The 71,035-nt window shown below is 32.2% G+C and overlaps 9 protein-coding genes across 14 annotated transcripts; 3 read left to right on the top strand and 6 right to left on the bottom strand.

The window, feature by feature from the left end:
- The first annotated feature begins 5,009 nt into the window (after positions 1 to 5,009).
- LOC106762800 (protein HOTHEAD) lies at positions 5,010 to 10,335 on the top strand. The gene is made up of 6 exons (XM_014646871.2): positions 5,010 to 5,152; positions 5,443 to 5,794; positions 8,515 to 8,825; positions 8,897 to 9,282; positions 9,388 to 9,956; positions 10,070 to 10,335. The coding sequence occupies exons 1-6, from the start codon at positions 5,077 to 5,079 to the stop codon at positions 10,122 to 10,124; spliced, it is 1,749 nt and encodes a 582-aa protein (XP_014502357.1). The 5' UTR covers positions 5,010 to 5,076; the 3' UTR covers positions 10,125 to 10,335.
- A 2,290-nt stretch (positions 10,336 to 12,625) lies between these two features.
- LOC106761419 (putative pentatricopeptide repeat-containing protein At1g17630) lies at positions 12,626 to 15,806 on the bottom strand. The gene has a single exon (XM_014644972.2). The coding sequence runs from the start codon at positions 15,711 to 15,713 to the stop codon at positions 13,596 to 13,598; it is 2,118 nt and encodes a 705-aa protein (XP_014500458.1). The 5' UTR covers positions 15,714 to 15,806; the 3' UTR covers positions 12,626 to 13,595.
- Positions 15,807 to 16,647: 841 nt separating this feature from the next.
- On the bottom strand, positions 16,648 to 20,675 carry LOC106759983 (receptor-like serine/threonine-protein kinase ALE2). Of its 2 annotated transcripts, none has more exons than XM_022781449.1 (9): positions 20,497 to 20,675; positions 19,982 to 20,227; positions 19,777 to 19,881; positions 19,550 to 19,624; positions 19,094 to 19,465; positions 18,701 to 18,985; positions 17,803 to 18,201; positions 17,463 to 17,706; positions 16,648 to 17,319 (listed from the first exon to the last, which is right to left on the bottom strand). In XM_022781449.1, exons 1-9 carry the CDS (start codon positions 20,570 to 20,572, stop codon positions 16,962 to 16,964), a joined length of 2,160 nt encoding a protein of 719 aa, XP_022637170.1. In that variant the 5' UTR covers positions 20,573 to 20,675; the 3' UTR covers positions 16,648 to 16,961. The 2 variants fall into 2 exon arrangements, with proteins under 2 accessions (XP_022637170.1, XP_014498889.1); XM_014643403.2 differs by having other exon boundaries at positions 19,550 to 19,657.
- Positions 20,676 to 25,514: 4,839 nt separating this feature from the next.
- Positions 25,515 to 26,873, top strand: LOC106761089 (NDR1/HIN1-like protein 13). Its single transcript, XM_014644595.2, has one exon. It carries the CDS (start codon positions 25,861 to 25,863, stop codon positions 26,611 to 26,613), a length of 753 nt encoding a protein of 250 aa, XP_014500081.1. The 5' UTR covers positions 25,515 to 25,860; the 3' UTR covers positions 26,614 to 26,873.
- A 2,662-nt stretch (positions 26,874 to 29,535) lies between these two features.
- On the bottom strand, positions 29,536 to 37,069 carry LOC106762385 (transcription initiation factor IIA subunit 1). 2 transcript variants are annotated; one of them, XM_022781451.1, is made up of 11 exons: positions 36,736 to 37,069; positions 36,290 to 36,448; positions 36,031 to 36,183; positions 33,580 to 33,631; positions 33,450 to 33,508; positions 33,146 to 33,271; positions 31,258 to 31,398; positions 30,448 to 30,511; positions 30,184 to 30,350; positions 30,002 to 30,085; positions 29,536 to 29,920 (listed from the first exon to the last, which is right to left on the bottom strand). In XM_022781451.1, the coding sequence occupies exons 1-11, from the start codon at positions 36,856 to 36,858 to the stop codon at positions 29,897 to 29,899; spliced, it is 1,152 nt and encodes a 383-aa protein (XP_022637172.1). In that variant the 5' UTR covers positions 36,859 to 37,069; the 3' UTR covers positions 29,536 to 29,896. The 2 variants fall into 2 exon arrangements, with proteins under 2 accessions (XP_022637172.1, XP_014501759.1); XM_014646273.2 differs by having other exon boundaries at positions 30,184 to 30,353.
- Positions 37,070 to 39,704: 2,635 nt separating this feature from the next.
- Positions 39,705 to 41,477, top strand: LOC106761351 (serine/threonine-protein kinase BLUS1). The gene has a single exon (XM_014644897.2). It carries the CDS (start codon positions 39,825 to 39,827, stop codon positions 41,328 to 41,330), a length of 1,506 nt encoding a protein of 501 aa, XP_014500383.2. The 5' UTR covers positions 39,705 to 39,824; the 3' UTR covers positions 41,331 to 41,477.
- Positions 41,478 to 42,942: 1,465 nt separating this feature from the next.
- On the bottom strand, positions 42,943 to 43,560 carry LOC106760614 (LOB domain-containing protein 22-like). The gene has a single exon (XM_014644033.1). The coding sequence runs from the start codon at positions 43,558 to 43,560 to the stop codon at positions 42,943 to 42,945; it is 618 nt and encodes a 205-aa protein (XP_014499519.1).
- A 2,759-nt stretch (positions 43,561 to 46,319) lies between these two features.
- On the bottom strand, positions 46,320 to 57,818 carry LOC106762651 (beta-galactosidase 17). Of its 2 annotated transcripts, XM_014646667.2 has the most exons (19): positions 57,520 to 57,818; positions 57,089 to 57,190; positions 56,543 to 56,738; positions 54,271 to 54,359; positions 53,100 to 53,180; positions 52,369 to 52,463; positions 51,310 to 51,380; positions 50,986 to 51,076; positions 50,797 to 50,914; positions 50,620 to 50,715; positions 50,483 to 50,531; positions 49,219 to 49,406; positions 49,068 to 49,139; positions 48,767 to 48,916; positions 47,688 to 47,738; positions 47,444 to 47,615; positions 47,148 to 47,293; positions 46,737 to 46,802; positions 46,320 to 46,502 (listed from the first exon to the last, which is right to left on the bottom strand). In XM_014646667.2, the coding sequence occupies exons 1-19, from the start codon at positions 57,706 to 57,708 to the stop codon at positions 46,398 to 46,400; spliced, it is 2,127 nt and encodes a 708-aa protein (XP_014502153.1). In that variant the 5' UTR covers positions 57,709 to 57,818; the 3' UTR covers positions 46,320 to 46,397. The 2 variants fall into 2 exon arrangements, with proteins under 2 accessions (XP_014502153.1, XP_022637173.1); XM_022781452.1 differs by lacking the exons at positions 57,089 to 57,190; positions 57,520 to 57,818 and adding an exon at positions 56,841 to 57,081.
- A 6,594-nt stretch (positions 57,819 to 64,412) lies between these two features.
- Positions 64,413 to 67,626, bottom strand: LOC106762746 (protein indeterminate-domain 11-like). 3 transcript variants are annotated; one of them, XM_022781455.1, is made up of 4 exons: positions 67,306 to 67,626; positions 66,561 to 66,860; positions 66,001 to 66,397; positions 64,413 to 65,547 (listed from the first exon to the last, which is right to left on the bottom strand). In XM_022781455.1, exons 2-4 carry the CDS (start codon positions 66,712 to 66,714, stop codon positions 64,605 to 64,607), a joined length of 1,494 nt encoding a protein of 497 aa, XP_022637176.1. In that variant the 5' UTR covers positions 66,715 to 66,860; positions 67,306 to 67,626; the 3' UTR covers positions 64,413 to 64,604. The 3 variants fall into 3 exon arrangements, with proteins under 3 accessions (XP_022637176.1, XP_022637175.1, XP_014502282.1); XM_022781454.1 differs by having other exon boundaries at positions 67,128 to 67,626; XM_014646796.2 differs by having other exon boundaries at positions 64,415 to 65,541; positions 66,561 to 67,622.
- Positions 67,627 to 71,035: the final 3,409 nt, after the last annotated feature.

Here is a 71,035-nt window from a genome sequence, read left to right on the forward strand (position 1 = left end):
ATGTCTTTTTACATAAAAAATATCTGAAGAAGTTTATATGGAGATATAAAAAAATGTGTTAGTTAAAGTGATTATTTTTTAGAGTAAGTTAGTGACAACCATGGTTTGACCAATTTTTTTTGTCATTACTTTTAAATATTAAATAAAGTGATAAAGCTTATATTAAAAATAGAAATGATAAAAAAATTCGTGTCCACACAAATATCTGCACATAAAATTTGCGATGCATAGTTGGTATTCATAAATATTCATTATTCGTAGGTTGTGAGTAATGGATTTTTTAATATCTATTTATAAATGAGTCGGGTGCGAATTGTTTGTTGCATTTGTATCACAAATATTATACATCAAAATACTTTTACTTTAATTCTCATCTATAAGAGTAAAATATCATTTGTAGTATTATTGTGAGATCACAAGAATAAGAAATGAAATTTGGAATGAGGAGAAAAAGGATGGAGGTAAGATAGGTAAAAAATTTATTGTATCAAAATATCATAGTTCCTTAAAAGTATTGCTTTTAATGGTTTATACATTTTCTTTCATTTTGATAGGTATAATTTTTTTTTTTAATCCTGCATGAATAAAAAATATTTTAAATTGTATAATTAATAAATATATTGTAAGTTGTGCAACTCAAATTCAACAACGTATTTTGAATTATAAAAATGTTTTATAAATTATGCAATCTAAAAATGTATCACAATGTCAACCTGTTTTTTCACATTATTTCCATAAAATGTCAAAATCTAAAAAAAACACCGCATACATGGTTTTTTTTTTTTAGATTTACAAAGTCAAATATTTGTTTTTAAATATTAACCAAACAACCAAAATTATTTTTATTGTAAATCTTACATCTATTAAATATAAAGGTTTAAAGATAAAATTTTTAAATATATAAATAAATATAAACATCATTTTACAAATTAATTTTATAAAATCAAGTTAATATTATTATCAAATCATCATTGATTTAAAGATTATGCAGACATTCTTGAAGATCTAAAACATTTTTAAGCAAAGAATTTGTATATCTGAATTAAAATCATAAGATGAATTATAGTTTTTAATCATAATGTTGGAATGTTATCTTCCTAACCATATAATTGTGGTGTTGATCACACTAACCCATCACAAGAGTAAGAAACCAACATTGACAAAATGATAGAAACTTAGAATGAAGATTAAAATAATGGGTATAAGGTGGGTGTACAAATTTATAGGGTGTTAAAGTATCATGGTCCCTTAAAATGATGACTTTTAATGGTTCAATCTCAAAAAACATAGTAAACAATGTCAAAATGTTTTCCACATTATTATTTCACAATATATAATACAAAAATGCACTCTGAATTATAAAATCTAAAATATTTTATTATTAAAAAATATAAAATATATTATTTTTTAAAATTATGTAATATAAATGTGTTTTTGAATCTTAAAATATATTTTCATGAAGTTGAAATTGCAATCATAGAGTGCAAAACCCAATTGTGTTGTGTGGGACTCAACGTATTAGAAGGAAGCTCCTCGTACATAGCCTTAGAGGTATTTATGTTCAATTTGTGGACTTTGTGCAAGGAACGTGAATAGCATAAATTTTATTAGACATGAAATTCATGCTAAAATGTGTGCCTTAAGATTGTGACATGAAAGGGTGCAAATAAATAAATGTCTAATACGACACATATTTATTTGACACAAAATGTAAACTTTTATATAAAAATAATGTCAAATAAATTTAAAAAATTTTAAATATATAAAAAAATCATTTTTATAAATAAAAACACCGCATTCACAAATATTGCAAAAACATTAAATTTTTGACAATTATACAATAAAAAAAGTGGCAAGGATATGATGACACATGTGCTATGTATGTTACCTCTCAACTCATATCAATTACTAAGTTTTAACCAAAAAGAGTAAAATATCAAAATAAAATCCCTACCTTATTTTTCTTTGCTAAATATGGATGGAAACCAACAAGTATAATAATATCAGATAAATAACTAAAACGGGAACATATATAACATGATTTTTATAACTAAAACGGGAAAATAAATTTACTTGGTTAAATTAAAAATAAATTAATTCAATCTATTTTACTTTTTGTTAAGTTGTAAACTTTGTATTTCAATTTGACCGATTGATTCATTTTTAAGACTAAAACAATAAATATTCACCTATTTTATCAAATAGTAGTTGAAATTAAAATATCAACTTACATAAATTAGCAAACAAATAAATTAAATATTTAAACATTATTCAATTCCATATTAATATTTAAAAAAAGTCAAATTATTAACCTATATAATTAAAAACATTAAATAATTACAACAAAAAATAATAAAAAATTACTGATGGTGAATTAATTATCAACCTACCTTTAATCTGAGCTGAATTCGTTGACCTACAAATTAAATAAGGTTGCTTCAATTTGACCTGAATTCGTTTAACCTATAGCGAAATTAGTTTGACCAATATTTAAAACCTATTTTTACATCTTTATATACGTAGCCTGCAAAACATAAATAATTTGAAAGTAGATTTAAAAATCATGTATATGGGAAGAAGATGTCATGTCCTTCAATGTATTGAAAGAAGATCATAAAATACAAAGGAAAGAGTCTGTGAATAAATAAATAAATATATATATATATATATATATATATATATATATATATATATATATATATATGTTTCAGAAGTTAAATATAAAAATGTGACAGACATGAGAGTTTGCAGAAGGGGTTGAGATAACATACTTAATTTACATGTATGAGAAGAGGTCGTGAGTGGCATAATTCTACTATGATTCAACTACTTTCCTAGTAATAACTGCTACTTTTTCTTTTTTCGTATTTCAACTTTTCATGTCTACTTGCATGTAGCATGTGCAAAGTTAATAACTCTCAAGATCAATTTGAACAATGTATTCAAAACGTATTTGATGACTCTGATGAATGGAACTAATGCACAATGAATCATCAACACTTTTCCATCTTTGTGTTTATGGAATGTTGTAAATCTTCAAGTAATGTCACATGCATGCATGTATGTTGTGTGGATCATAAACATACCTCCATACTCCATGTTTTCAGATGAACTCACATTTCTCTTCGTCTAGATAAAAGTAAACATATACAAGGCAATCATTATTGCTGCTCCAACTTATATAACTAAAACAGACACATATCGTGGTAAAGAAGAAATAAAAGGAAAGGATTTATAAAGATGAAAAAACACTGAAAATCCAATAAATAATAAATTCAATGTTAAGTAATATATATTGATAATTTATTGTATCAATATCAACCATATAGCTATAAAGGAATGATTATTATATATATATTTGCATTTATTAGTGATAGACATGAGTTGCACACGGTTTGGCAACTTGTAGGTGTGTTTTGTAGTGTATAATTTTCCTGTTGTTAATTTGTGCATAATTGTTTGGGGATAAATACTACGTAGGTGTCTGGTTGCATCCGCATCTAGCAGCTGTAGCGGGTACGATTCTGCAGCACTGAGATTATTGGTGTTCTTATTTGTGTTTAAATGTTTTTAATAGCAAGTACAGCCAAATCAATCTCCTAATTAATTATTTGAAACGCTGGAAGTAGATATAAACTAAAATAATGGGTCATTCATTGTTCCTCTTCGGCTCCTTTTGTCTTGATCTATTACCAGTCAACTGATAAACAGAACCTACCACCAATAACACAGGCAATCATCACCATAATAAATTTTTCTCTTCAAAGTATGCGCGGGAGACACATCTTGGAGAAAAAGCAAAGCTCAAAATAGTCTTTTATACTTTTCTTTTAATCCTTTAACTACGTTTTAGGATTTTTGTTACCAAATTATCCTCAATTTTTTTGTCAACAAATTTCAAGTCAAGTGGGTGAATTTTTCTTAAAAACATTTTAACCTTCAAGTTAATTATATGTATTCGATCTAGTAATGTTAGAGGTGACCTATAAAATATATTTTGACACTAAGTCAAAATAAGATTACTTTGAAATTAAACTTTTATTTATAGAGTTTATAAAAATACGATGAATTAATTTATCTTTTAATGATTATTAATATAAACTTTAACTGTTTGACAATAACTGTTATAACATTAATTACATTTTAATTTTGTTTAACGAATCGTCAGACCAAACAATCTTAAAATATTTTCGGACGTAGTTCTTGTTCTGTCTCTTATGCCACTGTTTACAATCGGTCAGGTATAAATCCACAGTAAGAACAATGTCTAATAATAATCTCATCAATCAATTTATTTATTGAGAAGTCGTTCTGTAAAAGCTTGAAATTGAAAACGATTATCCTTTAACATTCTTTTAAAGACGCCAATACAATATAATATGCTTGTTATTTCTATGAAATCATTAATTTTAACACCAATGTTTAAATTCAGATTCTGATATCTGTGAAATTTGTAAATGATTTTGATGATGGTAATAAAGTAAAATTAAAGAAGCAATAAAAAGAAAAGAAGGGCATGAATGGAGAGAGAGAATTTTGGTATATTTGGTAGAATATTAAATATGGAGCTTTATTGGTGGTGCCGGTGAGTGAGCTGGCTTGTTATAAAAGTGGTGGATAAGTTTGCAGAGGTAGCCAAATCCAACGGTCAGATTCTTCCCAAACCTTCACCTTCGTTTCCTCATTAAATGCCTTCTTCAGATGCTGTTTCACCCTTTCTCAACAAGCACGGGAAACTTACATTCATTGCTATTAACTGCTATCTTTCATTGTTATTATTTACTTCTTTCTAAAACAAAATTTCATCAGTTTATCATTCTAATGTTTTTCTATTAGTAAAAAATTAAACCGATGATTTCTTATATTTAATACATTTTCAATATATTTTAGAAGGAGAAAATATTCTGCTTTAATTCATAAAACAATAGTTAACATTCTCTTAAAAATATGTGTGTGTTTAAAGAATACAGTAGTGGGGACATTTGAGAATATTTATAAGGTGCACATGCACACAGAAGAGAAGGCCAACCAGAGCCAGCCACTTAGAGGTTGAAGAAGCTGCTTTTCTCAGACTCCATGGCGTCCATTGGTGCACTCAAATTCTTCCTTTACTTACTTCCATGTCTCCTCAACTATCTACCTCATTCTCAAGGTTTATTCCATCTAATCATATATATACACTCAACAACACCTTCTATATATCTATATTATATATATCTTTGGTGTGCACTTTCTAAATCCTATTCTTACATACACACAATGTTCTGTAATATACAGTCAATGATTCGTGTTCAGAATGTAATGTAATAGACAAAATGTTCACTTTCCTAGTACATAAAAAAGCAGCTTCTGTTATGTTTAATGATGATAAAACACAACACAATACAATAATATATATTCATTGTTCATGTTATTGAAGATGAAAATGTATGGTTGTTGCAGGTAAGCAGAATTGGAATGGTGAGTACCCATTTATCAGGAGAGGAAGTTCATTGGAGCATTCAGAGAATGGTGGTTATGACTATATAATAGTGGGAGGTGGCACTGCAGGGTGTCCATTGGCTGCAACTTTGTCTAAGAAATTCAAAGTTCTGGTGCTTGAAAGAGGAGGCGTCCCTTTCAACAACCCCAATGTGACATTTCTGCGAAACTTTCACATAACTTTGGCAGACACTTCACCAACTTCGGCTTCTCAGTACTTCATTTCAACAGATGGAGTGCTGAATGCAAGAGGAAGGGTTTTGGGAGGTGGCAGTTCCATTAACGCTGGCTTCTACACTCGAGCAAACCCTAGGTAACACCATCCTTCTTCCTCATTCAAACTACTATGTTGTTAAATTCCAATGTCAATCATTTTTTAGACCCATTTCAAAATTTAACAGCCTATATAGTTTTCTGATTTCAAAAAAACAATAATTCTAATTTATCTTAATTAAAACTTTTTTCTATATTTTATAAAATAATAAGGATAAAATGATATTTTATATTGATTTCATACACATTATAAAATAAAAAATTATCATAAAATTTTGTGTGTGAAATTTCTCAATTTTATAACCATTTGAGGAAAAGTGAACGTAATGTAAATGTTATTGCATTTACTCTCGGATTAAAAAAAGTACATTAAAACAGTCAAATTTTAATATGGTAGATTAATTATAATTGAAGAAATTAGTTATACCTATATTATTTATATATGTAAAACGAAACATTTTCGCTTTAAAATATGATACCTACTATATTTGAATTAACATGTATAAATCCATTGTTTTTTAAGAGTTTTATCATAGAGTTGATAAAAGTAAATGATTATTCTCCATATAAATTAATTGAAACAAAAATTAAATTGGCATGCTAACTTACTACTGATGAGAAACTTTATTGCTACAAATATGGTACATACAACGTGAACATTATACATTAAATATGATAAATTAAAGGTGTATCAATTTCTTCTTACATTGTTAAAAATAAAAATTATAAATTTGTGTCATGTAATTATTTGTAGATTAATTTTATAAATAAATAAATTATTACAAGACTATTTAAATAAATGGACCTTTTAAATATGATTAAATGATTAAAGTTTATAATATTATTATGTTTTACTATAAAAAGCTCTTACTTTAAAAGTACTTAATATACTCTGTTAACATAGATTGGTAATATTTGTAGTAATACTTTAATAATCAATAAATGAAATAACATTGATGGGATTTGTAACAATCATATTTTCTGTAATATGTTACAATTTTTTTTAGTATTATTACCAGTTGTCTGCTTCCAACCATCAAGTACAGCATTTTAAATCCAATTTGTGTTTACTTCCAAACATCATTTTATTCAAAACTTCAATAATGTGTGTTTTTTTTCCTCTCTTCTCTTTTACTATCATTATTAGATGTCCCTGTTGATTACTGTTTCCTATAGAAATTGTGTGTGGGGTTGAACATTATGTACACCACCCACCAAAAAACAAAGGCAAAGAACTATATAGTATCAATTCCAAGTTTCCTATTTAATTAAACAATAGACTAAGGTAAAAGCAATCATTAAATTTAAATTTCTTAACCTAACATAATAACCATAATATAGAAATATTTACTTCCAGTTTAACCTATTTCTAAAAAAAATACTTCTTTTTGAAGAACTACATATATTAATTGGTATTTCTTAAATGGGTTTGAGGCTTATGTGTGATCTAAGCAGAATGAAATGATACAAAAGCCTGCTTCTATTTTGACAAAATTCCAACTTGATGAATTAAATGCCCTTGTGTGTGCATTGGTAGCCCTATTTTATGCTATGTAAGTTGTTAGGTGAGAATGTCAGATCTTAAGAAAAGGAAAAGGAAGAAAAGAGACCACACACAAAACAGAACATTGAATATATTGTAGGGTAGTTTTTTGTTTTGGTAAAAATCATTAAGGATGCTTGTTCCTTGGAATAGCCATTGAACTCACATGTTGCTATTTGATGTTTACATGGACCAGCAATGTTATTCAACATCCAGGGAGAAAAACTGACAAATATAGACTATAAATAAGTACATAAATTCCATACTCAAAAATATTTTTATATTGGGCTTTTCAAATTCAAAAAATTAAGCAATTTTATTTTAATTATTGTTAACATATTATTCAGTTTTTAATATGTAAATCAAAATAATCTTATTAAAATTAATCGTTAAACCCTTTTACTAATATATGACATGAATGTGTTTTATAAAGTTATTTAATTTTAGAAAATTTTAGAAACTTTTCCTCTTTTTGTCCATATCCATCTAAATAACATATTTTTCTATTTTTTGTTGTTGTATTTTTTTCGCACTGATATATGGTTAATTTACTTATGATCCAAACAAACTAGTTAAAAAAAACAATTCTTTTAATAAATATATAAACAATGTTTATATTTGTTTTTAAAAAATTAAAGTAAAATTTGTATTAAATTATTTTCCTTCAGTTGATAATAAGTATTGTTTCCAAAGATTAAAAGAATCTAAAATCCAATATTTTTTTATCAGCTCTAAAATCCTAAAATAACATATATACATAAAATTAAATTATGTTAACAAACCATTAAAAAATGTTTATTAAAAACTAATTTAGAAGGAGAAGGACGATGTTAAAAAGATAATAATGGTTTTAAATTGTGAAACAATAAATATTAATAAAAAAAAACTTAAACAACACTTATTTTCAGAATGAATACAATATTTAACAAGCAAATCTATATATGCAAGACTCTTGTTTCAAATAAGTAGATGACATTGTACAAGGAAATTATAAAAGTGATAATAAAATATTATCGAATAAGCTTTTATCAGTTTCTCTATTGAATAAAATTACGTGAATGTGACTTCTAAGTTAATGAATTTTAAATTTTCAGGATACTTAACTAATAATAAAACGTGTTTAAAAAAGACTATCTTAAATTATCCGAAACAAGAAAAGATATGCTACATAGATAGTGTGTAGTATGAAACATGTTTTGTTTCTTTTTTTTCTGCAGATTTATAAGGAAGGTTGGGTGGGATACAAAGCTAGTGAACGAGTCTTATCCTTGGGTAGAGAAGCAGGTTGTTCATCGTCCAAATTTTTCACATTGGCAGAGAGCAGTCAGGGACGGGCTTCTAGATGCTGGTGTGTCACCTTTTAATGGATTCACCTATGATCATAAGTATGGAACAAAAGTTGGTGGAACCATTTTTGACAGATTTGGCCGCCGCCACACCGCTGCTGAGTTGCTTGCTTCTGGGAATCCTAAGAAACTTACTGTCCTCGTCCATGCCACTGTCCAAAAGATTGTTTTTGATACAACAGGTATGAAACATTTTTAATGAATATGTAGTAGCCTAAAATCACTGTCTCATGACTGAAAAATGGTGATGCAGGAAAAAAGCCAAAAGCCATTGGGGTTATTTTCAAGGACGAAAATGGAAAGCAGCATCAGGCATTTCTGGGAACTGGGAGGCAGAGTGAAGTGATTGTGTCTAGTGGGGCAATTGGCACTCCTCAATTGCTACTGCTCAGTGGAATTGGCCCCAGAGAAGAGCTTCAGAAATTCAACATCCCTGTAGTGCTTCACAATGAATTTGTCGGTAAAGGCATGGCTGATAACCCCATGAACACAATCTTTGTTCCTTCCAAGAGACCAGTTCAGCAGTCACTCATAGAAACTGTCGGTATAACCAATCTGGGTGTGTACATTGAGACTAGTTGTGGCTTTGGGCAGTCCAAAGACAGCATTCACTGTCACCATGGTATCTTGTCAGCTGAGGTATGCACTTTATTTGCTCCAAAATTACTTCTAATGTTAGAAACTTAGAGCACACTTGGTGTGTTATTGGAAGTCATGCAATTACTTTTGAACATGATAAACCAGATTGGGCAGCTGTCGACAATTCCACCAAAGCAAAGATCACGAGAAGCTGTTGAGGCATTTGTGAAAAGCAAGAAAGACATACCAATTGAAGCATTCAGGGGAGGGTTCATACTGTCAAAAGTTGCGAATCCTTGGTCAACTGGTGAACTGAGGTTGATAAACACCAACGTGGAGGAGAACCCTGCTGTTACCTTCAACTATTTCAGCCACCCTTATGATCTTAAGCGCTGCGTGGAGGGTATCCGCTTAGCCATAAAGGTTGTTCAGTCACAGCACGTCACAAACTACACTATGTGTGACAGACAAAGCGCAGAGAAAATGTTGAACATCAGTGTGCAGGCAAATATCAACCTCATACCCAAACATGCCAATGACACAAAGTCAATGGAACAGTTTTGTAGAGACTCTGTCATCACTATTTGGCACTACCATGGTGGGTGCCATGTGGGGAAAGTAGTAAACTCTGAGTATAAGGTTCTTGGTGTTGACAGACTCCGTGTGGTAGATGGCTCCACATTTTCTGAGTCCCCAGGAACCAATCCTCAAGCCACTGTCATGATGATGGGCAGGTATGTAACATTACACAGAATAATGTACATTTTTTCAATTAACGTTCTCATTATGGAATTTATGGTGTCAATTCATCTTATATATGCTAATAATATGTTCATGTTTGTAACAGGTACATGGGACTGAAGATTCTAAGAGACAGGTTGGGGAAATTGGGTGATATTTAAGATGAGTCAGGAGTGTGTAATATGAAATTATCTCACGAAAAAGGTTGTAATTCGAAGACAAAAAGTGCTATTAGTAGTAGTAGTAGTAGTCTTTAGGGCTGGAAATGGATGTATTTTGTTTGTTAATTGTCAGTGAAGAGTGATTATCAAATTATGAAGCTATTTTTCTGAAAAAAGAAAAGTTATTGCAAATCCTCAAGGCCGGTTTAAACTTCGAGTCCTTTTTTAAAACATGAAATTGTAAAAACCAATTTTTGGCGTCGTGATGTAGCATGCAAGCAAGCATGAAGAAAATTAGACACGGTGTAATGATTTAGATTAGACTGAGGCTATTATCAGTTTGAGTATATATATATATACACACTCAAATTCTACTACCACAATGTAATGATTTATTGAAGAAAAGTCATGTACCTGCAAATTTACTTATTTGAAAACAAACAACGAACTTACTGTATGAGCTATGCATATCAGATGCAGTGAAGAAGAAAGAAATAAAAATAAATTAAGGTACGATTGCATTACCCTTTGTAATCCACTAAAGTATGTTGACGACATGGGTTGCAAACCTACCTTAAAACTACTTCGAAACTAACACTGAAACATTTTTAACAATAATCCAAACTTGTGCTTAATTTCATTAATCTCCTAAATTCTAATATGACGAATTTTGTCTTACATTTGATAAATTTGGCACCAAATAAGAAATTAGATATCTATATAAACAAATTATTGTAAGTGAAATTTGACAAAAAAGTTTTCTTTTTCCATTGCAGTTTATATACAAATACAAATATTACAGCATAATATAATCAAGCATATAAAATACATTAATATTATCTAGCAGGTATGCTCTTCCACATTGATGACACGACCAGTCATGAATGCCAATGTGATAGCTCTCAGAGACCAATTAAGAATTAAGTGGTATGAAATACTCTGATTTGTTAGTGTTCTTTAATATCGAAAAGACATTCAAATATCTTCAACAGTAATTAATTGGGATTGGATTGGACGAGTAGAAAAACTTAAAAAGAAGAAAAAGAAAAGGAGAGGAAAGAAGAAATGCTCCTATCTGTTGTTGGAGACTTGGATTCACTGGTCAAATTATCGTCTGCAGACTAAAGTCCCACATCAACTATGACAATTGATGGGACGCCATAAATTGTTATAAAATAACTTGTCAGACAATATTGTAAACCATCTTTGCGCTTGGGGCAATGACGCAGCTAGTGAGGTTCTAACCGAGGCGCGTCTATTGCTGGTTGAAAACTATTTCCAAACCCCCTCTTTGGCCTGGGTTCATCCTAGGCCATAGAGAATTTCTGGAAGGGCTCCCTTAGGGGTAAAGTCCTATATTTGTTAGTGTAAAGTTTTATATATTCTAGGCCTCTGTAACGAGTTAAGAGTTTGTTTTATTTTAATTTTTGAGTTTATTGAATAAACTGTGTAGAAGGAAGAAGTAAAATTAAATTAAGGTTTGTCTTGAAAAAATACCAGATATTTTGGTAATCATGCTCCTACTCCTTAAAATTTGGCACCAGTTATATAAACAAAGTTAGTGTACAAGTACAACATAATATAATCAAACATATGAATTACAAATACATAAGTGGATTAAAAAAAAATAAATTGGACACTTATAAATTGGACTTTCTCCATGAATCTCTTTGTTAGAATCTTCTTGTTTGACTTTCTCCGTGAATCTCTTCAACTTTGCAAAGATCGAATTCAATCCCTTTGCAAATCAAGTCTTCTTTTCCTTATAAATCATGCAACCCAAACAGAAACAACACTTCTAATTTTATGAATATTTGTCTTGATACAAACACAACATTAATATAAGATTTGAGGTTCTGTAAAAATATAAATACCATGGATAGGTTGATTAAGACTGTGTTCACCTTGGTTGATACAGTGTTAGAGAAGATGGAATTGCAGGAGCTGTGCATGTTCACTTGAGTGAATTTACGAAGAAATAATAGAGATGATTTGAGAAAGGGAAGGATGAGAGTATCTTCAGATAGAGAGAAAATTTGAAGTATTTAGTATTTACATTTTGATGTTTTGACGTAAATACCTTCATGCTTTTATGAAATCTTACTATGCAGTTCTTTTATTTTACCATGCACAATGAAGCAGAGATTTGCAGTCTAGTAATCCATATCATTCTTTCAAATAGTACTTAATTATTTTGTAACAATAGAAACTGAAAAATATTAAACAGTTATTTGTTAGAATATTTAAAATTACAAAATATAAAAATTATGCAAAAGAAATTATAACAGAGGTTTCTCTGGTTGATAAATTTTCTTTATAAGATATTCATTAATATTTTTATTAAAACTGTTTTATAACTCCTTTAAAATGATGATTAATTATTTTATAATAATAGAAACTGAAAAAATTAATCCAACTCAATAACAGAGTAGAGATCTAATGAAAGTTTTATATTAAATGCAGATTAAAATACAATATTAAATAAAAGTAAAAAAATTGAATTAGATGGTGACCAAATAGGATTTCTGACCAAAACCCACATCGACTGTGGTAATGTATGAACAGATGAATGATGACAATATAATACAAAAATACTTTTCAGTAATCTCTCACGGAGCCATGATATAAACACATAGCGAACTATTCTTTCGCCTTTTACTAAAGAATACCGTGTGTTTGTCTCGCTAAATGGCATACGCCTATTTTTGGAAGAGTCCTTTTAATAAAAGGGCTCTGTGATTTTAGTCCAAAGATGCTTTTAATAAATATAACTTGATATTGATGAATTTGTGATTTTAGTTCAAAGTTGCTTTTAATAAATATAACTTGATATTGATGAATTTAGATAATGAATTAAAGAATTTTTAAAGTATTCTCAGTTTCTGCAAGATTGCACTGACATTTGAAAAGCCTGCCTTTGCTTATCATGATGTAAGTGTAGCCTAAAACATTTATGAAAATCCCTTCATTTTATGGTGCAATAAAAGTTCACTTGCCTTTAGAATCCCATTTCATGTGAGTGCATACATAGTCTTTGAAGAGAAATGTCAGGCAACTCCATGGAACAAAATGAAGGCTTATAAAATGACATTAATCTATTCATTTACTTTAAAACAAAGCTATAAATAAAAGATAGTGATTTTTAAAAAATAACGATATGAAAATAAAAAATAAAAATTTACAAGAGAAAAATATTAATTCCAAATTCTAAAAAAATAAAATAAAATCTCGCTTATTTTTTGTGAAACCTTAAACCATATTAAACCCACTCCAAAAATGGACGTAAAAATAATTGACTCTGGCAAAATATATTGATATCTAGCCAAAATTTTCTGGATAACTCAAATTCAGAGTGTCATTGACCAGTAGTTCATGGAATAAGTGAGGGCAAGATATAATATCTACCCTCTTGGCTCCCAGATTGCAACAAGAGTAATGAGTGATCATAAATAAATTTCTAGACAAAAGCAACTATAGATTATAATTTTCACTCGCCATGTGAAGGGCCAATTCTTCAAGGATCACATAAACTTCATCCAGACTCAAATGGACTGAATTCCCTGATGAAAACATGTAAACTTTCTTTCTCAACTCAATCCAACTCTGACCAGGTACTTTTTTAAGACCTTTTGTCCTTGCTGACACTCTCACTCTTGCGAAGTCATCCCACCTTCCATTTGCAGCGTATATATTGGACAGCAGCATGATGCTACCAGTTATTTTTGACTTCAGGGTTAGAATTTGTGATGCTGTTTCTTCTGCAATGTCCACGTCTCTATACATTCTACATGAGTTTAAAAGAGCTCCCCACATATACTCATTAGGTTCCATAGGCATATTTCGAACAATATCAGTTGCTTCCTTCAAAAGTCCAGCACGACCAAGGAGGTCAACCATGCATGCATAATGCTCTACATTAGGTTCAATCCTAAACTTTCTGGCCATCTGATAAAAAATGTTTCGACCAGTGGCAACAAGTCCAGCATGACTACAAGCAGATAGAATAGCCACAAAAGTGATGTTGTCTGGCTTCATTCCAGCTCTAATCATCTCATCAAAACTTCTTAAAGCATTCTCACCAAGCCCATGCATTCCATAACCCCCAATTAACGAGTTCCACGAAATTAAATCTCTACCCTTAATACTATCAAACACTAGATGTCCTTCCTTGAAGTTCCCACACTTCATATACATGTTAATCAGACCATTTCCCACCAATATATTGTCACCCACCAAATTCCTAATGGCATAACCATGGAGCTCTCTGCCAACGTTCAATGCAGCTAACTCTGCACAAACCGATAAAACGCAGGAAATTGTCACACAATTTGCCATTACTTTAGAAAGCTGCATTTGCCTAAAAAGTTCCAGTGACTTCTCACCAAGCCCCTTAGAAGCAAAGCCACCAATCACCGCACTCCAACTTATAACATTAGGCCTCACTGGGGATTGACCATCCGTACATGACTTCTCCATCTGCAAAAATGTTGCATAGGCCTCCTCACACAATCCAGAGTCAGCATACGCCGATATCAAAGCATTCCAACTGACTAGGCTCTTATTCTTTATATCAAAAAACACCCTTTGTGCATCCCCCAAATTTTGGTGCTTTCCATATGTACCTATCAGAGCATTTTTCACAAACAAATAATCTTCATATCCACCTTTAACAACATGCCCATGGATTTCTTTACCCCAGTCAACTTGAAGCATAGTAGCACACACAGACAACATCACGGCCAATGCTTCAGCACTGATTTCAATTGTCCTTGTCCTCATCAACTTAAACAACTCTAGAGTTTCGTCATAAAGCCCACATCTAACATGACTTGACAAGAGAGAGGTCCATGTCACGGAATTCGGCTGCAAACCTTCCAACTCCATCCTTTTAAAAATCGCAGAAGCACCAAGAGAATCACAGTTGAAAGCATAACCCGAAACCATAGTATTCCACGAGACTAGGCTTCTAACAGACATTCCATCAAACAGTTGGCGAGAATCCTCCATTCGCCCGTGCTTCCCATACATACCCACAAGTTCATTGACGACGTGAAGGTGGTTCCGAAAACCCAGCTGCAAAGCATGACAATGGACAATCCTGCAGAGATCAGAAACAGCCAGAGACGAGCAGGCCCGTATTATCAAGGGAAGAGTGAAGCCGTCGGGAAAAATTCCAAGGTTTCGCATTTCAAGATAAAGTTGAAGCGCGTGTTGATGGTAGCCATGAGAGACATTGGCTCTGATAATGGAATTCCACAAAAGAAGATGATGGAGTCCCTCAACTGGGATTGCAGCAAACACTTTGCGAGCGTCAGAGAGAAAGCCAAAGCGGGCGTAAAGGGCTATGAGGCTGGCGGCCAAGAATGGTAAACGATGCGTGGCGGTGAGAAACAATTGGGAGTGAAGCTGGCGAGCTTGATGCAGAGTGAGACAACGCCGGAAAAAGGCGTGGAAGGAATCAACAAGTTCATCATTGTGGGTAACGTAGAAAGGGTGCGTGTGGAGGTGGGAGATTGAAGGAGAGACCACAAAAATGGATTGGAATGGTGACAAGAGAGAATGGAAACACTTGGAAGCTGCATTCCGCATCAAGCTTTTCAACCATCATAGTTTCCCCTGTCAGACACACAACAAGGTTTCTGGAAGGGGTTTTTAGAGGTTTTAAGTTTTATGATAAAAAAATGATGCAAAAAAAAAAGAAGTTAGAACATGTTTCTTTGTTTGATAAGTTTTCTTAATAAAATATTCAATAGTACCTTTATAAAAAAATGTTTAATTATTTTATAATAATAGAAACTGAAAACAATTGTTCAAAGTCAATAATAGGTAGAGATCTAATTTTTTTTTATATTAAATGCATATTAAAACACATAAAATGATATAAATAAAAAATCAAATAAAATTGAAGAGGCCAAGTTAACATGTTTGATTGAAGCCCACATCGACTATTGTAGTATATGAACAGATCTAGGATCACAATATAATATGGGTATGCTCCTCTATTGTTTTCACGGAGCCATGAGATAAGCACATAGCGAACTATTCTTTCGCCTTTTACTAAAGAATACCGTGTGCTTGTCTCTCTAAGTGGCATACGCCTATTTTTGAAAGAGCCTTTCAATAGAGGGCTCTGCAATTTTAGTTAAAATTTGGTTTTCTTTAGTTATTGAATCTTTCATATTGGTTTGAATGTAAACTCTTAATATATTATGTAGGAGGATATACACTATTTGTTGTTGTTGATCTTGTACCTCTGTTTTCTAGTCATTGTTAATGGACCTCTGTTTTCTAATCATTGTGTTAAGCATTAATTTGTAATCATTGTGTTAAGCATTAATTCGTGATGCATTGAGTACAGTACTTTGATTGTAATAAATCTTCTACTGCAGAATATACACACACACAATACGCATGTCTGATTTTTACTTCAGCCACTTAGAAGACTATAGGTTTCACATTTATGTTCTTCAATTGTTAAATGAATAAGCATTCGATTTCAAGTACTTGTTTTACTCTTAAAGTATGTGACATCAGCTTCCAATCCCATTATAGTAAGTAACGACGAACAAATTTGCATTGTCATTAAAATTTGTTTTGAGAAAGTTTAATGGGAATTTGGTTGAAATTTCTGTCCCCTATACACAAGCAACCCCGATGATTCAAATTCTTGCCCCTTGTGAGCATTACTTATGATGACAGTAGTGCTACCTTGGTTCTCAACCAGGTTGATAACTAGGCTGAAGCAAGGTTCTGTTGCACTCTGAAAGCCCACTGTCTCACCTGGAAAACTGATTACAAGACCAATTACAGGGTCATCTTCTAGAAGACTTTACGGTCTTACAGAACTCTTGTTTCCTCAAACTCACTGCATACCAATGTCAAGGCCTGAACAACTTCACCCATAAAAGGACGCTGAGTGACTTCTGATTGCACGCACATGGATGCAATTGCTGCAACCTTTACAATGGTATCAATGGAAACACTGTCCTTCATAATTGGGTCTATGATCTTCTGCAAACCCTCCTTACTTGTAAGAAGTGGACGAGCCCAAGCAACAAGGTTTTCTTGGCCTGGTGGCTGTGACAAATCCACAGGCTTTCTTCCACTTAACAGCTCAAGGAGTACAACTCCATAGCTGTAAACATCACTTTTGACAAGAAGATGTCCTGTCATTGCATATTCAGGAGCTACGTAGCTTCAAAACAAGATGCCAATGAGACAAAATCAGTTTTCATCTAGAGGAAGTGAAATGAGTACATCGCAAACACGTTTAATTTGACTATCATGTCCATGATCCATGAAATCATCAATACAAAAGGTCTAGGAAGAGATTGTTACCCAAATGTACCAATTACATGAGTTGAAATGGGCTTGTTCCCCTCGTTCAATGTTGTTCTAGCCAAGCCAAAATCTGAAACTTTGGGTACAAAATCGTATTCCAATAAGATGTTGCTGGATTTGAAGTCTCTGTGTATGACACATGGATTACAATCTTCATGCAGATAGGCTAATCCTCTAGCTGCACCAAGTGCAATCGTCATCCGGGCATTCCAATCAAGTGGTTCGGTTTCCTTATCCACACCTAGCCACAAGTTAGAGTATTAAAAAATCAGGCTCTTAAAAATTGGCTTTCAAAAGTGTTGATGACTTTCATCATCACATCAGTGACTTAGCCTACCATGTAAGTGGGATTCCACGCTGCCATTAGGGACAAGCTCATAAACTAAGCAGCGAGTCTCTTTCTCTGTGCATATACCTATCAATTTAACTAAATTCCTATGGTGCAAGCAGCTAAGCATCTCTGACTCTGCAAAGAAATCATGGTCACCATGCTGGTCATCCCTTTTGAGAATCTTCACAGCCACCTCTCTGCCATCATTTAAGTCACCCTTATAAACAAGACCGAAGCCACCTTCTCCTAATATGCTTGAAGAATTGAAGTTATTTGTTGCTTTCTCGATTTCGTTCAAAGAAAATATTTTAGCTGGTCCTGCATAGATTATTGTTCCAGAACTGAAGGACATTGATCTAGAACCTGGCATGCTAGCATAAGTCAATGACCTAACACTGGCAGTTCCTGCTTTGAACATATTCATAATGAATTCCACTGTTATCTGCCTGAACATGGAGACTCTCAAGTAAATAGCTAAGATGAATATTTTTAAAGCACAATGTCTGAATAAATCCCAGAATACAAAAGACTGAATTAGCACTGTAACCAGACAAGCTGAAACTGACACTTCAAACTTCATGAAGTAAGTTGTCCATGAAATTAGCTCTTAAAAAATTACCAAAAAGTAAAGGTAGTCCTCACTAGCTTTTAGAAAAACATTTCATGTGAGTTTTGTCTCAAACATAGACACCTACAATATTGGTATTCTCCAGTCATCTCTGGTACCCACAATCAATATTTCCATTTTAAAGATTTCAAATCAAAGGACAGAGGTATTTCTGATTGCATGAAAGAAATCATCACGACGCTTAATTGTTTAAACAAATGATAGAAAACAAAAACTTCCCTGTTACGGTAACTAAAGTGCCATCAAGACTTTGAAAAAAACAGTACTTTAAGTTACCTGATCGTTTTGAAGAGGATGACATTTTGGCATCTGGAATATGTCCAGGTTCAAGAGTGCTGGAACCACATTTCAAGAGAAAAAGCCATGCAAGTCCAATGAATAGAACGAAGGCGGTCAAAGATGAAAGGATGATCATAATAAGCATTCTTCCACCACTCCCTTCTTTTTGCTTCCTTGAAACGTTTACTCCTAAAGGTTTTATTATTGTTACATTGTTGTCGTGACTAGGGTATGGTTCAACATCTATACCGTAAACATTTGAAGGTGGAGATGGTGGAAGACCTGAAAAAAGTTATCAAAAAAGGATAAATGAAATCAAATATACTACATTTATTGACTTCATATAGTACAAACACAAAATGGTCTTAAAAAAAATTGTTAATGTATAACCTGGATAATGAACATAGAGCACTTCATAGGAACCGAAGGTAGAAGAATCACTGAGAATCTCTCTCTGCCAGAATTTCTTATATATTAAAAGAGCTGTTGTATCATCAAATTTCACTCCTTGGGGTACCAAGTTTATGAGAACAGTGGTTTTCTCGAGCTGCTGAGTAGTCGCATCGGCTCCCACAATACGTACTTGATTACGGTTCAGCAAAACACTAGCTGCAATTTCTTTGGCCAGCTTTGAAACCGAAGGAAAAAATTTGTATATTGCAATGCTGACGCGAAGTTTAACTTGGAGTGGCCAAACACAACCACAAGGTGATCCAGGAAGTGTATATGTCAAGGGCTCAGAGCATGTCAGTGACATACAATCTAAAGATCAATTAGGAAAAAAGATCAATACGCATATATCGGATAACTTGGGTGGGATTATTGAAGAGAAGGAATCAATAGTACCTTTGTTAGGCGGTGGAGATGGTAGAACCAAAGCATATGCTGCTGGTGGAGTTCTTGTTTTCTTCACTGATGAACCTAGAGGTGAAATTCTGGGTGAAGTATAGGGTACTGATGGTGATGGACAGAGCAAGGTAAAAACAATGAGGTGCTAACTCTAGTTAGCAATCAAGGTAGACAACACATAACAAACAAAAGTAAGATAAATGTCCGAAATGAATGTTTAATACCATTCAAGTGCTGTGATGGAAGTATTGGTGCTGGTGCAGGAGCTTGTGCGGGTGCATTTACAGGTGAAGAGAATGAATGTTGTGATTTGAAGACAGGAGGAGGACCTAGATTTTCAAGAGACAGAAGAAATGTAGTTAATTTTGAGGTGCTCAAGGCAATAAATGTTGAAACTGTGCATTAACTTTATTTGTCAGATAATCAAACCTTGATGAGTATGGGGGTTAATTGAAAAGGTTGGTCCAGGAGCTTGGTTGCTGAAATATCTTCTGGAATGGTGGTGATGCTTGTGGTGTGGAATTGGAGAGTCCATAGAACTGTGCGTCCATTTCCTTTTGGGGAATGCCTTGGAAGGTGGAAGTGTAGAACTAGCAGGAACTCTAGTAGGTGACTCTGAGGGTGGGAATGCAATGCTTGAAGGGCTTCGGATTCTCGAATGGTGCAAATAGCTTGCTAGAGAATTTAAAATCACTTCAATCTCACAGAGAATCAACATAAAAAACCACTGCAGCTGATACTATGAACATCCATATAAAGCTTGGAACTAGTTTCCCATCTATTTATTTTGCAGCCTCAAACAAACAACTACCCCCATAAATGTGTAAATGTATAATGAACCACATTTCATGTTCAACAACAATTTATGAGCTTTTTTCAAACGGATCAAACATGCAGCAGTATATATAAAGCAACTCATAAGAACATCTAAATCAAACTCATACCAGCATATTCATGAAGATGGGGTGTACATGTAACAAAATGTAGCTTAATTAGCAGGAAAATGAGCTGCAATCCCATTCTGAAGATCTTTCACCGACAAATTGAAGTGTGTATTTGTTTGGAGTTAGCACCAGCAGCAGCAGCATATACGCTGAAGCACAGTAAGAGAGAAGCTACTACGAAAAAGACTAAAATATAAGCAAACCGACAGTGGTAACCAAATTAATAGGAAATAAGATGAAGGATAAGCTAAAAAATGACTGGCAAATGACAGTTTTATTGTTCTTGAGAATAACTGAGCAGCTAAAAAATCACCACAGTACAATCCCAACTACTAAATACAGAATAACTTCTCTGTAACATGGTTGGTGGGGTTGGAGTTCTGTCAATGTGCTTCCATCTCAAATATATTATTACACAACATTTCAATACAACATTTTAAATTCAATTTTTATTAAATTTAAAGTATATTAGCTGTATATTAAATAAATAATAATTCAATAAAAAAAATAACACATATATTGTATAAATGTTATAAAAAAATTTAAGTCAAAATATTTTTTTTCTAATTTTAAGAGAGGGAAGAGACAAGGTACTGAATCACATAAACATTTACTTAGGAGAGACTCTCTGAATTAACTGTATTAACATTGCATGTGTATTCTGTGAATAAATTTGAGATTGGTTAAATATATTTTTTCATTTTTAAAGTATTACAGAAGATTGCATTTTACTTTTAATTAAATTATAAAATATTTTCTTTTATGAAAATTATATAAAATCTCCTTTCCAATAAATAGTACCTGTAGTGTATATAAAACATCTTTTCGGACAGACGATAAATTATATTATAATTCACTGTACAAATATTGTGTCTATCATATATCGGAAAAAATATTTTATAACTTTTTCTTATAATGATTTAAGAACGAAAAATATATTTAATTTTTAAATAAAGCATAACTGACTTTCTTATTGGACGATCTGATTTGACTCAATTTAGTCAAGATTTATGTCTTTAAAATACCCAACAGTTCTATTGCGTGGAGTTATGAGGTTAGACAGGAATTTAATTCACAAATCAAAATTATTTTACATTTGTATACTAAAAGTATTATTAATTTGATTTGATGATATTAAAGCTAAGTACAGTGGTGTGATTGCTAATTAAGTTCTCTGGCATTAATGATATTCACAAAATTAAAAGATTTTTCCTATCAATAATACAGTTTTAAAAAACTAATATAGAAAACGTTATTAGTTAACCATTTAATCAATAATCTGGTTTATTTAGACCTCTTTAAAATCAAGTATCGAATTATAAGATAGTAATGAATGACAACTGGTCGGGTCGAATATAGATAGTATCTACCTGCAACTCGATCTGAAAAAAAAAAAAAATCTACCTATTACTCGACTCATTATGTATATAGATATTTATTTAAAAAATACTTGCAGGTATTTTAAATATTTTAAAAATATATTTTTATAAATTATTAAAATGAAATTACAAAAAATACATAAAATATAATAAAAATTAAATTAAATATAAATTAAAATTTAATTTTAATTAAATTTAATTTTATAACATATAAATTAATGTTAATTTTAATTAAATTTAACTTAATAAAATATATTTTTTTTTATTTTTTGCAGATAACGGATATCTGCATGTACATATAGTACAATACCAATATCTGACCCGTTTAAAAGCGAGTATTAAAATACCTGTTATCCGCAATTCGCGGATAATAAATATACATGAGTACTAACTATTCGTTGCAGATTTCATTCGTAGATATATATATAGACACAAATTTTTTTACCATCCTTAATTACATGTTAAAAAAAATGTAATACATAGTATTATTGATTTTATTTGAAGTTTATAAAGGTGGATTGGAACTAAATATTTCAGTTCTGCAATGTTTGCTTGTGCATCATTGACACATTACAAATAAATGGTATTTCTAGACTTGAAAGTAAAGGTAAAATAATAAACAAGAGAACCATAGGTATTTCATATACTTTCAATCTAACTTAATAAATAAATAAGTTGTTAAACTAAAATATTTGAAGGGATCTTATAGTTAGTGATATCTTGGAAAGTATTTCTCTAGGAAAATTTTTTCTTTTAGTTAAAAAAAAACATGTTCTTATAATGTTATAAATAAATATATGAAATAGATAAAAAAAATAAAATATTTAAAGTATATAAAATCGAGTATTCACTTTAAGTTACTTTTTTTTTTCACTTTTTAACTTTTTTTAGTATTTTTCAATCAATAGATTGTATTAATTAAAGATACTTTCATGCTTAATTAAGTTAATTTAATATTCGATTAGATTATAAATTAAGAATATGACACATTAAAAATCCAAACAACTATATATCTTATTTATATTTATAAATTCTTTTGGTAATTACTAACTTATTTAATTTAATTATATAGCCAGCTAGTTTTGATCAACAACATCTATCGATTTTACTCGAATTCGTACGATTAATTTAATGTAATTTAGGTGATACATAGCTGTTGATACACATACATACAACAAAGAAAACATAATAATTTCCTCTCATCTACAAATAAACAATTTTAAGGTTGTATTTGATCTTGTTTTACCGTCAGAAAATTTATACAAACTTCGTATTATAAGAAAATTTAAAAATTTACTAACATACATTCGATATAAACTTCCACTTTCTTTTTAATTTTATTCTTGTATTCATAAAATTAAATTTCTTATTCCATTATAACATGGTTAAACACTGCTTTCTCTCTTCTTTTCCACTTATATACGTTCAAATTCCTTAGCAAAACAAATAAGAAAAATAAAGTATTTAAAAAATAAAGTACTAAAAAAATATTTAAAAAAAGAGAAATAGTTCTCCATGCTTCAATAATCATTTGACAAGTTACTTTAAAAATAATAAAAATATGAAAAACATTACATTTTTTTTTATTTATTAAAAGAATTGTGCAAGACTTGTATTTGGTAGTTGCTTTGAAATGCGTTCCACCTTCTACCATTTATCACAGCTACCCAAAAATAAAATACTAATAAATGATCACTTGTGTCGGTCAAGTTACCCCAAGTTTAAATGCTCTCTTTTACAACATTTTTAATGTTACAACACGCACATAAAAAAGAAGGATTATGATATTTAAAAAAAAAAATTAACAATTTTTTTAAGAATAGAACACGTGTTATTATTTTATAGATTTAATTAAATTTATATTTAAAAAAATATTTGAAACAGATTAATTATAAATTATCATGTATTGTTAAAATGTTTTTAAAAGAATTTTTTTTTAAAAAAAAACTACACAATTATTTGTTCGCTTTCAAAATATAAAACTAAAGAGGATTTTATTTATATCTACTATATGGTGTGTGGATTATGTGACACATTTAGACAAACTTATTATGGTTGTTTGGTACAAATAATCGATAATTAAAGGTTAATTAATACAATAATGATTATTAATAGATGAATAATGAGTATCTTAAAAACTAATGATAGTCAATTAATTATTATAAATTCTATAAATATAATTTAATTTATTAAGATATTTTTTTATAATTTAATTTATTAAGATATTTTTTTAAAACATATCTGATTTGAATGTCAAAATATTTTTTTCAAATTAAATATCGACTAATTTGAAAAAAACTCATAAAAAAAGGAAATACTCGATATTTAGAGTAGATTAGAATAAAATGATAGTTATTCGATATTAAATAATTAAAACACTAGATATCTTTTATTTAAATAAAAAAAATCATACTTTCTATTTATATAATATTTATTCTCATGTAATGAGATGAAAAAGAGTTTAATTTATAGGAAAATAATAAAAGTTATCTTTTAATGACATTACTCCTTTGACCTTTATTTTATGTTACCAAATAAATCATACCAAATATATTAATTTTAATGCTAATTAATTTAATAATAAAAGTATAATGATATATAATTATTATAATTAAATTAACATTAATTAAAAAATCATTTAAAAATTTATAAATAAATGTTTTAAGTAAAGAAGTTAATTATATGTATTTATTATTAACTATCAAACATTAAACTAATAACATAATTTCCTCCTATTAATTTGGACAAATAATTTAATAAAACATTTAGACCATAAACAATACATTATATTATAATCGGGACAATTGATCCAATACCCAGATAAATTAGATTAAATATGAAATAAAGACTCATAAATATTTACTTAATACAATGTATCACTTAACAGAGCATATGACGTATAAATGGCGAGATTTGAGTAATATATAACACGTAAAAAAGTGTTAAAAATTAAACAATATAACTTGTTTGGTATCCTTATTTATGTGTTAATAATCCTTAGTTGGATGATAACACGTGCAAAAGAATAAATAACCTTCTATTATTGACTTTAATTGTGTGAATGATTAAATAAAATACCTTATTTATGATTAGAGATCGATAATTGGTAGTTACCATTCATATAATTTGGTGAAATCAGGGAAACCGTGGCCGTCTGATCACTGCATGAAGACGATAACCCAAAGGTGGCAAGCAGAGAATTAAAGCAATGATCAGTTTCATAATGAACATCGTTTTTCGCACGTTGGAAGAGAGTCTAGAATGTATTAGTAACATCTCACATCACATATACCCTAATGCTAAAACCTCCACTTTCACTACGGGCGCGTTGATTTCACTCCCCTACACCCAACATTTTATTTTCCTTGTAATTAATACTATTTAATAATTAGGATTAAAGTTCTTAAAGAATTGCCAAATAATTAAAAGAAAAAGTAACGAGTATGCATATTAGTGATTTAATTGATTAATAATATGAAAAAGAAAATAGTTTGTCTTGAACTTAATCGTAAATGTCATTGAATATGTCTTTAATTTCTTTGGTCAAATCGCAATTGAAATTTTAATTAGGTGGGAGTAAAACAAGTTGACCTTAAGTAGGAAGGTGATGTGCATTTTGTTGCTGCATTTACACGCGCCGAATGTCAGAGAGCTGGATCCAGCTAAAGGGTGTTGTTAGAACGTTACCATCTCTCTCATCTAACCCCACCTTCTCCAACTTCTAATCACTGTTTAATCCTTATTTATCACTAAACAACCTCCTAATAACCCATTAAACATTAAACCCCTCTCTCCCACTCTCACTTCTCATAGTGCAATACCACCACCTTCTCAGACTTCGCGTTTCTCTCTCTAGTCAACAAACCCAAAAGTAAAAAGAAAAAAAAAAACATCTTTTTTTCCTCATTCTCTTCTTAAAACATCTTTCTCTTTTCATTTCGCCGACAACAACGTTAGTTAAACGAAAAACACTAACACCATCGCCATGACAGACAGGGTGTACCCTTCGGCAAAGCCTGCCGCAGCCGCCGCCAACCCCGCTTTCCCGGCGACCAAGGCACAACTCTACGGCGCCACCCGCCCCACCTACCGCCCGCAGCCTCACCACCGGAGACGTAGCAAGCGCGGGTGCTGCTGCACCTTCTGCTTCTGGCTGATCCTCACCGTGCTTGTCCTACTCCTCCTGATCGGCATCGCTGGCACCGTGTTCTACCTGCTCTACCGCCCCCACCGCCCTACCTTCACCGTGACGTCGCTGAAACTTTCGTACCTGAACCTCACCGCCTCCTCCACCCTTAACTCCCGGTTCGACGTCACAGTCTCCGCCACCAATCCCAACAAGAAGATCCTTTTCGCCTACGACCCCACCTCCATCTCCATCCTCTCCGGCGACGTCGACGTCGGCGACGGCACCGTCCCTGCCTTCCTGCACGGCAAGAAGAACACCACGCTCATCAAAACCTCCATTGTGAGCACCGGCAGCGCGCTCCAGAGCGACGACGCGTCGCGATTGAAGTCCAGCATGAAGAACAAGAACGGGTTGCCACTGAAGGTGAATTTGGAAACGAAAGTGAAGGCCAAGATGGGAAAATTGAAAACCCCGAAGGTCAGAATCAGAGTCTCCTGCGACGGAATCAGAGTGAATCTTCCCTCCGGCAAGAAACCGGCGACGGCGTCCACTTCGAACGCGAAGTGCAACGTGGATGTTAGATTCAAGATCTGGAAGTGGACGGTTTGATCTGCATGTACACAAAACACAACAACAGAGAGGTGTGTACTGTGTTAATTGTCTTAAAATTGTTTTTTTCTTTGGTTTTAATTTTATTTTGGTATATTTTTGGAGAATTTGTTCATATTCATAAATTACTTGAATGCCTGTAAATGGCAACGGTGTTTCAGTCGGTGACTGACAGTTGTTAGCATGTTGAATGTATACTACCACTATTTTTTTGCTACACAGATTTCCATTTTTCTATTATTATTATTTATTATTTATAATATGGCACCGGTTGCAATTATTATTTATTCTTGTAGGGGTGTGGCAATATAAAACATTTGTAGGATAATCGCATTTAATCTGGCTAATCACCAGTGGAAAAGATCAGCATTTGTAGTGGTTTTTTGCTTTTTAAATTTATTTATTTTCAAATTGCATGGCTTGCACCACCGACAGAGACAGATAATTTTAATTGTGAAGAGTGTGACCTAAAATAAAGAAGATTAATTCAAAATAGGTCTAAGTATTGACAGAAAAGGACTGAATAACCATATTTTTACTAGTATTTAGTGTAAAGTATTTTAATTAGTTGAAATATTTATTTGTTAGAATTTGGAGTGTAGTGCAGCAGAAGAAGCATTAAGGGGTAGTTTGTTTGGTTGTTGTGGTGGTTGGAGGGATGTGTAATGTTCCAATTAAGTTAAGTTGTAATAAAGCTTATAGATAATATTTTTTTACAATATTTAAATATTGTCTGTGAATTATTTTGTGATTAATTCATGACGACGTATATGATTATTATTAATTGGAAAATAATTTTGGATTAATCATATAATAACACACGTATAAATAATGTTGAAATGTTTTTCAAGTTTCATTGTCCTAAAGCTTATCTCTTTGAAAAGCAGCAACCAATGGTGGCAGTGACCACTTCGTTAAATTCTGCAAAAAATTTTTCTTCTATTTACTATTTGCTCTTCTCGTCAATTATTGTGCTTTGCTTCCTTTTCCTAAGTAGGGACCACCTTCGCCTTCAGGTGCCCTTTCCTGCAAATTTTACAAATGTCGTCCAAATAATAGTCACGGAATTCTTTACATATCTTCAAGTAGAAATTAAGGGTTTGATTAAAAAAATGAGTGGAAATAAATTAAATTTAATAACATGGTGTTTTGAAATACAAAGTCTCTAATTATGATATATCAACTTGAGATTCGATGTTTTCAAAATTCATTATCTTTGGATAGTGACTTTGATTCCATAATTTTAAAATTAATTAATTATATTTTAAATGGCGACTTATTTATAGTCCACAAAAGTTAACTTTTTATGAAAATGTTATCAAGATACAGTATTATAGTGGGGTTGAATTTATATTGTGAAAATTAAATCAAACCCTTTTAGTTGTAACGAGAGCTTGATGAAAATTAAGATAGTGTTCCTATCTTTTATTATGAAATCGCATTGTTTGGTTTAAAAAATGCAAGTAACATAAAATTTAAATCAGAATTGATGAGACAAAGACATAGTTCTAAATTATGTGAACATGTGTTTAATTTGTATGTATGAAAAATTGTTGATGTTCTAAATTTTTAATTATTATTGGTGGTTTTAAATTCCTGTGAAAAAAAAAAAACTAGTAAATGCAAAAAAACTTTGCATTTTCAATGATTTTGACATGTAAAATATTGAAGCATGAGATAAATATTTCTTTGCTTACATGGATAAATATTTAAGGATGAGAATCACATTAAAAAATTGTTTGATAATTGTTTTCGCAACGTTATTAATATAATTGAAATTCTCAAATGTAAAACTTTTTGAAATGAAACTTATGAGTTGCTATTGTAGGATAAAAAGAACTATTTTAATGGAATTATCTTTTATAATTGAATCGAACCCTATTCGTTTTACAAAACTCAAGAATAGCAATCTTTAAATTAATATGAAGAGCATTAAAATGCCCTTTCAATATATGTAAATTTCGTAAGAGTTTCAAAGAAAAGAAAGTGCCCATTGAAAGAAAACTGTTACCACTATTAGTTTGTCGACTCTTTACATTTTATTCTTACATATAACAAAAAGTGAAATAAGAAAAAGGAGAGAGAAAAGAAAGTCAATAACAAATTATTGTTGAGACTTCATATAAGTTGACAGTGAATGTTCATTAGAGGAGAAAATATCTTAATAAAGTTGGAAGGACGAAGGCACCAGTAAAAACTTAATCGGATTAGGATTGACCTTTTCGAAGAGAATTCAAATATTAATATGTTCATTATGCTCATAAAAAACTAAATTCATTACTATTTGGAGAACTGAAAAAAAAAAATAAACAATCTTGAAGTAAATGAGTTATTGAAGCTCACAAATTGCAGAAACAAGAGCGTAGTGTTAGCCTCATAAGAGTTGTGGAAGACCATTAAAAGTAGAAGATTGGATATAGATAAAAAAGAGAAGATCAAGGGCATGAAAAGAATGCATTTGAAAAAGAATCGAAGGAATGGTTTCAGTATGACTGTGAAAGCAAGTGCAATTTGAATGAGTAGAAGACCAACACAAGTTACAACTCAAAATTGTAGAGTGCTATGATTAGGCGCTTTGCTTCCAAGGGCTCAGTGAGAAGTCAGTGGAACCTTTTAGGCAACCTAATGACCAAATGGTCAGAATGTCAGAAAGCTTAGGATTGAACCGATGTAAATCATTATTCGTGCATGGTTGATCTCCTTGGTCGTGCTGGACTTTTGAAAAAGTAACTGATATTGTTGGAAAACATGCCTATTGAACCTAACGAATACGTTTGGTAGCTCTTTGAAACTCGTAGAATGTACAGACAAGACAATTTCTAACCTAAAGTAAAAAACAAAAAACAAACAATAGAGAGCTTCATGATGCAGATGAAAGATAGGATGACTCTGGAAGAGTAAGAGTGTCGGCAAGGACAAAAGTTCTTAAAATACCAAGCCACATTTTAGCTGGGAGGTCTGGATGAAGATTATGCCAAAATTAACTATCATTATCATACAAAGGATTGCTAAATTAACCAAAATGACGAAGTATACAGAACTAAAGGAACCACATACTACAATTGCTGGGCTCAAGGAAATGCCCGTGTCTGTAATCAGGTAAAGGCCAAAAATTGCTCATTCTCTATGTACAAGAGGCCAACATCAAAACAACAGTCTCGAAAAGGTAAAAGGATTTTCCTCTTCCTGAAACATTCGCTTAACAAGTATATTTAAAGAAAGATGATGAAGCACTAAACGTCATCTCTGAATCATGCTTCACGAAAGCGCCACCTCCAACAAGTCAGAATTCAAACTCTCCTGTCGCCTGCAGATGTATGACAATTCGATAGATTACATTGGAAAAATAGAAAATAACATTACATGTTCTCCTTCAACAGTGACAAACCTTGTTGAAGAGAATGTCCTTATTATTTATGTGCATGATGCCATCCTTTAGTGTGCATTTCCACCTGCTCTTGGTACGTGTCACCTAAATTTTGAGCAAGATAGACCATTTTAGAGAATAATTTATCCAACCCTGAACCATACTACCTACAAATCCAGTTCAGAGTGTAGGGAAGTTGTTACCTTATCAAACTGGGCCAAAACAAGATGATGTGTATTTTGGTCATCTCCTTGTTCCATGTCATCCAATTCGTCATCATCTTCTTCATTTAGTGGAGGCTCATCGTCGTCGTCATCCTCATCATTTCCCACCTCATTCTGAGCCAAGAGAGCAGGGGTGCTAACTGGCACTTCTAATAATTAATAAAGGAAAAAGAATCAGCAGATGTGACGTATTAAAATATATGTAATGATAAGACATAAAAAATTTCCACATTATTGACTTACCAGGAGGAGCTGGTGTATTAGAAATATTGTAGTCATCACTGAACACTTCTCCGTAGTTGTATATCTGCCAAAGGATGAAACAAACCAAGATTGGATCGCGAGACGTGGAGGAGGGAAGTGCCAAATGAAGCATAATGCAATTTAAACACAAAAAATAGTAACTGCAGAGTTAGGTAGAATTTTCTAGTCCCCTTTTGTTCTCCTTTGGCTATACACGAGTCCATCCAATCATTTGAGGTTTTCGAGTTCCATAAGCAGCATTAAGTTAGCAACTAAAAATCAATCTCCGTAACTAAATAAGCAACTAATTCATATTCCAAATTACAAACATGTTAGTGTATATTACAAAATCCATCTTGAATTTAAAATCAACCACTTCAATATAGTTCCTTAGATTTACTATTCTGTCCAATTTTGAATAAGGGAAGATGTAGCTCATTAACAGACACTCATGTAAATGGCAGAACTTAAAACTGTGTTGTTTAGCACAATGCAATAGTTACGGAAATAGTTTGCACCAATAGAATAATTCAAATAATTAATAAGAGCTCATCAAATATAAATAAAGTGCCTATTGAAACCTTAACATTGAATGTGGTTATTAATTGCAAAAATAGAAAGCCCGGGTATCTATCTACCAAGAACTAAGAGAGATGGTATGTCTTTTTCACAAAATTATAAGGGACAACAAAATATTACAACAAGTAAACAAAGTAAATGCATTTCTTGGTGTGGAGGGAAAGAACAAAAGTGTTTACTTAAATGAGATCACGAGTGTAGGAAGGAGAGGGGACAAATATCACTACTTACATTTGGAGTACTAAGCTCATCATCGTAAGGAGCTGGTCCATCAAGTTGAGGAATTCTAGTAGTCAACCTCTCAACATCCGCTTGCATTTTCCCTTTGGAAATAGTGTGATGTGAATTAATGGAGATGTCCCCTCCATTTACCTAATTCATAGATATCCAAGAGTTCAGTAACTGAACAATTTTCCATCAACCAAACAAGTAAATGAAATTAACTGACAGATAATTCACTTCCTTGTGCGTGGTTAAAAACCAACAGAACAATATATATTCAGTACAACAGTGGAATAGGCAAGAAGCTAGGAATTTTAAATTCTCAATAAAGCTATCTGATGAAAATGTCTATTCTGTGGATCATTGTGACAGTCCACCATTATTACTTTCATACTGAGATTTGAGATGGCAGTAAAACAAGTCTGAAAAATAAAAAATTTGAGGATAATTTTTGTTAGACTTTTAAAGTTGGTAAATACTACAATGTTATATAGCAGCTCCCAGGTGGACAGGTGGTAACAAAATCCACTAACCTAGAATATCAGACAATTGCACGGAAATCATAACCCACGTTCTTGAAGAGCTGAATAATTTGGTTTCACAATAAAAAGCCCCAAAAGTTATAAAACTGTTGACCAAAAATAAGATATTAAATTTCCAAGAAAAATACTATCTCATGAATAATTTTAATGCAAGAGAGAGAAACTACCTGAATCATTATGCTATCTTTAGAAACTACTAAAAAGGAAAATTTCTTTCTACAAGCCAGAGTGATACAGGATGCAAGAAAATCAATTATAACTACAATTGAAGATCCTAACAAAGATAAATACTCTATAGACTAGACTGACCATACTCTAGTGCTTGTACAATAGTTCAATGCTCAAGAAAGAGGTAGAAGCAGGAAATAAATAGAGAAAAGGGAAACAAAAAAAACAATGAGAAGGATTGCTTAAAAATAAACAGCAGTAAAAACCAGCAAGGAGAAACATTATCATTGTGGAAAATCAATCCTTGGGTAGAAATAAAAAGAACAAACAAGGAATGTCATTCTAAGGATTTTATTTTGGGGTAAAACTTTGGGAGTTGGGCCTTCATAGTTTTGATGTAATTTGAATCATTATTCATTTGTTTTAATGGAAACCTGTCAGAAATTTGTTTGAAAACTCTTCAGAGATTTCCTCATAATCTATGCATTTTTCAAAATTGACAGATGCAACATAGGTAGCTAAGGCAAGGGTTGCCCTCTCCATCAGTAATCACTCAGTCTTATGCCAACTATTGGCAACCCTCATTCGGGAAAAGAAGGGGAAAGGAAAGTACCTCAAAACAGGGGTTGCAAGATGTACTTTTACCATCCCCCATGTCCCATCTTGTCTCAACCTGTTAGGTTTCTAGATAGAGGAAACCAGGAAAACCACTGCAACCACCTATACTCACTGAATAGATCTTGTATTATTGATTCTAGGCAACAAGTACAGCAGGAATGCATCCAAGGGACAATGTTCCCTTCACACAGGATCCAATGATCCTGTCAACAATTCTCCAAACTTTCAACAAACGTCCCTGCATACAAAGACCCCCAAACTATATATAGGAAGTCTCACTCAACCTAACAACTACTTCTCTATATGTTTCCTCCTAACATATACATTACATATCCTACCACAATCCCTCCCCCCTAAAGAAGGGAACAAGAAAGAGAAGTGCAAAAGCCAACAAACTAATTATAAAGCTAGTATATCCTCGCTCCCATTCAGTAAAAAATATAGTTTACAATGAAACCAAAAGTAATAAAGACAGTAACTTAAACCATTAAGATCACTAACACAGCTTACAAACTGCATACAAATATCCTGCTGATATAAATGATGCCAACCGATACAGAAACAAGTACCTCAATTTCAAAAACTCCCAGTGCAACATCCCCAGCTCCATCTTGTTGAGGTATATATCCACCAGCATTATATTGAGAAGTCAAATCATTGCGCTTACGCTTCCCTGACGACATTGTAAAGAAGTCCTACAACGTTTTAAAGCATGAGTAAAATGACAATCCAGACAAAAATACCTACAACGTGTTTTGCAACAATAGTAACACAAATAGCTGGCTTTATAAAATAACCCGACCATGATGAGGTCTTTTTGAATTTTGACAACAGAGAAAGCATTCTTCTATCAGTCCTAACTGACTTGCTTACCTGTGTCAGAGGTTGATTAGAAGCTCCTCTGTCTGCCTCATCCCGCCCTTCCACATAAGCTACAGTAATACAAACCATTATTACTGCAAAGCCATTAGATTAAAAGACACTGAATATAAAAGACACTCACCAACATTGACATCAAGTGAGGGCCTCGGGTTCATCCAAGGAGAAGGAGGTTGCTGTAGAAGTTTACAAAGAATACATTAATGTACACCTTAAAAAAAGTCCATGCAAATGATTTAAACAGAATAGTTAAGCCACTGAATAATAGCTATAGATTAAAAGAACAGCATAAATTGATAATGGCGTTTGAGAAACTTAAACAAAGTTATAAATAACACTATAGCAGTGAAGGGCGACCCAGGGCAAATACGAAGTCAAAATGGTAGTTCATTTTCAAATAATGGCTACAATTGCGTCCAAAAAGAAGCATTATTTTAAAAACCTATTTTTCACTCAACAGAATAACTTTTGGTGTTTTTAAAGAGGCAAAGTTGACATACCCCCCATACAAATTTAAAAAACTCCTATTTTTATGTTGTTTCCCACATAGTACCACCATATAAAGTTACATTGCATCACACCCATTAGCCACTGCTGTGGAGCCTGTTGCAGAGAAGTTAATTATAGTGGCTGTAGCAGCACACATTTTGCGGTGATATCACAGTATCTCTGCCAGTATTCTCCTCATAATGGAACGGTGTCATTTGGTGTCATTTGATGTTTTACCGGGAGAATATCAGAATTCCACCCCCATTTTCATTTAATCATATCAGAAGCGCAATTTCCACCTACCGGGCACACCCCATTCACTTAGTGAGTGTTTAATCTCACTAACTAGAGACATGGCTAATGTAGTCCTTATTAAGCTCGGGCAATCATCAGCTTGCAAGCCATTTTCGTTGGGTAAAGTTAATCCCTAAGCCAAAATTTTAAGATTGGATTACAACTTATCATTGATTCATCATTAGGACACCCATCATTGATTCAACCCTAAACAACTTTATTGCTCTGTTTGGTAGAGATGAAAGAAATAGTGAGTGGAAGAGAAGACATTGCAAACGAATGAAAAGAAGAGTTGTTTTGTTGGAAAGAAATAGGAGGAAAAAATATTGTTTTTATTATTAAAACTATTAAAATAAAATGAAACAAAAAAAATAAAAATAGCCTTGTAATTGATTACAAGCCTCCTATAATTGATTATGGGGATGTTTTCAACTCTAAAAAATGTTAAAAACCCAACATAATTGATTGTTACACTAATAATAAATCATATTGGACTTTCCTCCCTTTTCTTCTCATTTTTCATGAGCAAGACAAGCCTTACTCTTTGCATCAATTATTGCACTCTCATCTCCATTCTTCTCAACCAAACCAGTTCCCTCCCTCCTTAATCTTTCCTTACTCCTTCATCTCTCTCCCTCTTTCTATCATAACAAGTGAACCTTTAATGTCCACTCCTACACATGACAGGGTGTTATTGGGCTACAGAAGTTGTCTACACTCAAAATGTCCAGTTTTGGGTGTGATGGGAACTATTTAGATCCCATATCAACAAGAGATATGGCCAATGTAAGACTTAGGTAGTTTCTTAACTTACAAGTCCAGCCAGTTTTGTGGGATAAGCCCATATTATAAGTTAGGAACCTAAAACATCTCTCCAAGAAGACGCTTCATCAAGATTGTTGACATTACAAAGCATTTTTCAGCCACTTACCTGAAAGGATATTCCAGTGAACTCCTGTATCACACAACATTGTCTATCCTTTCTTCTTTCACCACTACCAATGTTTGTAATGTATCTTTTATTTAATGTTCATGAGCTCCCTAGTCTTTAGTTCTTCTAAGATCTACCTTTTAATTTTTTATTATTCTAACTGGGTATTGTTGTCTTCCCATTGATCAACAGTAACGATTTCACCCATGAATATTCTTTAATTTTAGTTTTTTATTAAAAAAAAGGTTAACGTGAGTTTTTGTAGCATAATTTATGTAATATCTATAAACTTCAAAACAGCAGTTATAGCACTTTCAAGGCCAGCCACTTCTCACTGCAATTTATGACTGACTATTATGATTTCCCAAACTTCTACCGTCCATCACCCATACTGTTTGACTAAACCAACCTCTCTCTGGTGGTATTTCTGGTGACACCCTCCACTCATTTCTGTACTCTGAACTCTCTACCAATGTTATTTTCTGTGTAACATTCACCCATGTTTCATGACTTGTATTTGAAATATGATGTATTTTAAACAGTTTTATTTCCTTGACTTCAATTGTTACTTACTGAGTTTGCTTAAAACATATTATTTCTAATTGTTAATTACAAATATGCCATAAATTTTTATGTATTTTCAAATTCTTAACCATTTATAGGTATATAGTATAATAAATAAATTATTCAATTTGATTATTAGAATGGTGGCCATGCGCTACGATGCTATAGTGTTTTTAGGTGTGTGCCATTGTTTGGGATATATAACTGGGAGCAAATGAAAGAATCAGTAATTTGACAATGTATATTGAAAATACTTTTATGATATATCATGAGACCAGCCGGCAAAATGAGCTTTACCATATATGTAGCAGGTCTTCCTCCTTTTACATCAGCATTTCCTCCTGTATCATTTCCGGAAGAGGGGTAGTCACTTGGTCCAGTAGGAATGTTATAGGTTGAGTTATCTCCAGTTCCAGGCAAAGGGGTTTGAATTGGAGTTTGCAGGGGAGTCTGCACATTAAGAAGTGCATATAAACTATCCAATAATTTTAACTCATAACAGAACATTAAAAGGAGACGTCACTAGTTGAAGTCATAACTATGGATCAAAACTCACAGGGGGGAAAAGCATTTCAGCAGTAGGAGTCTCATACTCCTCGGTGTACGGCACGTTAAGATCATGAACCGGAGTAACACCCGGAGTTGGCTTAGCTGCAGTTGACCTTTCTATGGGACCCAGCACAGCCCCCGCCTGCATCATCTTTGACTCCCACATCTACACAAATTACAAACAAAAGAAGAATGATGAACATCTTTAAGACTGCCTATAAAAGTAATATTAAAAAAAAAGCCCATAAAAAATAATCGATCGGATCCAAACCCTAAATGAAGGAACCAGTCCAGAAAGAAGAAGAAAATTCTTCCAGACTAAATCAAAATCAATACACGTTCGAAATAGGTGTATAAACATCAAATAATCAGATTTATTTATTCATACATAGAAATTGAAAGTAAATCATGGACATATAAAAATAGAAGAGGCGGAGATGATAATTTAATTACAGCTTGAAGCTCCTTGAGAACTTCCTCCCCAGGCCCTCCGTTGTTGACGAACTCGTCACGAACCTTGACCATGACATCCTCGATTACATCGATATAAACCTGGCTGGTGGCGGAAGCTGCCATGATGAATGTTAGTTTGAGTAGAATCCCAGAGAGTCTCCTATAATTCTCCTTTGATAAGCGATTTGAGAGAAAGTTCAGTGGAGGAGATGGAGAGGAACCATGGAAAATCGTAGTCTAGGGTTTGTGATGAGGGTGAAGAGTGAGAGCTGAGTGGAATGGCGAAGAGAGAGAAGTGGCGGACTAGAAGGAGAGAATAAAGAGAAGAATATAAATAGGTTCGCATCCGATTTTAAACACCGTGACACGTGTCAGTATCTCCTTCTTCTTTATCTTTCCATTCCATTTTTCAGACACTACATCACCACCTTCTACGTTTCTTAAGACAAACTGCACATACTCTCCTTCTAATTCTCACCACTGCTGCTATTGAAGATTTTTTTTTTAAAAAAAAATATTCATCTATTATGTTAACCAAATTTAATAAATTTCTTATCAAATTTGAGAAAGAAAAAGAATTCTTTAAAAAAAGTCATTTGTATATAGTAACTATAGATTAAAAATATCAAAATATATAATGTGTACAACACAGTTTTTTTTATATTAAATTACAGTGATGAATAAATAAACTAAAGTTGAAAATGTGTATATTTTTATTCATATTTATCTTTAAAATATATATATATATATATATATATATATATATATATATATATATATATTTTGTGTATGTATTCACTATTCTAATAGTGTACGTAAATTTTTAATGAGAAATATATATTATTCTAATAAATATTGTGGAAAAGAGAATAACATACATATTTCTTGTATTTATATATGAAAAATGATTACTTCTTTAGAAAATAAATTTAATTATAAAAAATTATTATTCTTTTAATAATAATAAATGCATTTATATAATGATGTATTTATATAAGTGTAATAAAATTAGAAGTTGACAAATTAACCAAGATAAATTGATTTTTATTTTTGTTAATTTGTGATTTTTTTTTAACATGGTTACAATTTTAGTAATTTATATTTAATTTGGACATTTTTTATGGTGTCATTTAAAGATTTAATGAGAAATTGTACATGTTAACAATATTTAAATGATTTTGTTCCATTTTTTTCATATGACTTGTCCAGCATAATAAGACTTTGAAGTTTGCTATTGAACCTAATTTTTCTTGGTGAACTACGAGCATCGATTGGCATTGGTGGTGCGGTAGCTCGCTTTTTTAGTGGGAGAACTTTGGAACTCCGATGTGAGGTATGTTTCACGATTTAGGGTTTTGTTGGTTCGTCCCTTTTGTGTGCTTGGTTGATTGGCATGGTGTTGTTCGTTCTTGCAAGTTTAATGGTAGAGCGTAACATGGTTGTTGTTTTAGGACTCACAGTTCGTCATGTGTTGATGATGATGAAGATGACGCATCAAGGTTTGCAATTGAGGTGCAATTAGGGTTTCAATTTGCAAGTGCTCGGTGAAGCGTAACATGGGAGAACTTTAGAGCTCTAATGTGAAACACATTTCGTGATTTAGGGTTTTGTTGGTTTGTTTTGATAACACAACATGCTTATTTTTATGACGCAAAAGGGACATGTCTTGTAGAGTTGGAGACTTCATCAATGAAGATGTTCTTATTTAATTGATGGTCAACATCTACATGAATTAGGCAAGTACGATTTAAGATGATTTGGTATCAAATAAACCATTTAAGTATTCTTTTATTTGAATTGGTGATCCAAGTCTATGTGAACGAGGACAAGTAGGATTCAACAATTCATGAAATACTATTAAATAATGTATTTAAATCTTCCATTGAAGCAAAAATCAACAACAATCAACATTTTGTCATGTCTATCAATATAATCAAGAAAATTCATATTTTGACATGAAAGAGATACCAACCCCCCACCAATATCGCTCTCGATCAATTTCATATAACGTCAGATTAAAAAATGATGGTGCAATTGTGGTCACTTTCAAGTAAATAGCCTTGTCATCATGTCATAGTTGTTTGAGCATATTGTCATATACTGCTAGTGAAATTTATCGATTATGTTTACAGTCTTGACACCATAAGTAAGGCTTATCATGTCCAATGACTTCATACCAAATTCTCAAATGTGATATAAGACATTAGAAAGGCCAACTACTTGAATTCATAACGAAATAGATCAATCAATTTCGAATAAACCCTAAATATATTTTTACTAAATATATTTCATCAATAACTTTTACATTTTTATATTGTTCATTGTTTTCTATTATTAATTTAGTCTTGTATCTTCTATTCTTAATACATATACACCACAAATATTTAATTAATTAGAATTCTCGTCAAATATAAGATGTTGTTTATATAGTAAGAACCAAACCTTTCTACATAAATGTGTAATTACTTACACTTTTGTATTTCATAAAGATGATAAACGATTATGATACTTGCAATCGATTATAGTTCCAAATAATAAAAATTAATAATTCACTGATAATCGATTTTATATATATATTTATATATTTGTAATCAATTACACTAATTTAAAGTCGTCTTAAACAAAAAATGACTTTTAATTTTTAATTGAGAGTTGTCATGCACTCTCAACAACTTCAGTGTTAAGTAATGGATTATCATGTAATCAATTACATCACAATAAAGTTGTTTATTGTTGGAGGAAATGACTTTCACTTTTCATATTAAAAAGAGGAAAACTAATGGTATACTTATTTTTTATATGATGTGGAGTTAGCAAGACTTTATTTTGGTAATTTTTTTAAAAAAATTAACCATTGTCATAATATATGTTTCGGATTTTGCGTAGGTAAAAAATTGAATTGAAAATATAACCTGCATTCACGTGATTAAAAGTGATAGAAAAAGGCGATTGGCTATATGTGGAAGGCTATGTGATTATTCACATGCATGCACGGAGAACTCAACGCAACACTTCCTTTTTCTTCAACAGTCACAGGAAAAGCGCTTTCAATCACTCACTTTCTTCTCCATTAATTCCTCCACCACTCCATGCAACCATGCATCATTCATTCATTTTCATTCTCCATGGCAACCAACCAACCTTCCAAAAGGCTCCAATACCCACTCGACTCTTCCTCCTACAAGCTCCTCAACGAGATCGGCGCCGGCGTCAGCGCCATCGTCTACAAAGCCATCTGCATCCCCATGAACTCCGCCGCTGTCGCAATCAAATCCATAGACCTCGACCGTTCCCGCCCCGACTTGGACGACGTTCGTCGCGAGGCCAAAACCCTGTCCCTCCTTTCACACCCTAACATCCTCAAAGCACACTGCTCCTTCACCGTCGACCGCCGCCTCTGGGTGGTCATGCCCTTCATGGCCGCAGGATCTCTCCAATCCATCATCTCTCACTCCCACCCCAACGGCTTAACCGAGCCCTGCATCGCGGTGGTTCTCAGAGACACCCTCAATGCCCTCTCCTACCTCCACGGCCAGGGCCACCTCCACCGTGACATAAAAGCCGGGAATATCCTCGTTGACACAAACGGACAGGTAAAGCTCGCGGATTTCGGCGTGTCGGCTTCCATCTACGAGTCCTCCACGTGTTCCTCTCTCAAGTTCACCGATGTTGCAGGCACGCCGTATTGGATGGCTCCGGAGGTGATTCACTCGCATACGGGGTACAGTTTCAAGGCTGATATATGGTCCTTTGGGATAACCGCTTTGGAGCTCGCGCATGGAAGGCCTCCTCTCTCCCATCTTCCACCTTCAAAGTCCATGATGCTCAAGATCACCAAGCGGTTTCGTTTCTCCGATTTGGATAAATATAGAAAGGGAAACGGGAATAAGTTCTCCAAGGCGTTCAAGGACATGGTGGCTTCTTGTCTGGACCAAGATCCTTCCAAAAGACCCACTGCTGATAAGTTGCTGAAACACCCCTTTTTTAAAAACTGCAAAGGAACTGATTTTCTGGTCAAGAACGTGCTTTTAGGGTTGCCCAGTGTGGAGAAAAGGTACAAGGAGAGCAAGGTTAACGAACATGCAGATGGGGGAGGCCACGATGATGATGATGATGATGAAGACCCCGCCATGCAGGTGAAGGAAAGAAGGATAAGTGGGTGGAACTTCAACCAAGACGGGTTGGAGCTTGATCCTGTGTTTCCAAACGATGATGCGGGGGCCAAAAAGGCTGAACTTGGAGGGGAAAGTGTTATGAGAAAAATGGAGGAGCTTGTTAATGTTGGTGGAAGTGAAGCAGGAAGTGGTGGTGGCGGTGTGAAGAAGAGGCAGAAGATGTTGGCGACTCTGAATGTGCTGAAAGGAAGCTTGGAACAAGAGCTGTTGGAAGTGAAGTTTCTTGTGAATATGATAAGAGGAGAGGAGGAGAGTGATCGTGATCAAGTGGCTGCTGCTGCTTCTGCTGATCATAATGAGGAGAAGGAGATTTCTAAGCTCAAGGCTGCACTAGAAAATGAGAGGAAGAAGAACTTGCAGCTGGAGTTGCAGCTCCACAACTGCAAGATTCAACTTTCTTCTCTCAATATTTCCAACTAAAAGCTCTCAAACACTTGCATTCTCCATGCTTATATGTAAACTTATGTTCTAGAATTCTGCACACTCACCTGAAACAGCTTTGAATTTCATTTTTCTTTTAATCAATCACCTTGTTTATTATATGAATAAAAAAATATATCAAGTGAATCATAACCATTTTTACTATATATTAAGTTAAGAAAATAAGAAATGTATAAATATTAATATTTTGAATTGTCCTATGGTTATATTTTCTGTGGTTGTGAAAATATCATCACTCTAGACTTCAATATTAAGATAAAATTTATTATCAATAATTGAAAACATGTTATTGTGACAAAGTTGTAAACGTAATATCTCAAAATTTAAGTCAAATATAAATCAAAGTGAATTGTTTCAATACTACCCCATCAAATGGATTTCAATTACTACATTAATATATTAAGAAATGAAGTGTAACTATAGATAGATTTAAAGGCTGATCAAGTAAGTTGAAATTTGCAGATCATACTTTACTTATATTAGTTCACTAAAATCTGCCTTAAAATTGCTTTAATGAAAATCTTCTTTTAACATATAACTGTGATAATATATACTGGGCTTTTCTTTCGTTGTTCAATATTTTTCTTGAGAAAAGGAAAATAGTTATTCTCTATTCTTTAATGCCAAAATTACTTTGAACAGAAAAAGGGAAGACTCACAACTTTTATATATTTTGAATCCAAACATCCATATTCATTGGAAATCTTGTCTAACTTGACATAAACTCACTCAGATATTTTTTGAAGAAATAACAGCATGAACTCCGTGATGTTTTGGTGTTGTTTTGCTCATTACTTCTCCAACTTTGAATGAACCAGACAGTACTTCACAACAAGTGAGACATGATTTCATAATAATAAAATTACATGATCAAGAAATATGAGTGGTGACAAAGTACCACATCGTTTTATCACGAGTCTCCGTTCATCGTCTAACCTTTACACGCCGACACCAACACCCTTAACCTTAACACCCATGAAAACAACGCTAGCAGCAGCAGCCCTAACGCCGCCACGCCACCATGCCGCCCTGGTGTCATGGACCACTTCCCCTTCCTCCCAATTCAGCAGCAGCTTCTCGTAACATCGGTCAGTGTTTCTCCTTGACCGAGGCCATGACCTCACCCACCATTCACCTTCGGATTTGAATCGGCTCCGGTTCGGAACGACTCCGATTCCTCTCTGATCATGAACCCAAACGAGTGCTGACAAATTACAATTAGGGTATGTAATAATTAACATTTAAAGATTAATAATAGAATCACCATGGTGGCAGCGGCAACATTCTGTTGGCTGCAAGACACGTGTTATGCAGTATAGTTCATTCATATCAAGAAACTGAATAGCCTTAGAACACAAGCAGATATAGAGAAGCGATTATGGTGATCGGAAGGACTTTTGAATTTGATTTCGATGATTGGAAGAACTTTTGAATGAGCCAAGAAAGTATTTGTTTTCTTGTTGAAAGAAAGAAAGAAAAATATACCTGTAAGAGGAAATGGATTCAGAAGAATCTAAAATAAATAACAGTTATACATAACAGCTAGACTTGCATCATCCAAGAAAGAACGCACTGATCATACCCGCAGCCATCAGGGATGTTGATATTGGCTGATATCATCGAGCGGCGATAGCCACGGAGAGAAAGGTACTAAGTTGTCAATGTCGGACACGTTCATATCTTCTTGCAATGCATTGTAATTAAAGCAGGGATCTTTTGGTTGTTGTTGTCGTTGAAGTTGTGAGGGATCCTTTCCAAGTTCTTGTTTTGATTCTTGAAGTGACATTCCTTGATGATAAGGGTGGTGGGAGGAGGAAGGTGGTTGTGGTGTGGCGATGGAATGAAGAGGTTGTGCTCTGAAGAAGGCAAGGTGTTGAAGGAGAAATTGGAGTTCAGATTCTGCAGAAGCAATGACAGATTGCAAGTAAAGAATGGTTCTAAAGCAGCCCCCAACAGGGTCTTTGGCTCTCATATCAGACTCAAAGATAATGGAGTTGATGGCTGAGTTTCTGTTAACAGGGTCAAGAGGCTTGATCATGCTGGTGATTTTGCCAACTCCGAAAAGCTTGTGAGCATTAAGGAACTGTTTTTGGCGATAATGAGGAAAGAAAGGTGCGAGAATGCAGTTGGGTCCGCACTTCCTGCGTTGGTACTTACAAGCAGCACAAGCCTGTATGGTGCTCCTCGACGAACTCGTCCCACCTTCCATGCTTTCTGCAAATTTTAAGCCGAAAACAGAGCCTTTAATTTCTCACTACTTATTCTTTATATATCTCATTTATCTCAACAGATTCTGTTATGCCAAAAGATATTTTTAGATCATCAAGTAATACCAAATCAATCTTCTTCATAATTAATAACTCTCTTTTTTTTCTTCTTATTATATTTCTTCATCATATGTTATAATTTAGTAATTAGTAATTTAATTATACTTTAAAAGTGAAATGTAGTTTTTTTTTTATGAAAAATGTTCAAAATTCAGTTTTATACCTTTTAAAAGATTACCTATTTTTATATCAAAGTGAAACTTATAAAGATATATTCTACATAGACCAAGATATATTTTGTGTTAAATTGTTGTAAACTACACATATATACATAGATGTTGTTTAATGTGACTGTCTACCTATAACATTCACTTTGATTTTAATATCCTATGGTTTTCAAAGTTAATTGAATCAAATTGATAGTTAGTTATATTAAAAAAACTGAATTATTTTGAAAATAAAAACTGAAACTGGGCTGTTTTTTAGTTTAATTTCTAGAAAGTGTAGTATTCCTAACTAAAATATTTAAATTGGAATGTAAGTTAGAAAATAAAAATATATATAATGATAATTTAGATTTTGAGATAATTTTGTTATGGTTCAATTCAGTTTATATGTAGATATTAGACAGGTTAATTCAGTTCACCTAAACAAATTATAATGTGTTAGTTTAATTCTTCAACCATTTATGTATTTTACTCATCCCAATAATATCCAGTTCAATTTCCTCCTGTTTCAATCCCTTTTTATGATTAAAAATTACAAGGGTGTAGACATATGCATAACGTTTGTCTTTGTTTTTTGTAATAATACTAAAAAAATGTTATTTTGACATATGCATAAGTTATGATAGATATGATTAAATATAAGAGAAAGCTTAAATACATAACAATAATATACATATATAAATTAGGTACAGGTTTGGTTAACCCATTATTCTATTTAATATATTTTGTTTTACTGTTAAAAAAAATCTCAACAGGTATTTGTGTATAAACAATTAATGGTTATTTTTACATAAGATTAATAAATAAATAAATAATATTAGAATTAAATTTTACAATAATTAGATTTTTGTAGTTATATAAATTATGTTTAAGATTTATGATGAATAATTTACATAAAGTCAATTTTAACTTTTAATAATGTCTATCATAACAAAATAAGTATTGATATGTTTAGAAAAATCTGTTCTAAATGTAATTATTAATTGAATGTGGTAAGTGGGACGAAAATTTATTATTTATTAAATTAAAAAAAAAACTACTAACGTTGTTCTAAACAATAAAAAAAAAGAAACAAAGTTGGGTAAGAGAAATAATATATTCGAAACTAACTTAATGGTATTTTTCTTTTAAAAAAGTATAAAGACAAATTTGTTGTTGTTATTGTTTAATTTTAATGAAATTTGATATTTACAATGATAACAAGAAATTATAACATTATTTATTTATACCTATAAACTACACACAAACACACACACACACATATATATATATATATATATATATATATATAAAAGAAATTATTTTGTCTGTCTAAATTTGTTTTCCAAATTTATTCTTTAAATATTTTTGTTTTTATAAACTTAATAACTTTTTAATTATAAAACTACCTATAAAATAAATAGAACCTATTTATAATAAAATTATTTATATTTAATTTCATAATTATAATAATAATAATAATTTTATTATATATGTTAAGTTTTCAATAGTTTTATCATCATAAAGTTATATAAAATTAGCTTTATACAGAAAGTGATGTAATATCTGAAAAAACGATCAAGTATAATTTTATCCACTCAACTAAATATTTGGTATTTTACTAATAAAAAAAAAACTAAGTATTTAGTAAACTAATAATAACCTCATAAAAATATTGAAATTTAATTTAGAAAGTGTTAAAAAAGTTTGTTGAAAAAGGTAAACAATTAAAAGTAACAATTACACATTTGATTGAATTTGAACGAGAGTAATTGAATAGATTTGAAGATAATTTTTGTTGTTGTTTATTTAAATGAATTTGAAGGTAAACGAGAGTGGATTTGGAAGTAAAGTTTGTGAAGATTAATGTAGAATTTAATTTATGTGACAGATTAAAAAAAATTTATTTTCAAATCTACTCTCACTTATCTCCAAATCTATTCAAATAAACAACAAAAAAAAATTTATCTTCAAATCCTCTCAATTACTCTCTTCCAAATTCACTCAAGTAAACAAGACCTTAAAGATATATCTAAGTATTTTGAGACCATTGAGAGAAAACTTTGTATTTGCAATTGAGTTACTCTGTAAATGCATTTCTAAAATAAAACTATTAAAAATATATAAATAAAGGAGTGGAAGCTTATGTCTAAAAAGTATAAATATTAATTTATAATGTAAGAATAAAAGTGAAAACTGATAAAGTTTTCTTCTTCAATAACTTGTACACTTCAGAAGAGATTATTAATATTTTACCCTTGACTGAATTTACTCTGCACAAACAAAAAAGAGGGAAACTACTGAGACAATGTGAGAATACAACATTGTTTCAAACACATTAAATGCTAAGTTTTAGTTACTTCAATGTAAAGAGATTTAAAGTGTAGTGCTAAGATTATTTTGGTTACTCAGTCGTAGCTATTAATTAAGAGTCAATGGTTAATGTTTCAATAGTTATATTATCTACCATATTATATGTGCAGTAATTTAGAATCTATTGAAGGTAAGAAATTGTATTGAACTTCAACTTCTTAAAGTATTTTCAACTGTCATACATTTTTTCTGAGATCTTATTAAAGCTGATGAAGGCTCATCCCACTAGAGCCACATGTGAAGTCTGGCTCACTGACTGTGTGTACCACAAGTTCAGGATCTGGAGATTCCAGCTCAAGTATTACCTGCACATTATTGGTTGAAGAGAATGTAATCAAATTTGGATGTGATTCTCTCAAGTGAATATAACTTTTCTGAGATAAATCACAATTATAATAGTTGGAAGAACCATGTCCTTAGAGTCTTGTAACATCTCCAATAGAAGATATTTATGAGTTGAGAATTACAATTAGCAAATTTGCATCATATAAAACAAATATAGGTGTTAGAGTCAAATTAAAGCTATTCCGGGAACATACCAAAAAGTTGTCTCCTTGCTTTAGGATTGGTGCAGGAACGTAGAGATTGCATTGTGGTCCTCTCAACTATCAAAGAACCAAAAGCAAAAACATCATTGTTGGAGAACTTACTTTTCCCTTCTAAAATCTTGTAAAGTTATAGTTGTTTTATCAATTCCGTTTTATTCCAAAACTAAAGTTGTTTTACAAATCCAGGATATCATTTGTAATATTTTTTTTGTTGTACCCCTATTTATATCTATCTACTAAAGCATTAAATTTCAAAAAACTGCTTCATATAATAGTGAACTTTTTTTTAATGGATGTGCCCTAGTTTAAAACAACTATGATTTTGGAACGGAAAACATATGTTATGCAACATAATCACAATTGTAATTTATTTAAGAGGAATAAAATACTATTTTACTTTACCGGCCAATATCTTCCTATATTGAAGTCATTAACAAACACAATGCCTTTCCCCCAGTTGCTGAATGATATAAACGTATCCATGACCTGACTTGATTTATCAATTGAGAAGTGCCCTGAATAAAATGCAGGTTCTTTGGAAGTATTCTCTGCAGAAAAAGAAACACATTGATCAATACTTGATATCAACGATTTAGAATACGTAAAAATGATGACTTAGAATGTTACGAGATACAAATGAGCATTAATGATAGCAAAAGGCATCTCTCCACACACCCAGAATGTATTTTAGTACATACCATGCTTATAAGTCAACTTTTTTCTGGATGATCTTATTTCACTGAATGCAGAGTAGGAAGCCTGCGTGATAGGATTGTAGGTTGGCATTTCATTCAGGTTGTGCAAGGGAATAGGAAACATTTTCCACCCTTTTACTTTTTCCCCGTCCAGATAAACTGAAGACAGAATGCCCTGTAGATGTCGTGTCAAACATCAACCAATTATCATAAAACATTTAGAGCATCAGCTTCAGATGACCTATACCTTTCTATCAAAGATGTAAGCCCCATAATTTACACGACCCATGTTTTCAACCTACAAAATGCAGAAGAAAGTATTCGGCTAAATCCCATAACATATTATAAACTGAAGTAAACCGCTCAGAAGTTGAGGCATCTGATTTATCACAATCAGGGATAACAAACTATACAACTAAAGTAAGAAGTTAACCAATAAATAATGTCAAGTTGTAAAAGTCGAATGAAATGTATCAATTCGGCAACTAACTTCTAACACTTATCAGGCTAATTCAAATATTAAGAAAAACATAATTACTTAATAAAGTATTTAGCCCCCTAAATTTAGAGTAAATATAAGTACGGTCCATCAAATTAAAAAAAAAATCATTTTTTAGATACTTGAAGTATAAATATGTTATCTTAACCCCTACACACTAAATTTGAACAACTAAAACGATTTTTTTTTATAAAAACGTTTTTAAGTCTCAAATTTAATGTTTAAAAACTAAAATCATTTTATACAAATTTGAGACTAAAATATATTATTTTTTTAATTTAGAGAACCAAAACATGATTCACTCCAAATTTTAGAGACTAAAAACATAATTAAAGCTTATATTATTCATCAAGTAAATATATTTTGGTTCCTTGAAATAATTGAAATGGTAATTTTTTTAACAAAATATATTCTAAATGTTTTCAGTCTCAACACATTGAACAAAAATGATGTGGTTTTAGTTATTCTCTAAGGACTAACTAAAAACAAATGTTCTACTTAACGTGTAAAAAATTTAAATACTAAAAACACACAATTTTAACGACTATCTACGCTAACTTCTGAGTAGCGTAAAGCAAAAGGTGTATTGGACTTATGGTTCTCTTTTAAGTCCTACTGAAACCAAAAGTTCAAGTCGTCAATAAATATTTAAATTCTCCGGTACTCTCTCATTATCTCCACAATGGAGGATGAAGACCAAATGAATTCCCACAAAGCAAAATAATCAAAACTGATATTTGCTTAGTCCACGACATAAGCTCAAAAATCGGCCAAAATTAAATTCTTTACAAAATGATTTAAGAATACATAAGAAAGCAGCTACATACCAGAATAAACAAGTTGATGTTAGAATGGCATTTAACATCAGGGAGACTTAGTTTGTTATTTAACCACCTTTCGATAGTTCCAACATAAGTTGGCGTAGCACCATCTTCTTCAGAAGGGCATGAAATAAATACTTGAGCTCTGTCATGTAACTGCACATTTATCATTTCTTGTATTAGAGAAGCTATATTGATGAGACATTCTGTAAAGTTTGTAGCTATGGGTAATAGAAATAAGATGATAGTGTCAGAAGAAAGTAGCTACAAAACAAAATGAGAACCGACGAAGGAATTAAAATAGCACCTTTGGTATGAACAAAATTCTTCCACCTCTCTTCGCTCTGTATTCAGTGATATACAATACAAAACCAAACAACTGAACCCAGAGGTTAATATTAAATAGAACAGTTTAGGAATTTAGGAATCTTTCACAGTTATGAAAAGAAATGACATACCTGGCCCACGTACTCCATTGGCATTGGAGTTTCAGATTCAAACACATTAGTGGAATTGGTGAAATCAAAGGTGTCAAATAAAAAAGCCTTTCTTTGTAAGTGAATTGGTCCATATCTTGCCTTTTCATTATTAGGGGGAACAGATGGAAGAGGTACTGAGCTATATCTGGCTATAACCCTTCGAATAGCTGAAACATATGCAAGCACAAATTTAAAATCTTGCTTGGATGATTATATTGAAAATAACAAAGTTTAACAAATAATGACAGAATGAGAAGGGGAACGAATTATAGTTTGAATAAACGAGAAGACATTCTTCAATTGAATATATGATATTTTATGCCAGTACGGAAGTAATTAAAGTATTAAACATTGTAGATTGTAAAGTTCCACATAATTTTGATTCATACTATGATAGAAGATTAAAAGTATATGTGAGAAAGAATAAAGACGGAAAGTAGAGAATTCAGTTAGTTAGAAGAATAGGAGAGTATAAATAAAGAGTTCGTTGAAAAGGGCGGAGATTATTCAATTCATATTTTGTTTGTTGAGTTTACTGGAACTTAGTCCAGTGGAAGATCTGGCTTCCTTGAGTGTTTTTGATAAATTTGTATTCTTGAATTCATTGAATAAGACGAGTCTATTCATTGGTTTAGGTCTGTTCTCTGTGAATCATACGTGTTATTAAATTCTTGATTAAAGAAGTCTAACAATATTGTATTCAAGTAACTCTTTATTTATACTCACCTATTCTTCTAACTAACTCTTGACTGAATTCTCTACTTCCCGCCTTTATTCTTTCTGGCATATACTTGTAATCCTCTATCATAATATGTGAGAGGGTGACTGGTGAGAAAGTATAACTTTCTTAAAACCTGCTTTTGTCCAATGTGTTCTATGAAGAATGTTTTCTTTCTCTATACGAACAGAAACTGTAACAACATCATATTTCTTTTACCTATAAAACAGGAGTAATTTCTATATTCTGAAACCCAAGTTACAAAGGGTGTGATTTTGAAACCTCGACTATGTTCATAACAATATAGTAAACATGGAAATTATAAAAGATAGAAAGACATAATTAGATATTAAAGGTAGAATTTGGATGTATTTAGCATAACCAGACAGTTATTTAGGCACACTTTCTATTTGACTCTGAATATTGCTTCCACAGCATGACAAAGTGCTCTAGGCTAAAGATTTGCAAAATAGTACAACAGAATATTGATAGCTTAAAAATGAGTGAAAATCATTAGACCCATACCATTGAATTTTGAATTGTCAACGTCACCAGATTCCCTAATTGGTGCATCCTGGATATGTGATAGTCAGTCCGGTTTGCAATATGCATATGACAGTTCACAATGGAAGGTGCAACATAAGGGTTAGAAGATTTCTAACGTAATCATAAGAAGTGAGATCAGGTTTGTAGTCAGCCTCATCTACACCAGTATTGGCTCCATTATAAAATCCAAAGTTAGTCCCACCATGTGCCATCTAAAAATTAGAAAACCCAAACGAAGAGGATTCTTTAGAATGTGATTTTCAAACGGTAGAAAGGAAGAGATCGAGACATACATAGAGGACTGCAGAACCATTTTTTCGCAAAATGTTTTCAAGAGCAGCTGCTGTAAAATCAGCATCTGTCGTGGCAATCTTCTCTCCCCAGTGTGTAAGCCACCCAGTGTAAAATTCGCTGATATGACAAGCACTTTGAGTATTTAGCATCTGATAAACAAAAATTATATTTCATAGGACTACACTTACGCTGACAAAGGTGGTGATTTTCCTGGGGCATTGAACTCCTTTTGTAAGTTGAATATAGGCCAAGGATCATCGCCAGTACTGAAATCAACAGCTACAGAAGTACACACAGATATATATCAGTCAATAAAAAATTAATAGGGATAAAAAAATAAGGTTGGAGTTCACAAACACACAGGCACACACAAATCTGTAATGGATGTGGCATGTCAGATAATTTGAGACTATTCCTTATTCACATATCTTTACACAGTGAGGGAGGGAGAGAGAGGACAGTGAACACGTTTGTAAAACCTTAAATTAACATTAATAATGAGAAATTTTCACCTGAAAAGACAGCATCCCCACGAATAGATCCTTTCTCAAGATTTTCCCTCACGCCTCCATCTGTAGTGTATCTGAAAACAGTGAATATAAGGAAAAGATTAACAAAAAAGGAGATTGGACTCAAACTAACCATGACATTGACTTGTACCATTATCGGTTTAAATTTTGGACTTCTAGGGTTATACTTGAACATTATAAATAGAACTTCAAAAGTTGAAACTCAACTTCACGTTTAACCAATCCTTCTTTGTTGATAAACAAATCAATACTTTTTTCTGAAAAATATACTACTATAGCAAATTATCTTACTTGCCTCGAAACAGTATAGAGACCACTCGAGAATGTGTATAGAAAAGAGAACTTTAGCTGTCACCATATGATTGGTTATACAAAAAACTGTTTACCATCTTTTTCCATTCCCTATACAAATTATATTATGTTTGGACAGGAATTCCTACGAGACTGTAAACTAAATTTTGTAAAGTTAATTATGAAGATGCAATAAAATTACAAATTGCATATTTCTGAGATACAATAAGAGCAAGACACCTATGAATTCCATCTTGGAGGCTATGTTTGCAAAAGTGAGATTAAGTGAAGAAAACGAAATAATAAGTAGCAACATTCATAATGTCTAAAATTATCAATTTAATTGTTTGACTGGAAACTAGTAGTCATGTCCGTTACTAACTAATCTTTTACCCTCAATAGTTAAAAAAAATTGGACTATTTGGGGTTGCCTGACTTCTTTTTGTCCTGACTTAGCTTCTTCCACTTCACCCTCCTCTTTCAGTACATTCTCTCCTTTTTCCAATTGGTCCATTTCTGTATCACTATCTTGTTTTCGTTTTTCTTCACATGGAAACTTAGGCATTTAAATTACTGAGACTGAATGATACACAAACAGAAAGAGGAGAACTAAAAGTCATGGTCTAACTCTTAAGATGACCCTAGTCCTACAAACCAACATCTTTTACTATAGCATCTATATATCATATTGCAGAAAATACTCCAGCTTAAGAACAATAAATTGAGAGGGTTAAAAAACATAACCCTTACAAAATAACATCATGGCCAAGATGATCTCTAGCCAGGATGACCAGGTGATGGAGATATGCTTTGTCATCTCCATAAGAACCAAACTCATTTTCAATCTGTCAAATGATGTCACATAAGTTAATATAATTCTCCTTTCATAAGATAAGTGGTTAACATCAAAATAGAAGAAATGCACAAATCTTGAAAAATATTCAATAGTTGTGACATTAAGTCCAATCTTAATAAATAAAGTTAAGCATTCAGGGATTCACATGAGTAGAGAGGAATTCGTGCATATTTAGACACACTACTTTCCACTAAATGTAAGCAAACCACATAGCTTAAGTTTTAGAGAGAACAAATAAGAAGAGAAATGGTAAAAATAATAGGTTTCCTTTTTTTCTTTTTTAATCTTAGACATTACTGACATTATTGGGTCAGGGTCAGGCTTGTATCAATCAAGTTTTGTGTAACATCATTATACTAATGACCTAAAATGATTAGTATATGGTTTCAGTAATTTTCCTACAACACATATCATATCAATAATTCAGAATATCTCTTTTCATTCTCCATCATACTCCTATAACTTGAAGAAGCAAATTATGCCATTTTAACACCTTAAGCACATAAAGTGTCTTGTTTTTGAAGTCAGAACGTAGAACTTCAACATATTTTATGTTTTATAAACATCTGGATAATAATGCCAATCAGGTAAATACACTCAACAAACACTACCCAAAACAACATACCTGAACCATTATTATAGGGCCTCCATTGTCATATAGGAGAGGAACAAACTTTGGAAGCAGATTATCCCACCATCTTTCAACCTTAAATTTCAAACTATAATAAGTCCAAACTTCAATGAAAGTAATGTATAAACTTGGACAACAACGTACACCAAATGCTTTCATGCACATAGACATCCTTTCCAAAATCACATTACTTAATTCACAATCTAGAGTTGTTTACATAAATGCTACGAGTTCAATGATCATAATGCTTTGTTTATCATACTCCATTTAAACCACTATAAGACATTGTTAAAATGAAGCCACAAAAAAGTTCACCTTTTCCCTTTTAAAAATAACAAATTGATGGTTTAATTGAGCATAGCCTGACATCAAAGCACTAAAGGATTTCTCAACGAGGTTGATTCTGTGGTATCAATATGAGAGAGACAGGCAATGTTATAGCCTTACAACATCTACACTTGACTATTGTTCAATAACTTTCTAAATGATACCAGCATTCTCCAATTGTCACAAGCGGATTGAGCTCAATTCAAATTTTGAGGTTACATGTTACCATAATCTTAATTTAACTTTAAGATGATGCAACAGAAGCTAGGCATGCAGACCTAAGAAGCCAGATCTCAGAAGAGGTAACAACAATCTCAACCTCCAGGCTCCTTTACTGAAACACTCATGGTATCAAACAAGGGGTTACAACCCATTATAGTAGACATGATTGAGATTTTGAGCCCAAGAATCATAAGGATGATGTTGAAATTATCAAGACAACATAACTGCAATTCATGTAACATTGATTCCCACGTATATAAGAGGATACTGCATTCACATTCTTCTTCGAAAGTCAGGATTCTCAAGCAGACAAAACAGAAACTGTCAAGACTAAAAGAACTTAAATGTTTAAATGGAGAGGAAAGAACATCGAAACATGCGAGAGAATATCTTATAAAATATGAATAAATTATAAAACACCAAGAGTCATATTGAGCTTTGTTTCCAAAATTGAAAAACATGATGGGAAAGCAGAAAAACAGAAAGGCATATAAGAGATAGAATTATAGAATAAAAAACATAAAAAATACAACTCCAACCATAAGATTACTGAGTACAAAGAAGTTAGTTGCATGGAAGACCAATGTTATAGTAAAATATATAAAGAAAAACATACCAGTTGAAGATAAGTAGGATCAGATGATCTTGGTTTGGGAGTTGGGTTTATGGAATGGAACCAACCTGGGAAACCGCCCCAATCCCACTCTGAAACAAATCAACAGTAACTCATCATCTGGAATTCTTGTTCACCATTTTAAACAAATATTAACACCAATGAAGATTCCAGGTGGGGGATTAAATACACGAGGAAATAAGATCTATAGATAAGATAGCATTCTAGAACAATGTCAAAGTTAGCGCAGAGCACACAGAAGCTAAACATTATTTTCCTTCTCTATATCATCGTAAAGAATAAGAAATGGAAATAATTGTGACAAAAGATGACAATGGCCAGCCAGACAAACTTTGGATTGGCAATAGAGAACACATACTGCCTTCTCTTGTTGTCATACTACAAAGGAAAAAAAAGAAAATTTGTCACTGTGAATTGGGATAATAACGTTGACAGGTCTCTCAGATTTGGAAATGAGAACAGCAAATCATTAAAGTTTATAATTGACACATGATCCTGCAGATAAGCAGGATGAAGTAAAGCAGTCAAATGAATTTCAGATCTGTGATTCAAGACATTTATTAAACGAAACGTCAGCAACAGAACAAAACCATACATCAAAAACTACAACTAGAAAAGGAAGAGCAAAGGAAGGCTTTTAGAGTGGAGAAACTTGGCCTTAATAAAAGTTTTAGTAAGTGAATCTAACATAGTTATAACAATATTCCATATAATCTTGTATGTGGCATCTGAATAGATTAAGTCGGGGAGGAGATCTAAAACTATCATGGAACTTGCATGATGTGGGTTTTACAATTCTGCTATTTTGTTGAAAGAGACATAATATAAGTGAGTACAACCCAAAAATTACATTCTTCACTAAAAGGTATATATGAGAATCGGCATATTATGTTTTGGTAATCTAAAAAAACTTGAAGTTCCTTGATAAATTTAGTTAACAGGCATTTAAGTTGTAATATATCGGTAGGTAAGATTACAGGACTTGTGTGTTTTATGGTCATACACATATCGATCTATTTATAATCATATCATATGTACAGGACATGAGGTAATAAATAAAATCCCTACGTATCTTCTAAATATATCTTATATTCTGATTTACATTCAACCTAATTTGATCATATCTTCAAGATTTCCCCTCAAGCTAGAACATATATGCAAAATCTGTCAAGCTTGCTGCATATATGAGCAATATGAAACCCCTTGAGAGATTTTGTCAGCATATTTGCTAGCTAGTCTGTTAGGTACCTTTAGTGTAAGAACCTAACAGTCACCTTCACCACTGATATGCACTTACACAAGACAAAAAAAATCAAACAATGGGTATGTTATTCACAGTAACAATCACTGAGTACAAAGTGTAACTTGAGGGCCTAACCCCCCTCACCAGTTTCGAAACCGGTATGTACAAAGTATACAATTGACTAACTTCCCTTTGACAATATAACAGAGTCTTATTTATATCATTCTTCTACCTTTTAACCTAAACCCATTACCCATTATGCCCTATCACCCTATAACCTATCATAGTCATTAGAGTTGACAAATTCAGTAGTGATTTTTCCTGAGAAACTTTCTCTCTCACAATATGACGATAAATCTGTTTTTAGTCTTTTCATGGAAGACTGAATTAAATACAATATGAAGAGCAGCTTGATTATCGTAAATAAGCTCATTGTCACAAATGTCCCCAAATTGGAGCTGCTGAAAAGAGTTGTTGCAGCTATGTAATTTCCCTTGTAGCTGCTTCCATGGCACAATTATTGACTTCAATACTAAATATTGCAACTGTATCATGTTTCTTGCTCCTCCATTGGATTAAATTTACCTCCAAAGATGGCTATTGTTGGTTATCACTGAGTGTATATAGTGAAGGTTGGACGGATGGTAATATTGATCATTTCAAAACTCTTGGTGGTTGATGGTTATACTCAGACCTTTGGTCTTGATTGTGAGTTACTGTTTGGCAGCAGGAAGCATTAGCGGTACTATTCATCATGAAGAACAGAACCTGAGCGAGAAAAAAAAGAGGGGATTGAACACTAACCTAATACTGTGTGGGATTACAAGAATTGTACGTTATGAGCATACACAGAGATCTATTTATAATTATAAGTACAAGATAACTTAGGTAACAAAATATAATAAAATATCTGCGTATCTATTAAATACATCTTATATCCCCATTTACTTTCAACCTAATGAGATCATATCTTTAAAAATGAATCATATCTTCAACAATACAATATCCAACCTGCACAAATGTATGGTCCGGGTCGAATCATCACAAGGAGACCAAGTTTGTGACAAAGTTTGAGGAATGCTTCAATGTTGGCAAAACCCTCAAAAACAAACTTTTCAGGAGCTGGCTCGTGCAGATTCCAAGGAACATAAGTCTGAATTGTGTTCAAGCCCAATGCCTTGGCTTTTAACAGTCTATCTTCCCAGTACTGCCAGTTAGAAAGAAAACAACATCACCATATAAAAGCATTTAACTTGAACAAAACAAAATGCCTATCAGTTATCACGTCTCAGAATAATGAGGCAAATACATTTATCAATCTGTGTTATCCTTATGATGAAGATAACAAGAGAGCAAGATAGCTCACTCCATGTTCTTGTTCCGCTGATCATAAAATACCAAGATAAAAGAACCAAAACAACTTTAAAGAGGAAGAAGCAAATATATTTCCATTGACTGAAACACCATCGTGATGTGCAGTGGGTGTGCAGCTAGGCAATTGCTGAAAACCCCTCTCCCTCTCTCCAAACTAAGAGATGTCAACAAGAAATGTACTACCTCCGGATGCACTCGAAAATAATGCAAATCACCACCAATGATCTGAAACGGTTCACCGTCTCTCCAGAACCTATCACTGGCGATCTCAAACTTTCTGTTAACCTGATTACCACCAATCACAGCTAGTAAATAAGGCAGAAAATAACAAACAAATTATAGTGCAAGTTATCTTGAAGAATCGAAGACATTACTTATATCATAACATTTTCCCTATTTTCAATAAATAAATAAAAAAAAAGGCTAAAATTAGAAACTCTTTCACTAACAGGTTACTATCAGCACAGCGGAATATCACCGGCTCTACTAACACATCAATCTTAGTATTTACTATCTGGCAAAGAGCTAGCTCATGCAATTGTGTAACCAGTTGAGAATATTGAGCTGCAAAAAAAAAAAGTAATATAAGAGAGAGAAGGAGTAAAGAAACTTACTGTATTGCGATGAGAACGGTGAGGAGAGTGAGAATGGAAAGAAGGAAGAGGAGCGAAAACAGGGAGAAAAGCACAAAAAAGCATGAAAGAGACGAAGATGAAGAAAATGGTAGCTTTGGAGCTTCCCTTCTTCGCCATGGCCATCAATTTCGATGCTGCACCGTTACTCTCCTTCGATCGGATTCTCATTCACCTCACTGGCTTCAAACTCACTCTCTGTTGTTAAGCGAATCAAGTCAATGACATGTTTTCATTTTACGTATAGATTATTTTGATCTAATCTTTTTTTTTTAAATTAAATTAAGAAAAAAAAAATAACACCAATAACATTTTTAATAATAGCAAAGAATGAGGATAGGATGAGTTCACTAAGAAAATTGAATAATTTCATTGACCAACATGTTTGGCACTCATCTTATCTGTCATAAATAAAGAGAAGAAAAAGTAATAAATTTCAAAAAACATTTCGTGTGAAAATAAATCTTTTAAAATTTATATTATAAAAAAAACGGCGTTGTTTACGTCACCTTTTATGAAATTTATCCAAACATTAAGTTTTTAAAGAGTTACAGAAGCTGAAAAAATGTTAGTCCTTGTATCGTGAGAAAGGAAGTTTAAATTTTTATCAAAAAAGACACTCGTTTTTAATAACTGGATATATTTTAAACGTAGTTAACTTTAAGATATATCAATAAAAAAAATCAAAATTAATTCCATAAAATCAAGTTAATTCAAAATTAATTTTTCAAAACCGCATCCAAACGTACCTTCTTTAGAAGTTGGTTTACAAAATATGGACAAAAGTCCAGAGATTTTTTTTTTTTTTGGGCCAAGGTCCAACGAGTCCATACATGGGCCCATTACCTCGATTGGCATTTATGATTTAGTTTGGTAAGATAGAAATAACACAAACAAGTATATAAGAAACAGCAAGAAAATTTTTTATTATCTGGTAGAATAAAACTTGATTTAAAATAGACTAAATTCTACTTGTAATTTTATTTTATTTCAATTTATTTATTTTTTCTTATTCTTCAATCAAATATAATAAATAATAGGTTTAATTGTTTCTTTTATCCCCAGTTTGGTTAAAGTGTGTCAAATTCGTCCCCTATTTAGAAAAATGTTAATTTTGTCTTCATATAGAAAAAATTTGTGTCAATCAAGTCATCTCCGTTAAAAATCATTGCTTTCAAAACTCACTTTATCCACTGTAAAATCAGGGATCGGACCTATGAAGTGGTTATTATTCAAAACCCACTTTAAGTTTTTAACACAATTAGTTTGTTTTTAACGAAAATGACTTGATTGACACAAATTTTTTCTATATAAAGACGAAATTGATATTTTTTTAAAAAAGGAACGAATTTGACATATTTCAACCAAAATAGGGACAAAACAAATAATTAAACCTAAATAATAATATAAAAAATTTGATGTGTTTGAAAATATGATTTTGAATTTGTAAATAAAATAGAAAATAGAAGGTTGCATTATTAATAGGAAAAGTGAATTGAGTGAAAGAGAAAAGGTGAGAAAGGGTAAGTGTGGGGGAAAGCATCTTTACAACGAGAAGTCAACTAGAATGATGGGTTCTATATATGCTCGCCATTACAATACACAGACAACAAACAAAAACTCTTTTAAACCTACCAACCAACCAACCACACATATTGCTTATAATTTTTCATATTCCATTTTAGACTGCAGACAAAAAGAAACCCCAATAACACCTAAAACCAATGCAACACAGTATTATTCTTTATTCTCCACACATACCTATTACTGTTACCTCCTACATTTCCCTTTACGTTCTTCTTCACCACCTTTTCTGTCTCTCTCCAACAATGAAATCTCACCACTTTCATCAAACATGCAATGCAATTTTTCTATTCTTATTTATCTGTCTCGTAAATCATGTTGTTGGAAGTCTCACATCGACTAAAAATAAAACTAATTAAGTGTATATAAATGAATATAAATTTCATTTTACAAACTAATTTTGTAAAATTGAATTAAAATCAAAGTCCACTTCTAACACATTCTTTTTACCTTCTCAACCTCATTCATCATCTCACTTCATAATTTGAGCACCTTTCTCAATAATTATCATTTAGGATTACATAGGAATTATGAAATTAAAAACATTAAGTTAATTTAACTAATATTAAAATCCTTAATCAGTTTGAAGTTCCTAATAAAATAAAAAGTTATAAATGAATTGTTTTAAAAATGTCATCAAAATAATAAATATTTTTTGATAAAAATAAATGTGTAATGACTATATAAACAATTCCTATATTATATGTTTTTATTATTTAAACTTTTTAATATAAAATATTTTCCTATTTTGATTAATGTTAAAGTTGTGCCTGTATATTAAGTAATGCTCTAATGCATGAAATGGTATTTTCTACCACTGTTGCATGTTTATACAACTGTAATATTTTTTAAAAGAACAATGGTAATTCATTTCACATGTTTTTTATAATGGAAAAGTGTGTAAAATGTGTCAAAGTGTTTAAAAACATAAAAACAAAACAAAATCTTACATAACATACGTCGTTTAATTACCGCATTCGATTCTGTAAGTCCATAATTCATTTTTTCGAAAGTCGAATGTTGAGCTTTGATTAATTGAAAACCGACCGAAAAACTAATCGGAATTCGATTTTTAAATAACTGAATGTTGATCTAAATTTTTATTTTCTCTTCATTAAAAAAAATAAACTTTTGATAGGAAAAAAATATTTCTAAAATATAACACTTTAAAATTCTGTTTCCATGAGAAATAAATTGTGTTATCTATATATAAATAAAGGAAGCAATATCCATACTTACCTTTCAGTTTGTATAGGTGTATGTGAGTTAATGATATATTAATGATGGTTTCTTTTTCATTAATTAATTCAATTAATTCGGGTATACATACATGCATCTCTTCATTTTCGAAATTCACTTTGCAAGTTTGTTACTCTCTCGTTTTTTTTTCTCTGTGCTTGTGTGCATTCCGGTGATGGTCTCTTTGGTGGACTCGATCATGGTATTGGTGGTGGTCCTTGTGGTGGTGTTGTATTTTGGTGTGTTACAGTTGAGAAATTCGCATTCTAGGTAAGATTAAGTTTGAAACTTTTATTCATACTTCGAAGTTCACTCAAGGTATTGTCGATGTTCGAACGTCGGTTGAGGTCTCACCGAGTTTCAAACTATGATGAACCTTCAATCAGCGTTCGAACATAGGCGAGTCCTTAATGCGGTTAAGGCCTTGGAGTCCCATTTTTCAACCACAATATGCACTCATTCACACGATCTCATTAAATTCATACATTTTATTCAATTCAGACATTCTAATACATTCATATGCATACATTTGAACCTACTTCATATATTTCATTCCATCCAGATGACAACAACAACAACAGATCCACCAAAATACCAAACCTTTAGGACGCGCAGAGAAGAGAAGAAGACGATGACAACAACAACAGATCCACCAAAATACCAGCACATCACCACCACGTTCTCTTGTCGCAATGCAACAAAAACATCATGATGGAGGACAAAACAACGAAGAAGAAATGAGAAAGGGAGATGATCGAGAAGTAGACAGGGAGATGATCGAGGAGGAGAAAGGGAGGAGGAAGGAGAGGGACGAGAGACAAAAATGAAAACCACTAAGAGTGAAAAATGAATGAAAGGAGGCGGAGGAGAGAGTGAATTCGAAACTTAGAAAGAGAAAGTGAAAGTGAAGCGTGGGTTGGGGTGTAGAGGGTCTTGTAACTTTCATAAGAATCTTTTTAGTCAAAGATTCTTATTGGTGTCAAATTGTATAGAAGGCCAAAATGACCATTTTCATTAAAATCAGAGGTGCAGGATGAACTTAGGGAGGTGTAGGAGAAAGACCTTAAAATGTATGACCAATTAGTCAAGAATAATCAATAGATCAGTTGGTTGGACAACTTACACAACGATCCGTCTTAAATAATAATAATTAAGATTGATGATGATTAACTTAAGTCAAAGTAGAATCATTATTAGTTTGATCGTAATTAAGCGGATATTAATTCGAAACTAATTCCAAAATTTATAAATACAAATTTGAGATAATGACATAAGTTGATTACATTCAACATGCATCTATTATTTATTGTTGAATATTTACTAACTTTTAAAATAGAGTACCTTCTACATGTAAGATTATAGTGCAACTGAATAAAACAAACGATGATAGTTTATCGAAGACTCGTAACCCCAACCTTACAAACCAAAACACTACCATTATAATATGTGATGTTTTAATTTTAAAAGACCGTAATAAGAATAAAACTTTAATTAAATACCAAACCAATGAAATAAATATTTTAGAGACAAAACCTAGAAATTGATTCATATTTCAAATTTTTTTATATTTTAATTTTTAAACTTTAAACAAAATTAATAGTTTTTAGGTGTTAAATTGTATTTTAAGATTATATTTTAGTTCGAACCTGTCAAATTTTGCATTAAAAAAGCAATCTTGAATTAAAGAATTAGAAACAAATTTTAATTTTATATTTAAAAACTAAAAAAAAACATATTTAAAGTGATAAATGAAACCAAAATATATTCTAAACATCATAGTCACGAATATCGTGTTCATAAAAGAAGAATCCAATGCTTTTTAAGATCCCAATATTCGACCTTATTATACCCATCCCCTCTATCGTATATCCACGAATGCCACTTTATACTCAAAACATGCATACGTCCCTATGACCAAATATCCATCTTGCTTCCATCACAATCTCTCACCATCTCTTCTTCCTTTACTTTCTTTATTCTGTTAAATCTTTTCAACTTCCTTTACTACCATCACACATAACTTACTCTTCGTTTCATACAATTCATATCAACACCGATAAATGTTATTAGTTGAAGTGTAATCAAAGTTTCACGTTGAGTAAAATAAAGACTGGTAAAGGCTTTATATATATATAAATACTTCTAAAGGTTTATATACACATAAATACCTCTAATAGTAAGAGGTATTTTGGAGTAGTATTTAAAACAAATTTGCGAGCATTTGATCCGAAGCGAACAATATCTTATCATGTGTGAAAATCTATAATATATAAATAAAGTACAAACCTGTTTTATGAGATTGAATTAGACTTAAATTACACTTTTTATTAGATTTTTATGTTTTTTTTTAACCGTGAAATAAGCATAAATTTAATTAGCTTAAACTCTACTTGTTCATTTTTATTTTCTCCACTAAATGAGTTAGGAGCAAAAATGATGAAAGAAAAAGGGTAATAATGATTAAGATTTGGTAACAGTGAAGATAAAAAGGTTAATATAATTAAGATTTAACACAAAGTGGTAGGTAGGATACATTGCAAAGATGCAAAGCCATCATGAAAACATTTAATTACTTCATAATTACCAAATCAGATGGCGTAACAGTGATCCATGACGAATATATAGTTTCTGCTGATTTTATTTGAGTGCATGTTTGAAAAATGGTTTAACCAATTGCAGAAAGTGAAAATTTTCTGATGAAACAGGTTCAAATGTATCAAAGCAACCTTTTTTTTATTCTTAAAACCACACTGTCGAATTTTATCTGTGAACACGAGAAGGATGGGCATACACACATTTTGGCCATTAACGTTTATCATTCTTAATGTTTGTCTGGTTTCTTTAGTTCTGTAAAAGCTGCGTAAACAACAAAATAATATATATATACGCAAAGAGAGAGTGTGATAAGGACTGAACGTGTTATTCTTATCACAACAAACATACTTCAGCTTGAATCCAATGCCAAGAAAGCAGAAAAGACAAAAAACTTGTCAGAAAAAATATAAAGCTATATCTAAGTACATGATTATAAAAAAGTACCACCTCATTCTAAAAGTGGAAATTTTAAAAAGACGAATAGCTCTATCACAAATTCTATTTACTAATCTCGTGTTTCACTTAATTTTGAAAATTAAGAAAGAGAAAGAAGATAAAAAAATGAATATATATACTCTATATATATGCTAAATCCTTACCTCTAGTATTTAAATAGCTAGCAAACTATAATTTTCACAATCGTTTAGTTATTATTATTCTTTTAGTAAATGATTATAATATAGTTTCTTTCACTTTTAAATTACCAAACCCTTCATAAAACACATAAAAACAATTTTTTATTCACTTCACGTATCTAATATACACACTTTGTATATTTCTTATTTACTTTTAAATATTTTTATGTTTTTTAATTGAAAAATTGTACTCAGTGATAACAGTAATTTTGCTTGTATAATAGCATCATTGACTTAAACATTGTTGCATATTTAGCTGTATTTATTGTTTAAAGTTTATATTATAATCAATTTTATAACTCTATTTTATTTCATAATAGTTAAAATGAACTAAGCATTTTTCCTATGGTATATCATTATTTGGTTTTATTCCTCATAAAAGTTTTCATTTTAAACTATCATTATAAAATTACTTTCTTTGATTCGTTATTTTACTTCAGTCATTGTAATATTTCATTTTCTGTGTTTTCCCTATATGATATTTAAATAATTTGTTTTCGGTATCTATCATTTTTTTAAATGACTAATTTGAAATGAATAAAAACATTATACACATAAAAAGAAATAAATATACAAAGAATAAAAGATAAAGTAAAAAAGTAAATTTTTCGACGACCATTTGAAAAAAAAAATATTTTTTACAAGGTCGACAGATAGTATTATACATAGAGACAAAAGTAAAAATATATTTAGATTCGCCTAGGATTATTTTTGTGTGTAGCTAGTGGTCAGAAACTAACGTTCAAACAATAATTAATAATCGAAACCGATCTACAAACAAGATTAATGACATTATTAAAATTAATTGACTGCGTTAAAACTAAATAATATACTAAAGTCATATGTATATATCTGTAAAATATAACTGCATAAAATATTGATATTCTGGAAGGTCCGTCCCTTTGGGAAGATTGAGAATATATATGATAAAGAAAAGCAAAAATAAATGTATATTATATATTGTAATGAAATAAAGAAAAGGAAAATGCTGATATATTTGTAAAACATATGGAGCTAACCTTGCCAAGGGTTTTGGGTTTGGTTATGTTGGGAGTTCATGCAGTTTCCCATGCCAGCAATGTTGAGAATATCAGTGTGAGAGAGGGGTCTAAGACCCAAGAAATCTCTAGTCATGGCCTCATTATAATTTCCTCCTCCTCCTCCTCCGCCGCCGCCGCCGCCACCACCGGCACGGTCATCAGCGGCGGTTGTGTTCGTGACAGCACCATTGAAAGGGTCCTCAAAAGAAGTCCCTTCAAAAGGGGAAGAGAAAGAGTTAATAACATGGTGAAGGAGTGATGAAGAAACACCAACACCAACACCAGGAACAGCTTTATTCCCGAAAGGTACCAAGCCATGGGGAGTGGTGGTGTTGGAAGTGGGGGTCATCTGGTCGTCACGTGAGGACAAATTCAAAGGGTCGGCAGACACGTGAGCCTGTTGGTGGGTCCTAATCATGGAGCCAGTTTTGCTCATGGTAGCTCCCATTTGGGCTGCTTTCTGCAGCAACGCTGTGGCTGACATGTGAGGAGGGGAAGGTGCTGTTGGGTAGGGAGGGAGAGTGGGACCACCTCCACCACCACCACCTCTAGGGTTAGGGTTTTCATGGAGATTGCTCACATGATCCTGCTGAGAGAAGAATGAGGAGGAGGAGGAGGAGAGATCAATGGTGGAGGGTGGTTGTCCAAGCCAAGGGGGTATGAAACCTTGTTGCTCTTTCTTCAATGGGAAATTGCTACCATGGATGTCTTCATGATGATGATGATGATGATGATGATGATGAGAGGATGAAGGTATCACTACTCCTGCTGAAGGTGCTTTGTGAGGTGTCGTTGGCGTTGTAGCTGAGTTGCTGGGAATGCCTATGCCAATGTCCATGCCTGTCACAGATCTTGCACTCTCCTCTGCTAATGCATCACAGAAGGCTCTGTGGGTTATGAAACTGTCCCTCCTGATTCTCATAAACAAATACAAACAAAACCAAACCAAACCCATGTCACTAAAGTTCTGTAACAGTCCACAATTTTTCAACCTTTCTCTTTTCCCAATGCCTAAAAGACAGTTATACATTCACACTCCATGTTTGCTAGGCACCTGGCTGCCACATTCAAATATTCTCTCTCACAACTATATAGTTATAGTTAGGTATATACCATACACTATATATATAGTATACACCTTTTGTTTAGTGTGTCATCTTCTTCATTGTAAGAAGGGAGAAGGAACGTGGTTTTAATGTTATAAAAAGTCGAAGAAATATAGTGGAATTTTTAGTCAACCTCGGATTCATATAGCATGCTTCATTAATGAATAATGTAAAGTGAACCCGTAATTCATATATTATACACACACATATATATATTTATATAAATATATATGTATATATAGGTGATGGGTTTAGGTTAGTTACCTTGAGAAGAGAGTTCCACAGTCACATCTGTACTCTCTTGTGCCACAGGTCTTTGAGTGAGCTTTCCAGTCTGATTGAACAGCATACTTCTTGGAGCACTTGTCGCATTTCCACTTCTTCTCGCCGTGCTTTCTGCAGAAGTGCTTCTTGATGCCAGTTAGGTCCCCCAGGGCCCTTGAAGGGTCGTGGTGGACGCAACTTGCTTCTGGGCACACATAAACCTTCTTCCTTATCTCCTTGCCGGTTCTCTGCTTCAGCTTCCATGGTAAGTTGTGCCCTCTTCTGTGAAGCTGGAGATTCTGATCTCTTTGAAACCCTTTGTTGCAGATCTCACAGACGAACCTGTTTGTGGCCAAGAGAGTCTTTGGAGACAACGCCACAACTTCAGCCTCCGGGTCTGAATAAACAATTAAGAAAATACAAACGCCAATCCAAACAAAAAGGAAAAGGTAAACCCAATTCAGATAAACAAGACAACAACATACAACAAACAAACCAAAATCAAAACAAACTTTGGAAGTTTATAGAGATATATATATATATAAAAATAAATAAAAAACCTGGGTTGCCTGGAAGGTTTCTCTTTTTCTTTGTTGGAGCCTGCGTTTGAGTTGGTGGGCTAGCAAAGTATTGCTGCGAGTAATCAGAACCAATTTCGGTTCTGTTGCCTGAAGAAGCACTAGCTTCACCGGATGCAGAAGTCAAATTAGACATGGTTTTTGGAACATCAAATCAAATCCTTCATCGTCTTTTCTCATATTTGGACCTTTTTGAATTCTCACGAGCCATAGCTAGATCTGAGTTTTTCTTATGTTACTACTCTTGCTAGCTTCTGGGATCGATCAAATGACAACCGTCACCTAAAACAGAAAAAGGAAAAGGCTGGAACTGGACTAGCGAGAAACGAACAGAACAAAGAGGCAAAATTGACACACAACTCGGGAATATATAGTCTTTCAAACCCCCCAACAAAGAAAAAAACAGTATCAGTGAGAGAAAAATGATAATTGAGAGAGTTTCTCTACATCTGCTAAGTGAAGCAAATACTATAAACTTAATTCATGGTTTCTCAAACTTGTTTGGCACCAACCCAAGAGACAATTTTTGTTTTTTTCATATATACATACCAAAATCCAGTGATGTCCACACTATAATAATATGAACAAAAGAAAATATAGAAGCAGCTACTCAAAGCTTCATATCAGAGACATATAGAGAGAGAGAGAGAGAGAGAGGAAGATGAGAAGAAGTAGTATCTTCCCTCTATATCTGAGGCAGTGAAAAACAATACCAGAAACCACATACCAAGGAGAACCCTATGGCTAACTCTGACGTTGCGCTTTTCTGTCTTTTCCTCTGTTCTCTTTCTCAACACCAGAAAAATCTTTTCCTTCTTTATTGTTTATAATATATGTTGCCTTTAATCAAGCTCAATTATTTTTGCTATAAAGCTTTGTTTATACACAGTCCCCTCTCCCTCCCCTTTCCCTTGTATCGTAAAGTAAGCAGAAAAAAGGGGGTGGAAAAGCAAACAACGTAAAAAGAGAATATCATTTGTATAAGCAGATAGATAAATAGATATAGATATAGTTGATATATAGTTGTATACCACGGGCACTTAGAGAGAGAAGAACAGAGAAAAAGAATGACAGAAAGAGAGAGAAAGAAGTTCCCTTGTGTTACTTAACATCATTGTTAGTGGACCCTCCTTGCTTTCTAAATTTTACAGTGACATACATGATTGATTCATTGATTAAATTCCAACCAGCATGGCTAAAAGCTTCTGAGTTCTGCCCTTAATTCTTTTTCTATTCTTCTCTCCACTGTTCATCCCATCATCAATGTAACTATTGCTACCCATCAAAAAATGCTCAAACTTTCCGACATTTTTTGCATGGTTAAGAGACACACACATCTCTTAGGTTATGGATCCATCCACCCAGAAAGACAAAGATGCCTAACGTACCGAAATCCATAGCGTCCCCCCTTATCTCAATCTCTGCATCTTCTTCATCTGTGTTCCTATACAATCCTTTGTCGGCCTTGTCATTTTCATTTCCTAATGGTCTTTATCAGAATTAAGATAAACTATTAATGATGCAACAAACAGTACACACACAACCTCAACTCACAACTCTCCCACCCTCTTGTTTAGGTAACTCTTCCACAACACAATTTTCACTCATTCAATTTTCAGACTAACCATCTTTCATTTTCTTCTCCTCTCTCTTATACAAACATTATGAGTTTCATCCTTCTGCTAACGTTGCTTTGCTGATACTCCTCATGCTCAAGTTGACTCCAAAATCAATAATACAAAACGATTCATCACTCTATCTGAAACTCCTTGCTTCCTTCCATGTGTTCATTGACTCAGCGACTGAAATTAATTTTGTTCTGATAGTTTTTTATTACCTACAATAGAAAAAGAATTTTCAATCATTGAATATTACACTTTTCAATTTGACGTCCTGTGGTTTAGATGAAAATAAATAAATTATGGTGAAGTAGTTAGCTTGGAATATGACATGTGTCTCACAAATAATCTGTCATTTGGCAAACACTGGAAATATATAAAATTGAAAAATTTTCAAATATTCAACTTTGAGAGTCTTGTTGACATATGTTTGGTGATCGTTGGATTCTCCTGCTTATGTAATATGAATGTATATAAATATATTACAATTTAATTTATATATAAAAACATATCGTTAAATATTGTTATTTTTACAGTAAAAAGTGAAAAAAGTTTAACATCATTCATAAAAAAAAAAAAATATTATTTTAAGATTTTATATTGAAACAGTCTTGAACTAACTCATGTGTATGTGTATTTTTGCGATAATTCTCTCTCAAAAACAGTCTTACGGTGTATGTGGGTACAGCAAAACTAAATTGTTTTATTATGTTTGTTCAGCTTTTAATGAGGTTGTCTTGTGTGCACCACGTATTAACTTTAAAAAATTAGCAATAGAAAAACATTTTCTTTTGTCATTATCTTGTTTTATTGTTTTAATGTTCCATGATTAAATGGGATCTTGCACGACCAAGACACAATGTGCACTCCCAGCTCATCTGTGTCATTAAAATAATATTTCCCAATAAAAAAAAAGAAGAAGTGAATGTAACACCATTCAAGCCCTACATGAAAAAATCATTTTAATTATTAAATTAGGTGAAATGTAATTGCGGTTTTATTTACGTACAAGTAAAATACCAAAAAAATATATAAAATGATGTTATATTATTGATTGGTTGGTTTGAAAACGGGAAATATTTGGAGATAAACTAAAACATTCAAAGTGATATAAAATATAGTTTATCATCACGCGCACGGATCAACTTACTTGTAACTTGTTGAGTACATTACAGATGAAAAGATTTAATCATTTTATATCTTTCAACATGACAGTCAAAGGAAAAATAAGCAGTCAAAATTTGTTTATTCTGATTCCTTAATTTTGCCTTTCGAAGAAGGTGAGGTTACCACACAAGTTATGGAAACAAAGGAAAGTTGGTTGGAAAAGTGGAGGTGCTGGTGGTTGCTTTATAAATATGTTTAGCTTTGAAAGTTAGGTTTTCAACAAAAACATTCGAAAATATGTTTTAAAAGTTTAGATTTTCAGACACACTAATCCAAGAGTTTCATTCTCAATAACATAATTATTGAAAAAAAAATTGTTCTAAGTGATATCAATTGTTTCCTAAGTGAACATGTCACGATATATATAAAGGCTATAAATATTAAGTTGTTTTCTCCTTTCTCATAAAAATTTAAAACACTACAAAAATTTGTTTATTACTAACAAAATATTATTGATGTCTAATAATCTGTATATAAACTTTAATATATTGACAAATGTTATAGATAGAATGAAATGATTATTTTACTACAAGAAAACATATATTATAGATGGTCAAAATTTGTCAAAAATATCACAAATTCGTCAGTAAAAACTATGTTTAAAGAATTTTTTTTGTTGGAAGTGTCACATCGACTAGAGATAAAACCAATTTATGATATATAAGTGGGGTGCAGACCTCACCTTACAAGCCGATTTTATGTGAGATTGAGTTATGTCTAAAATCCACTTCTAAAATTTTTTACACGTCGATAATAGGATAGTTGGTAACATTTCTGGTTTATCTTCTTCCTCTTTTCTCTATGTATTCTTTTTTAGTTTTTCTAGTGTAGAAAAAATCAACACATTAAAAACAAAAAGAACAATCCATTTTCAATCAAATTGAATATTCTATATAACCAAAGCTTCACTTTCATCCAACACAAAAGAGAACACCCACGAGAAAATGAAAATCATATTTTGAATTTTAATTAGAATGCATTAGGAACGAAAACAATAGAGACTTCTTCTTCCCAAGCCACGGAGCTACTGCAACAAATGTGTTCTTCTAGTAGTGGTTAACCAATCTAGAGCTCGCAATGATCTCTTCCTCACACGATCAGATTTATCATCTGTGGTGGAGACAAAATAGTTTTTTGCCATGATAAGTAGCCTCTAGTCACAATCATCCATAAACTAAATATGTATTATTAAAATATTTACTAACAAAATAAATTTATAGTTAAAATCATTTAGGCTTCTCTATTTTCATAAGGTATTTTCAATTTGGTCCCCTTCTTTCAAACCTTCCCAATTGAGTCCTTATAACTGTTAATTTCAAACAAATTAACTCCTGCCGTCAAAAATCGCTAACGATGTTAAAATTGTGCAGAGGTGGATAAATGACATGGTTAAAATTCTCCTTTTGAAGTGTTAAAATTGTGCAGAGGATATTCACCTTTAACCATTTTTAACAGGAGGTGCTAATTTGTTTCAAACTAATACTTATAAGGACTCAATTGGGAATGTTTTAAAGTAGGGGACCAAATTGAGAATACCTTACAAAAATAGGGACGCTTAAATGGTTTTAACTTAAATTTATCAAAATAATAGAAATTTAAAAAATTTGCAAGTAAAATCTATGCGTAATTTAAATTTATCAACAAATTATTTCAATTATTAAAATTTCATCA

Source organism: Vigna radiata, chromosome 5, assembly GCF_000741045.1.
Source record: "Vigna radiata var. radiata cultivar VC1973A chromosome 5, Vradiata_ver6, whole genome shotgun sequence".
Classification (NCBI taxonomy): Eukaryota; Viridiplantae; Streptophyta; class Magnoliopsida; order Fabales; family Fabaceae; genus Vigna; species Vigna radiata.

Coding starts and splice junctions, on each gene's coding strand:
- LOC106762800 (XM_014646871.2), top strand. CDS start 5,077: ATGGCGTCCATTGGTGCACTCAAATTCTTCCTTTACTTACTTCCATGT. Junction 5,153..5,442: donor CTATCTACCTCATTCTCAAG/GTTTATTCCATC, acceptor TGGTTGTTGCAG/GTAAGCAGAATTGGAATGGT. Junction 5,795..8,514: donor TACACTCGAGCAAACCCTAG/GTAACACCATCC, acceptor TTTTTTCTGCAG/ATTTATAAGGAAGGTTGGGT.
- LOC106761089 (XM_014644595.2), top strand. CDS start 25,861: ATGACAGACAGGGTGTACCCTTCGGCAAAGCCTGCCGCAGCCGCCGCC.
- LOC106759983 (XM_014643403.2), bottom strand. CDS start 20,572: ATGGGATTGCAGCTCATTTTCCTGCTAATTAAGCTACATTTTGTTACA. Junction 18,986..19,093: donor GCTCTATGTTCATTATCCAG/GTTATACATTAA, acceptor AACTTTTTTCAG/GTCTTCCACCATCTCCACCT. Junction 17,320..17,462: donor CATGTAATTGGTACATTTGG/GTAACAATCTCT, acceptor CTTGTTTTGAAG/CTACGTAGCTCCTGAATATG.
- LOC106762651 (XM_014646667.2), bottom strand. CDS start 57,708: ATGAGAATCCGATCGAAGGAGAGTAACGGTGCAGCATCGAAATTGATG. Junction 49,140..49,218: donor CAATGGAGTACGTGGGCCAG/GTATGTCATTTC, acceptor CTCTGGGTTCAG/TTGTTTGGTTTTGTATTGTA. Junction 46,503..46,736: donor AGCAAGGAGACAACTTTTTG/GTATGTTCCCGG, acceptor AATAATGTGCAG/GTAATACTTGAGCTGGAATC.
- LOC106760614 (XM_014644033.1), bottom strand. CDS start 43,560: ATGGAAGGTGGGACGAGTTCGTCGAGGAGCACCATACAGGCTTGTGCT.
- LOC106762746 (XM_022781455.1), bottom strand. CDS start 66,714: ATGTCTAATTTGACTTCTGCATCCGGTGAAGCTAGTGCTTCTTCAGGC. Junction 66,398..66,560: donor AAACCTTCCAGGCAACCCAG/GTTTTTTATTTA, acceptor TTGTTTATTCAG/ACCCGGAGGCTGAAGTTGTG. Junction 65,548..66,000: donor TGTGGAACTCTCTTCTCAAG/GTAACTAACCTA, acceptor TTTGTTTATGAG/AATCAGGAGGGACAGTTTCA.
- LOC106761351 (XM_014644897.2), top strand. CDS start 39,825: ATGCAACCATGCATCATTCATTCATTTTCATTCTCCATGGCAACCAAC.
- LOC106761419 (XM_014644972.2), bottom strand. CDS start 15,713: ATGCGGAATGCAGCTTCCAAGTGTTTCCATTCTCTCTTGTCACCATTC.
- LOC106762385 (XM_014646273.2), bottom strand. CDS start 36,858: ATGGCAGCTTCCGCCACCAGCCAGGTTTATATCGATGTAATCGAGGAT. Junction 33,509..33,579: donor CTCACTTGATGTCAATGTTG/GTGAGTGTCTTT, acceptor GTATTACTGTAG/CTTATGTGGAAGGGCGGGAT. Junction 29,921..30,001: donor AGGACATTCTCTTCAACAAG/GTTTGTCACTGT, acceptor ATACATCTGCAG/GCGACAGGAGAGTTTGAATT.